Source organism: Bufo bufo, chromosome 4 (assembly GCF_905171765.1).
Source record: "Bufo bufo chromosome 4, aBufBuf1.1, whole genome shotgun sequence".
Classification (NCBI taxonomy): domain Eukaryota; kingdom Metazoa; phylum Chordata; class Amphibia; order Anura; family Bufonidae; genus Bufo; species Bufo bufo.
In genome coordinates this window covers 422235577-422307665 of record NC_053392.1, presented here as the reverse complement: position 1 = coordinate 422307665, position 72089 = coordinate 422235577, and the positions used below count along the sequence as shown (strand labels likewise).

Sequence of the window (72089 nt, the reverse complement as noted above, 5' to 3'; positions counted from 1 at the left end):
TGTTTCGAAACAAAAGTAAAACAGCAGGATAAGAGTAAAGACTAATATGTTTCCCGAAAGAGATACCAGCAGCAGTTTTGCATGGAACAAAGTTAATTGAACAGGTAAACGGATTAGTGGCTTTAGATCACTAATAATAATACACCAGGCTTGGGACAGCTGAAAGCAATAGATGATGACCAAACCGTGGTGCAGCACAAAACACAAACTGATCAGAATATAGATTCCAGGTAATGCACATACATGCACAAGTCGTGAAAACAACACACCATAAAAACAGACAGATTGCAAGACAGACAGGACTGCCATTTGTGCTAAATATATAACCATGCATACTGGTCGGCTGTATAGAGCAGTGCATGCATCTTTTGTCAATAATGACCGTAGTGCCATTCAAAATAAATACTATGGTGTACAATATACTGTGGTGAAGAGCACACCGCTGTATACTGTACAGGCACTATACTGACTGGAGTGCCCCATCTTTACTAGCCGTGCACGCAGCTGTACAGTCGTGGTCACAGCGTAGATAAGTAGGAGGTATAGACTGTATTTCTCCTTCCCCGCAAGTAAAGAGTTAAAGGGTATTGCCTGCATCACTCCTTTAATATTTAATTGGAGTATCCTGCTCTGTGGATACACATCTGGATAGTGTATACCAAAGATGGGATGAGTGTTGTGAGCTGGACCTGAACTGAAGGTCTAAAATAGCATTGGAGATCATACATGGTTAAGCTCTTCTGCTATATGAAGTTTAAAGGCCTACATATAGAGGGCCGTCTACTATACATATATTTTAGTAGTAACGCACAGTACCCCTAGTTAAAACCTTCATAGCATGGCTGTGGCAGTACACTCACGCCAGTATTATTGGACATTATCCATCGAACTATAGACTGGATGGATAGTGTCAAAACACAGTTAACAGAGTTCTATGGTGCTGGACAACTTGTTTCCTATCCGGAGGATATGGGATAATTATTTGATCGCGGGTGGTCCCACCGCTGGCCCCCCACCCCAGTTATGTTATGCACGGCGCTCTACCTCTCTGCTGGGTAAGAGTTCGTCAACCCCCAGACGAGGAAACATTTGACACCCCCCCCCCCCATATATCTTTATGGGAGAGACAGAGATACAGTGTTCATGGATCTATGCCTATCCCACAGAGATACATGGTGGGGGCATGTGGTCCTCCACTTTGTGCGGTGGTTGACAGTCTCCTTGCACAGAGCCGAAATCAATCTGTGCTGTAGTAGAGCGGGGCGCCATGCATGAGTTTGCTGGCGTTCCCAGCGGTCAGACGCCCACCTCGATCTAACTAATCGCCTATAGCATATCTTCACTTCAGAGATTGTATGCCCACGAGAACAAGGGAGGGAAGCTCATGTCTTCCCTCCTTAGAAAAGAGATGGTGAAGCAGCATATACACGCAATCGTAAACCATGCAGGTGAGATCTCATCCTCCCTGCCAGAAATGGCTGCTGCTTTTCATAAGTTCTATTCTGCACTATATAATATTGAGATTACACCCACCACACAGAACACGCACTACAAAGAAAACGCTAATTGATGACCTCTTGAGGGACATCACATTACCTCATATAGACCAGGCAATGGTAAACTTCCTTCTCTGCCCCGTCACGTCAAAAGAGGTGCGCTTGGTACTTTCCTCTTTCCCCACAGGGAAGAGCCCAGGCCCAGATGGCCTTCCTCTAGTCTATTGCCAAAAATTTAAAGAGGTGCTGTTGCCCCACCTCACAGATTTCTGTTTCTCAATGTTCAAAGGTGATCCCCTCTGTAGACAATCTCTCGAGGCACACATCACGCTCCTTGTAAAAGAGGGCAAAAACCAGGACTGCAGTATTTATAGTGCTATTTTCTCCTTAATTTAGATCTTAAGGTATGATCGAATTATTTTCCTTGCGGATTAAGAAACTTCTACCCCAACTTATAGGAGAAGAGCAGTCAGGTTTTGTCCCGTGGCGAGAGTGAAGGACCAATACGTCCAAGTTATTATCAGAAATACACCCGGCCAACGTCACTGGCCATTCTCGGTGTTGACGCCATGAAAGCGTTTGATAGTCATTTGGCTCCTCATAAAGTCCATGTTACAGAAGTATGTCTTTCCAGCTTCCTTTATAGAGGAAATATTATCGCTCTATTCTTATCTTACCTTATAGTGAACGGATGCCTCACTTCGGGATATCGAACGGAACAAGGCAGGGCTGTCCGCTCTCGACCACCCTGTTCGAGTTGGTGATGGAGGCCTTGATGCAACGAGTGCGGCAGCACCACGATATCAGAGGTTTCCCTGCGCCCCATGGTGAGCTGAAAGCTCTAGCCTTCGCAGACTACCTTCTTTTTTGACAATATGACTCGATGGTAGGAATCACGACATTGGTCAATTTGGTGAAGTCTCATACTTCAAAGTCAATATCGCGAATTCAGAGATTTTAAACATCTTACCCAACACCGCCTCCATGCACTCAAAACAGTCTCCTCCTTTGCGTGGGCCTACTATAAAGTACATGGGTGTCCAAATCCCCTCCTCCATAACGAGGGTGTATGAAGCAAACTTTCGCCCACTTATCAAAGAGATTCGAAAACTACTTAAGGGCTACGACCTACCCTTGATATCATGGATAGGCAGGAAAAAAAACATACAATCTATTGTAATCCCGAAGATTTTCTAAAAACTACAGATGCTGCCCATAGCTCTGCCACAGGTTTTCTACAACGCAGTGCGTTCCCAATTCTCCCGTTATCTCTGGAAACATAAACGCCAATGTATGGGCAACACGCTCTTGATCGGACCGATCAGGAGGGGTGGACTGGGGATCCAGACGTACAAACCATATATTGGGCATCCCAGCTGAGACGGTGGATAGACCTGACTAACACCTGGTACACAAGCTGACCATACCTTCGCCACAAACGCACAAAGGGTAGACTGTTCCGGGACCTGTGGTTACCTGCCAGAAGACACATGTTCCGCTCTTTAACTATCTTGTCCCCTACCCGCTAACTTGAAACCTGTAGTAGTTGACAATAAATCTTTGTCTTACAAGCCTATGTGGGAACAGCTTGCCAGATTCTAGACATTAAGCTATTCCAGAATGGAGAATCCCTGATCTGGACAAACTGAGGCATCTTGTCCAGAGATTCTCCCTCACGTTCCTGCATGTACCCCACTTTACCAAGTGTTGTAAGGTATTCCTCCGTCTTCACTATGCCTTCAGTGAGCTAACTTTGTTTGAGTCAGATCTTTTGTTACTGGTTATCCAACTCAAGAAGCTCTCCAGTCTACTACATGTCTGTAGGGGCATAAACCTCACGAAGAGTCCGTGCTACATTCCTTCATTGTAGAAAGAGTTAATGGTCTATTTCACAAAGAAAGAAGTAACCCATATACTACCAAACTCGCATGGCTACTCAAGATGCGTTAGCCTGCAGGAGTCCTATTTCAAAGTTGTGTCGAGGTGGTAAAAGAGACCATAATTCCTATATACACATTGGCTGGCTCCTACTAATCTATGTTGGTGCTGTAAGACGCAAGTAGTAACACTAACACACATATGGTGGTACTGTCTTGACATACGACCCTTTCGGACAGAGGATGATCGTTTTACACAGTAGGTTACTGGAAAAGTTTTACATATAACCACCTCACTAGTATTGCAGGTCTGCCCCACGCCTGACTACAATCCATCCTCAGAAAACTTAACCACTCACCAATTGGCCGCAGCAAAATCTAAAAAGGCTCAATGCTGCACCCCCCACTATAACCAACTGGATTGAAAAGCTGCATCAAATCTGAAGGTTTGAAGAAATGTGAAGCTGATCCTCTTGCACACACCAAATTTCTTTCAATCTGGTTCCCCTGGATGTCCTCGAATTACCACCTCTCCTTTGGAGATGCAGTGACTGTCCGGCCTTGATTGATCCTGACGTGCATGGAGCTTGGTGTCTCTTTGTTGTCCTCCTCCAGACCTCGTTTTCTCAAGCTTATCACTCCTAGCTTTTTTCTTGTACCTCTCTCTTTGATGTAAGAGAAAGCAGAAAAAACTGTTGTGCTCAACAAGCTTATTGCACACGAGAAGCGCTGATAGCGCTGGGAACCAAGCGCCTCAATTCAATATGAAAAGTACACGCCAAGCAACACTCGCTATCTCTCACGCAGCAAAAAGCAGTGAGTAACATTCAAGTTATTAATATATCCTCAGTTACTCTCTCAAGAGCAAATTAATGTCCTGTCCAAGAGTTTATCTTTTGATCCCATGTGTCACTTTGACATATACAGAACCATCCTTGATGTAAATAAACTGGCTCGAAATCTCACCCTAAAGAGACGTTTTGCCAACTCGCAGAAATTAGAAGAGACCATCATGGTTTCTTAAGAAGCATGTATGGACACACACAAACTCGTTTCTTTTTCCTTTGAAGAGTTATCCAATTTGTCGCACATGCAACAATCCTGTCCCATGAATAATGCCAGCTCTGTCAGTGACTTTGCTCACGATTTTCTGATTTCTAATCGTGACTTCTATCCCATCCAATCCAGATCTATTGCCCTGGATCGCTTCCAGGAACTAATAGAGAAGGATTTGTTTGCCTTACATGATATGGTTCACTTGTCTGATAAATATAAAAAATTTGATAATTTTACACAGAGTGAACATAGGGCTTTAAAGGAACTAGAAGGTATTCGAAATGTCATCATTAAACAAGCTGACAAAGGGGTTCTGTGGTCGTGATAGATCGGTTTATTTATAAACAAAATTTCTCCATGTTGGAGGATGAAAATGCGTATCAAAGATTACATCGCAACCCCACCCTCGTCTACCAGCAAGACCTTCTGCCTCTGTTGTCTCTTGGCCAGGAGAAAGGCTTTCTAAGCCAGAAACAATTAGATTATATTATAGTGCAACATTAAAAGTGACACTATTGAAAGCAACAAAAAATTGCATTAGGCTTGTCAGTAAAAGCAAAAAAAGGAAGAGACCACTGTGGTACTCAGCAGAAGTGGCCAAAATCATTAAAAACAAAAGGATAGCATTTAGGAATTATAAGAGCTTCTAAAGCACAGGCAGAAGAGAAATTAGCTCAGTCAGGGAAAAAAGGTGATAAGGCATTCTTCAGATACATAAATGAAAAAAGGAAACTAAAACAAGGAATTACCAAATTAAAAACAAAAGAAGGAAGCAGGGGCGTACATAGAAATCATTGGGCCCCATAGCAAAAATCTGAATTGGGCCCCCTAACTCCACCCACTACCCACACCTGGTCCCTCCCACCTCCTGTCCTGGCCACTCCCCCACCACATCCCCATTTGCCAATTCCACCCCATTTGGAATTGTTTGCCCGCTTACCACTACATTGTATGCCATATTAAAGTACAACTTGTTCTGCAAAAAATAAGCCCTCATGCAGCTATGTGAATGGAAAAATAAAAAAGTTATGGCTCAAGGAAGATAGGGAAGAAAAATGAAAATTGAAAAAAAGGAAAGAACCTCCGGTATCCTAAGGGTTAAAGGGGTTATCTAACCCCTATTATGCCTCCCAAAATGCCCGGGCACCGCATACAGATAATAGTTATGCCTAGTGGGGGGTGCAGCCAATAGTAGGTAGTGTCGGAAATTAGCATCCCTAGCGTCACCCGCTATGGGAGGCTCGTTCCCATCGTGGCCTGCTATTGACTGCCCCCCACGTCGCTGGATGTTTTGATCCATGCGACAGTTTGGATGCAGTGGCAGCTAGGCGGGCAACAGAAGCGATGCGGGTATGTAAGGTGCCCGGGCATTTTGGGGGGCATTATAGGTGTTGGATAACCACCTTAAACGCTTTGCTGCTGATGCCACCAATCATATCCCCCCCTTCCTGCAAGGTAACTGATGTGCTGGGGGGGCCCTGTAGGCTCATAGAGGACTAAGGAGTACGGGGGGGAAAGGGGGTAAAGGGGGGATACGACACGGATACAAAATACGGTGGTGGGCATGAGGCCTTAGTATGGCTGTAATATTCAGTCACACTATGCGGTAGTAATTTGCCTGTTCTCAAATGTGGAAAAACTGGCTCTAGGTCTCACTGATCTGAGCAACGTGTTAGTGGAGGGAGAGGGGGGGGCGGTCTAGAGGAATGGACAAAATCTAACACAGGATACACTTGCATCTTAATTTCCATTTAATTCTTTTTTCTGAAAAATTTGTGAATAGATGTAAAAACTGCACCTATGAAGCTTCTCGCGTAGCACGGACAAAAGACCCGGACACGGTCATACCAAAGTTTCCAAAAAATTGTTGTTAAGTCCAGCTTCCCATAAAAGAAGTTCTTTATTGATATGGAATAAAATCCAATTACATGTACAGTGTGTACAGTCTACGCGTTTCGGACCCCAAACATTTGGATCCTTCCTCATCATGACATGAAGAAGGATCCAAATGTTTGGAGTCAGAGACGCGTAGGCTGTACACACTGTACATGTAATTGATGTCTGGATTTTATTCCGTATCAATAAAGAACTTCTTTTATGGGAAGCTGGACTTAACAACAATTTTTTCTGAAAAATGTACAAAAAAAACACTTTCCTATACTCACACACATCATAAAACATGGTGTGTAAGGGGCTTAAAGGGGTAGTCCAGTGATAAATTATAACCTATTCATTGGACAGGCGATAACTGCTGGAAATGGTGTGGTCACTGATCACCAGAATAGGGTGGGGGATTAGCATGTACCCTGCAGCTAAATTCAAAGTCACCAGGACCCACATCCGGGACAATTTATTACTGGAATACCCCTTTAAGTTCAGCAAACCTCTGGGCCATGCATCTGAAGCATAAGCATACAGACTGGAGGGTGGTGGACTGCAGCAGGTGTCCATCTAACACAATGCCAGTGGGCAAACACACATCTTTGGCACAGGTCTGCACTACAGAAGACTATGGTTACACTACAGTGTATGACTGGATGCTTCCTTAGCTATATGTGCCCAGTCAACAGGGCAGGGCCAGTTCTCCCCTGTGTACAGCCCCCTCGCCCAGACAACACTTCCTCCTATAAGCCCAGCTGCCCCAGCACACAGCCATACCTCTAGAACAGCCCAGCTGTCAGTCTCCCGACACCCTCATGATAGATGCGGCTCATCGTGACAGCGACTCACCGCGCTCAGGCCGGAAATAGACAGCGGTCAGGTCAGATACTGGAGGGAGCAGGGAAGTGGCCCGGGGCAGGGGCATACATAAAAATAGTAGGGGGCGGGGCCTTTCATGCGCTCCAGGGCCGATTGCGGAAGAAATTAGAATAGTTGTCTCGTCATAAAAGCAGAGCAGCCGCATAGCGCTATAGGCTGCCGAGAGTGGGCGGGGCCAAATAGTGTGGGCGGGGCCTTCTCTGAGCTCCGGGCCCCCCAGTGCCGCGGGCCCCATAGCAATGGCGTGGTCTGCCTCTATGGACGGTACGCCACTGGAAGGAAGGTATATGGAAGAAGATAAAGAACTAGCTGACTGCCTCAATGAATGCTTCTGTTCAGTTTTTACAAAGGAAAATGAAGGAAAAGGATCTCAGTTAGGAAAGAAGACTAATGAATCTTTTGATGCATGTTTCTTTACAGAGGAAGAGGTTTTAAGTCAGCTGTCTAAAATTAATACAAATAAGTCACAGGGGCCTGATGGGATACACCCAAAGCTATTAAAAGAGCTCAGCGGTGAACTAACAAAACCATTAACAGATTTATTTAACCAATCACTGGCAACAGGAGTCGTCCCAGAAGATTGGAAATTAGCAAATGTTGTGCCCATTCACAAGAAAGGTAGTAGGGAGGAATCGGGCAACTATAGGCCAGTAAGCCTGACATCAATAGTGAGGAAATGAATGGAAACCATACTTAAGGAGATGATTGTGGAACATCTAAAATCCCATGGATTGAAAGATAAAAAACAGCATGGGTTTACTTCAGGGAGATCATGTCAAACTAATCTTATAGATTTTTTTGATTGGGTGACTAAAATAATAGATGGAGGAGATGCAGTAGACATCGCTTATCTATACTTTAGTAAGGCTTTTGATACTGTCCCACATAAAAGGCTTATCAATAAATTGCAGTCTTTGGGCTTGGACTCCCATATTGTTGAATGGATTAGGCAGTGGCTGAGGGACAGGCAACAGAGGGTTGTAGTCAATGGAGTATATTCAGACCAAGGTCTTGTTACCAGTGGGGTACCTCAGGGATCTGTTCTGGGACCCATATTGTTTAATATCTTTATCAGTGAAATTGCAGAAGGCCTCGATGGTAAGGTGTGTCTTTTTGCTGATGACACAAAGATTTGTAACAGGGTTGATGTTCCTGGAGGGATACACCAAATGGAAAAGGATTTAGGAAAACTAGAAGAATGGTCAAAAATCTGGCAACTAAAATTTAATGTTTGATAAGTGCAAGATAATGCACCTGGGGCTTAAAAACCCAAGAGCAGAATATAAAATCAGTGATACAGTCCTAACCACAATATCTGAGGAAAGGGATTTAGGGATCATTATTTCAGAAGACTTAAAAGTAGGCAGACAATGTCATAGAGCAGCAGGAAATGCTAGCAGAATGCTTGGGTGTATAGGGAGAGGAATTACCAGTAGAAAGAGGGAGGTGCTCATACTGCTCTACAGAGCACTAGTGAGACCTCATTTTGAGTATTGTGCTCAGTACTGGAGACCATATCTCCAGAAGGATATTGATACTTTGGAGAGAGTTCAGCGAAGAGCTACTAAACTGGTACATGGATTGCAGGATAAAACTTACCAGGAAATATTAAAGGACCTTAACATGTATAGCTTGGAAGAAAGACAAGACAGAGGGGATATGGTAACAAGGTAAAAGAGGAGAGAATATTTAAAAGAAGAAAAACTGCTACAAGAGGACATAGTTTTAAATTAGAGGGGCAAAGGTTTAAAAGTAATATCAGGAAGTATTACTTTACTGAGAGAGTAGTGGATGCATGGAATAGCTTTCCTGCAGAAGTGGTAGCTGCAAATACAGTGAAGGAGTTTAAGCATGCATGGGATAGGCATAAGGCCATCCTTCATATAAGATAGGGCCAGGGGCTATCCACAGTATTCAGTATATTGGGCAGACTAGATGGGCCAAATGGTTCTTATCTGCCGACACAGTCTATGTATCTATGTTTCTATCCCATCATTCCTATATTCCATTCGCTCCCAAAAACAGACGACAAGGGAGGTTTTCACCCGGCCATGAAACCAATAGTTGCAGGCATAGGTTCTCTTTCAGAAAGGCTTTCAGCATGGGTTGACAGCATTTTGCAACCACTAATACAATGCATTCCAGGTTTTCTCAATGACACCCGTGCAGTGATGCAGGCATTTTTTGATTTTTAATGGCAGGAAGGTTATTGATGGATTACAGCTGATGTCACTTCACTTTATACGGTCATCCCTCTTGATTTAGCACTTGTTTTCTTGACTTGGTTTTAGAAGATATATACCAATTTTTCCCTGGAATTTCAGGAATATGTCTGCCAGGTGGTCCTTTTTCAACTCAAACATAATTATTTCATGGTCTATCATTGTTTCTTCTTGCAGCGTACCTGTGTGTCCATGGGGGCAAAACTTTCGCCTTCCATGGCCAATATTTATATAGCGTGGTGGGAGCATGACTATTTATTCTTGGCTGAATGTCCTTAGGGGTCTTCCCTTATGTGGTACGGCCGCTACATTGACGACTTGCTATTTGTATGGTCGGGTGATGTGGCTGCCGTCACGTTTTTTGGTGACTTCCTCAATGACAACAAATGCCATCTCAAATTTACTATCCATGGTGATCCTTCCACCATCCCATTTTTAGGTCTCACTTTGGTTGGGGATGTTGCCACTAATACTGTATCCTCTTGTACTTATCGCAAGGACACTGCTGGTAATGCAACGCTACTAGCGACATCATGCCACCCTTCACATGTGGTACACAATGCTTCTAAGGGCGAATTGATCAGAGCAAGATGCAACTGCTCGGGTGATCAGGTCTTTATTTAGGAAACAGCAGTGGTGGCATCCAGACTGTCCTTGCGTAAGTTTCCACCGTGGACTATTAACCGTCCGAAAAAATTTGTGGCATCCAAATCTAGAACCGACCTTGTTTTCTCTCGATAAGTCTCCCTCTGCTGCAGGTAGAAGGAGAAATTTTGACAGTCAAAGGGAGGAGTATGTATCTTTTGTCACCAGCTATAGTCCGGAGTACCCGGAGATATGTAGGATTGTCAAGAAACACCTGGTGGTTCTAACTTTCAATAAAGAGTGGACTAATATTGCTCAGTCAGGTGTAAAATGTATGGCTCGACGGGCACCTACTTTGGCGCAAAAAATTAGCCCCAGTCTATATACAGAAAAAAAATCACAATTCATCCACCTGGCTGAGATATAAGGGGATTTACAAATGTGGACATCATATCTGCACGTGCTGCAATTTTATTCAGACTAGTTCCTTCATTTATTATTTTTCTATGCAACGCTCATTTGAGCTAAAACAATATGTCAATTGCAATACCAGCTATGTAGTTTATTGCATTAAGTGCTCTATTTGCCACTTACAATATGTGGGCTGTACTACCAACAGCCTAATAGTCAGGATCTGTAGACACCTCTCAGACATACCCCTCACCAAAGTCAGGAATGTATCAGCAGTTAGTCTACATTATGCTGTAATCCACCAGGGCAACACTACGGGTTTCTAGGTACAAGCCCTGGAAAGGGTTAATCCCCCCATCAGGGGAGGTGACCATAGGCGTAAGTTACTAAACAGAGAGGTCTTTTGGATCTTTTCCATGGGTACCTCTGTACCCAAGGGTCTGAATCGAAAGCAATTATTACATTATTGAGTCCTTGTTCTCATGTTTATTTTGATATTGATATATGCATTTTTTTTTTTAGGTTTTTCTTCTCACACTGTGGAATATGTTAGTGAATGGAAGTTGGGCGTATGCCATGTAAATTGCATCCACCTGGTAATTAGTGGCCCTGCCTACTTAAGCAAGAGTGTAAGTGCTCACCTTTGTCGTGAGGAAGGATCAGAAATAATTGATCCGAAACACGTAGACGTGAACATACTGTTGTTTTTACTGCAACACTAAGAATAAAGGCTGTCACTGAATAGAAGCTGCAGGTCTGTATCTTAAATTTTCCTCTCTTTGATGTTCTCCATACAATCAACCCCCCCTCCTCTCCCATCTCTTTTCTTGTTTCCTTCATCATTCTTCTCTCGGTTTCTATTTAGACCTATAGACAGTGATTAGTGTCATGTAATGATAACAGTTAACAACAAAGAAATCTTTTCATGGACTGTTGTTAACGGTCCCTGCTTGTAGTACCCTTGCTTGCATTTTCAAATTTGAACACAGTTGGCAAAGAAACAAGCCATATTCAATTTCCCAATTTATTAAATTTTTAAAAAGTTTTTAAAAAATATATGTTGAGAGACTGTTAAATTGATATTTTTAGACATTGTAAAATTACATGGCATTCAGATTTACATGACAGTGATCATTATTATCTGATAACACCACATCATAGATTTTGCATGCTTCAAGAAAGGTCTTTGGCAGATCTAAATGCTCAGTGTTGATCTTATGTGAAATGTTATTTAAGATCAGTAGGTATGCAGCCATTGTTTCCTTTACAGCAAAAATATTTTTATGTCCAGCCTGTTTTAGAAGAGTTGAGCAGTGTCTTCGAAATGATTTGTTGGCAACCTCCATTGGAACACCTTTCTTGCATGCTAATGTCTGTAGAAGGTCTTGATCGACTTCAAGTAGTTGATTTACAGTCCCTGAAATATTGAGATCTCTAATCAATCAAGATATCAAATGAGAATACATTTTTCAATAGGGAATAAAAGATTATTTGTACACGTGAGTGATGACTACCTTGCGGTGGAGCATAAAAGAGTAAATCTGGTTTTCCATAGTGGCCATCAGTATGTCCTTGCCTCCTTATTTTATGGTTATTCCATTCAATGCACTCACGCTCAAACTCAATGTTAATAATTTGAAGAAAACTAAACTGTATACAATGTCTTGAATAAATAAAAAATAAAAGTAAAATTAAGCTTTTACAGCATCCTGGTTGACGTCTCAACAGTCCATACTTGTCAAGTTCCCTCATTACATCATGAATATCGTTTCTAAATTAAAATTAAAATTAATTATATAAATTATTAATTAATGCTAATAAAATTAAAACTAATAAAAAATATAAATATATACACTGGTCAAAAAAATAAAGGGAACACTTAAACAACACAATGTAACTCCAAGTCAATCACACTTCTGTGAAATCAAACTGTCCACTTAGGAAGCAACACTGAGTGACAATCAATTTCACATGCTGTTGTGCAAATGGGATAGACAACAGGTGGAAATTATAGGCAATTAGCAAGACACCCCCAATAAAGGAGTGGTTCTGCAGGTGGTGACCTGACCACTTCTCAGTTCCTATGCTTCCTGCCTGATGTTTTGGTCACTTTTGAATGCTGCCGGTGCTTTCACTCTAGTGGTAGCATGAGACGGAGTCTACAACCCACGCAAGTGGCTCAGGTAGTGCAGCTTATCCAGGATGGCACATCAATGCGAGCTGTGGCAAGAAGGTTTGCTGTGTCTGTCAGCGTAGAGTCCAGAGCATGGAGGCGCTACCAGGAGACAGGCCAGTACATCAGGAGACGTGGAGGAGGCCGTAGGAGGGCAACAACCCAGCAGCAGGACCGCTACCTCCGCCTTTGTGCAAGGAGGAACAGGAGGAGCACTGCCAGAGCCCTGCAAAATGACCTCCAGCAGGCCACAAATGTGCATGTGTCTGCTCAAACGGTCAGAAACAGACTCCATGAGGGTGATATGAGGGCCCGACGTCCACAGGTGGGGGTTGTGCTTACAGCCCAACACCGTGCAGGACGTTTGGCATTTGCCAGAAAACACCAAGATTGGCAAATTCGCCACTGGCGCCCTGTGCTCTTCACAGATGAAAGCAGGTTCACACTGAGCACATGTGACAGACGTGACAGAGTCTGGAGACGCCGTGGAAAACGTTCTGCTGCCTGCAACATCCTCCAGCATGACCGGTTTGGCATTGGGTCAGTAATGGTGTGGGGTGGCATTTCTTTGGAGGGCCGCACAGCCCTCCATGTGCTCGCCAGAGGTAGCCTGACTGCCATTAGGTACCGAGATGAGATCCTCAGACCCCTTGTGAGACCATATGCTGGTGCGGTTGGCCCTGGGTTCCTCCTAATGCAAGACAATGCTAGACCTCATGTGGCTGGAGTGTGTCAGCAGTTCCTGCAAGACGAAGGCATTGATGCTATGGACTGGCTTGCCCGTTCCCCAGACCTGAATCCAATTGAGCACATCTGGGACATCATGTCTCGCTCTATCCACCAACGTCACGTTGCACCACAGACTGTCCAGGAGTTGGCAGATGCTTTAGTCCAGGTCTGGGAGGAGATCCCTCAGGAGACCAACCGCCACCTCATCAGGAGCATGCACAGGCGTTGTAGGGAGGTCATACAGGCCCGTGGAGGCCACACACACTACTGAGCCTAATTTTGACTTGTTTTAAGGACATTACATCAAAGTTGGATCAGCCTGTAGTGTGTTTTTCCACTTTAGTTTTGAGGGTGACTCCAAATCCAGACCTCCATGGGTTAAAAAATTTTATTTCCATTTTTTTTTTGTGTGATTTTGTTGTCAGCACATTCAACTATGTAAAGAACAAAGTATTTCAGAAGAATATTTAATTAATTCAGATCTAGGATGTGTTATTTTTGTGTTCCCTTTATTTTTTTGAGCAGTGTATATATATATATATATTACCTATAGCAGGGTTGAACTCCTCTAACATCTCTAATGCGCTTGTGCATTGCTCTTATACCTTTAAATGGAGACCAGTTTTGAAGCTCACCCTGCGATAAAATTATGTGAGGTGAAAATAAATCTCCTTCTGGGTGTATCCTTGTTCAAATAAAGACCTAATTATGAAATCACCTGTTTAAAAAAAAAATATAAATAATATATCTATATAGTTTATTAAAATGAATTAAAAAAACATTGAAATAACTGATAATATTAAATATAAACAGTCAATTCCGAAACTTTTTACATTTCCTACTTAAAATGAAAATTTTTTGAATTAATGTGTAAATTATTGATAAGCAAGAGGCTAAATGTTTATACCTACTCCAATCAGGAAAGTTTATACCTACTCCAATCAGGAAAGTCTGCAAAAACACATGCTCTTCTCCATTCTCTGTGTCATATCATCAATACACATTCCAATAAACTTACATTAGGTGCGTCTCAATCACATGACATAGATACGGGAGAGAAAATGCAGAGCACTGAATTCTGAGAACTCATTCTGATAATCGTTGAAAGAAGATACACTGAAACCCAAGTCAACAATAAATTTTGACTTTCACATACCCCATGTCCAAAGTTTTTATGTTACATGTTCTAACTTGAATTACATTATGAAAAATGTGTAATTATTTTCATAATTAAAAATTATTTGGGCTGATATTGCATTACCTTGCCATTCTTTCTTTGTCAATGGAATTGTCACATCCAATAATAAAGATCTGACTTTGCTATGAAAGCCATTTTCAGTCAAAACCCCAATCCCCCAAAAAAGGGGGAAAAAAATCTGAAATTTTACAACTATATTTTACTTTTTTGTACGGCATACATATTAGGACATCCTCAGACATCATCCACAACTCCCTCCTCCGTCAAGCAAAACTCCATCCCCCGTCAGGCAAAACTCCATCCTACCTCAGACATCATCCTCAACTCCCTCCTCCGTCAGGCAAAACTCCATCCCCCGTCAGGCAAAACTCCATCAGTCCTCCTCCCTCAGACTAAACTTCCTCCTCCCTCAGGCTATACTCCCTCCTCCCTCATACGTCAGCCCACACTCCCTCCTCCCTCAGGCGTCAGCCCAAACTCCCTTCTCCCTCAGACGTCAGCCCACACTCCCAACTCCCTCAGGCGTCAGCCCAAACTCCCTCCTCCCTCAGGCGTCTGCCCAAACTCCCTCCTCCCTCAGGCATCTGCATACACTCCCTCAGGCGTCAGCCCAAACTCCCTCCTCCCTCAGGCGTCAGCCCAAACTCCCTCCTCCCTCATGCGTCAGCCCACACTCCCTCCTCCCTCATGCGTCAGCCCACACTCCCTCCCCCCTCAGGCATCAGCCCAAACTCCCTCCTCCCTCAAGCGCCAGCCCAAACTCCCTCCTCCCTCAGGCGTCAGCCCAAACTCCCTCCTCCCTCAGGCGTTAGCCCAAACTCCCTCCTCCCTCAGACGTCAGCCCACACTCCCTCCTCCTTCATACATCAGCCCAAACCCCCTCCTCCCTCAGAAGTCATTTGACACTTTCTCCTCCCTCAGACGACAGCCCAAACTCCCTCCTCCTTCACTCCCTCATCCAAAACTCCCTCAGCCAAAACTGCCTCATCCATCAGGTGTCAGCTCACAGACTCTGGCCCGCCCCTACAACTACAGTGCGTGCTCTCGTCGATGCCACGCCCCCCATTTTAACCTTCAGGCACACTGTCCAATCAGCATAAGTAGTGTTCAAAGATCCTGCTGCTGATTGGCTAGTGGCAGGCAGTAGGCGTGCACCCAGTGTGGCAGTCAGTGTAACATGAGCTGCCAGCCACCAGTGTTATTCAGGCAGCCCAGCAGATAAGCCGTCCGTCCCCAGCAAGCAGAAGAGCCGTGGTTCACACAGCCAGCAGCCTCCTACACAGTAATAAACTCACATTTCCCCCCTCACCACCCTGCTTGATGTCAACCCCTTCCTGAACATTGTAAATGTGGCGCCCCCCCGTCAAGATGGCGGAGCGGCATCCTCTATTCATGGATCCCCCGCTCCCAAAACCCCTCCCCCTGCACACATGCCACGATCCCCTTCTCCCCTCACCCCCCCACACACATGCCGCGATACCCCGCTCCCCTCCCCCCCCTGCACAGATGCCGCGATCCACCGCTCCCCTGCCCCCCCTGCACAGATGCCACGATCCCCCGACAACCCATTGTACAGATGCCGCGATGCCCGGCCCCCCTCCCTCCCTCTGATAGATGCTGCGTTTCCCAGCTTTGTCCCCCCACCCCCTCCTTACAGACGCTTCGGTCCCCGGCTCCCCCCCCTCATAGACTCTGCGGTCCGTGGCTTCCCCCCCTCATAGACGCTGCGGTCCGTGGCTTCCCCCCTCATAGACGCTGCGGTCCGTGGCTTCCCCCCTTCATAGACGCTGCAGTCCGTGGCTTCCCCCCCCATAGACGCTGTGGTCCGCGACTCCCCCCATAGAGGCTGCGGTCCGCGGATTTTCCCCCCCTCATAGACGCTGTGGTCCGCGGCTTCCCGCCCCTCATAGACGCTGCGGTTTGCGGCTTTCTCCCCCCCATAGACGATGCGGTCTGTGGCTCCCCCCCTCATAGACGCTGCGGTCCGCGGCTTCCCCCCTCATAGACGCTGCAGTCCTCGGCTTTCCCCCCCCTCATAGAGGCTGCGGTCGGCGGCTTCCCTCCATCATAGAGGCTGCGGTCCGCGGCTCCCCTCTCTTCACAGGTGCCGCGATCCCCTGACAACCCATTGTATACATGTCATGATTCTCCATGTGGCCCGCCCCCCCCCCCCCCCTCTCATAGATGCTGCGGTCCCCGGCTTCCCCCACCCTCCTTACAGATGCTGCTGTCCTGGCTCCCCCCCCCCTTACAGACGCTGCGGTCCCCGGTTTCTACCCCCCCCCTTTTACAGATGCTGCGGTCCCCGGCTCCCCCCCCCCCACTTTACAGACGCTGCTGTCCCCGGCTCCCCCCTACCCCCTCCTTACAGACGCTGCTGTCCCCGGCTTCCCAACCCCACCTCCTTACAGCCGCTGCGGTCCCCGGCTCCCCCCCTTTACAGACGCTGCGGTCCCCGGCTCCCCCTCACCTTTTCAGATGCTGCGGTCCGATCCTTCTTTCTCCCACCAGTCCGTTGTGCTGCACTGCTTTTTTAGCGTCCCGGTGGTTACCATGGCAACTGGACACCTTCACAGGCATCCAGCTTTCGATGGTATAGTTAAGCCTGAGCAGGCTAAGTTAAAGGGCTTCTGTCAGCCCACTAAACCGTTTTTTTTTTTTTTTGTTTAATAATAATCCCTACACTGCGATCTCTGCATACATAAGTAAAATAATAATTTTCGTTCAGTAGAATTTGATAAAACGCTATTTTTATAATATGTAAATTACCTTGCTACCAGCAAGTAGGGCGGCTACTTGCTGGTAGCAGCCGCATCCTCCAACCCTAATGACGCCCCCTCCGCATTGTGATTGACAGGGCCAGGGAACGGAATCGTTCTCTGCTGGCCCTGCCTGTTTTCATTCAATATCTGGCGCCTGCGCCGCGGCCGTACCTATCTTCAATCTGCGCAGGCGCACTGAGAGGCGGCCACTCACTCGGCCGCTCGCTCCTCAATGCGCCTGCGCCGGGTGTAGATGTGACGTCATCGGCGCAGGCGCATTGAGGATGGAGCGGCCGAGTGAGTGGCCGCCTCTCAGTGCGCCTGCGCAGATTGAAGATAGGTACGGCCGCGGCGCAGGCGCCAGATATTGAATGAAAACAGGAAGGGCCAGCAGAGAACGATTCCGGTTTAGAACGATTTAGTGGGCTGACAGAAGCCCTTTAAAGTGAAAACACTCTGCAGTACACTATATAGTGTATTGCAGAGGAGGCATCAGACCCACTGGATCTTAAAGAACCAAGTGGGTCTGGGTCAGGAGGAAGAAAGTCAAAAAACACTAATAAAAAAAACACATTTTCCAAAGAATAAAATGAAACTAATAAAATACCCTACACACGTTTGGTATCACCGCGTCCGTAATGACACAATCTATGAAACGGTCATGTAACTTTCCCAGCACGGTGAACTACATTAAAAAAATAATAATAATATAATGGAATTCAAATTTTGCTCACCTTTCTTTCTATAAAAATGTATTAAAAGTTATTTAACCACCTCAGCTCCCCTAGCTTAAACCCCCTTAATGACCAGACCACTTTTTACAATTCTGCACTACACTACTTTCACGGTTTATTGCTCGGTCATACAACTTACCACCCAAATTAATTTTACCTCCTTATCTTCTCACTAATAGAGCTTTCATTTGGTGGTATTTCATTGCTGCTGACATTTTTACTTTTTTTGATATTAATCAAAATTGAATGAAATTTTTGCAAATAAATGAAATTTTCACTTTCTGTTGTAAAATTTTTCTAATAAAACTACATTTCTATATAAATTTTTCTCTAAACTTATTGTTCTACATGTCTTTGATAAAAAAAAAATGCAATAAGTATATATTTATTGGTTTGGGTAAAAGTTATAGCGTTTACAAACTATGGTGCAAAAATGTGAATTTACGCACTTTGACTTTCTGAGCACCTGTCATGTTTCCTGGGGTTCTAAAATGCCCAGACAGTAGAAACACCCACAAATGACCCCATTTCGGAAAGTAGACACCCTAAGGTATTCGCTGATGGGCATAGTGAGTTCATGGAAGTTTTTATTTTTTGTCACAAGTTAGCGGAAAATGATAATTATTATTTTTTTTCCTTACAAAGTCTCATATTCCACTAACTTGTGACAAAAAATGAAATTTTAAATGAACTCACCATACCCCTCACGGAATACCTTGGGGTGTCTTCTTTCTAAAATCGCCGTACTCAGATGAAGTAGGGCAATGTGTTTTGAGTAGAGTTGAGCGAACACCTGGATGTTCGGGTTCGAGAAGTTCGGCCGAACTTCCCGGAAATGTTCGGGATCCGAACTCGACCCGAACTTCACCCCGAACCCAAACCCCATTGAAGTCAATGGGGACCCAAACTTTTCGGCACTAAAAATAGCCCAGGAAAGGGCTAGAGGGCTGCAAAAGGCAGCAAAATGTAGGTAAATCCCCTGCAAACAAATGTGGATAGGGAAATGAATTAAAATAAAAATAAAATAAATTAAAATTAACCAATATCAATTGGAGAGAGGTCTCATGGCAGAAAATCAGGCTTCATGTCATAGCAGAGAATCAGGCTTCACGTCACCCACCACTGGAACAGGCCATTGTCAGATATTTAGGCCCCGTCACCCAGACAGAGGAGAGAGGTCCCATAGCAGAGAATCAGGCTTCATGTCATAGCAGAGAATCAGGCTTCAAGTCATAGCAGAGAATCAGGCTTCATGTCATAGCAGAGAATCAGGCTTCACGTCACCCAACACTGGAACAGGCCATTGTCAGATATTTAGGCCCCGGCACCCAGACAGAGGAGAGAGGTCCCATAGCAGAGAATCAGGCTTCATGTCATAGCAGAGAATCAGGCTTCACGTCACCCACCACTGGAACAAGCCATTGTAAGATATTTAGGCCCCGGCACCCAGACAGAGGAGAGAGGTCCCATAGCAGAGAATCAGGCTTCATGGCATAGCAGAGAATCAGGTTTCACATCACCCACCACTGGAACAGGCCATTGTCAGATATTTAGGCCCCAGCACCCAGACAGAGGAGAGAGGTCCCATAGCAGAGAATCAGGCTTCATGTCATAGCAGAGACAATGGCCTGTTCCAGTGTTGGGTGACGTGAAGCCTGATTCTCTGCTATGACATGAAGCCTGATTCTCTGCTATGACTTGAAGCCTGATTCTCTGCTATGACATGAAGCCTGATTCTCTGCTATGGGACCTCTCTCCTCTGTCTGGGTGCCGGGGCCTAAAAATATCTGACAGTGGCCTGTTCCAGTGTTGGGTGACATGAAGCCTGATTCTCTGCTATGACATGAAGCAGAGAATCAGGCTTCAAGTCATAGCAGAGAATCAGGCTTCATGTCATAGCAGAGAATCAGGCTTCACGTCACCCAACACTGGAACAGGCCATTGTCAGATATTTAGGCCCCGGCACCCAGACAGAGGAGAGATGTCCCATAGCAGAGAATCAGGCTTCATGTCATAGCAGAGAATCAGGCTTTATGTCACCCACCACTGGAACAGGCCATTGTCAGATATTTTTAGGCCCCGGCACCCAGACAGAGGAGAGAGGTCCCATAGCAGAGAATCAGGCTTCATGTCATAGCAGAGAATCATGCTTCATGTCACCCAACACTGGAACAGGCCACTATAAGATATTTTTAGGCCCCGGCACCCAGACAGAGGAGAGAGGTCCCATAGCAGAGATTCAGGTTTCATGTCATAGCAGAGAATCAGGCTTCATGTCACCCAACACTGGAACAGGCCACTGTCAGATATTTTTAGGCCCCGGCACCCAGACAGAGAAGAGAGGTCCCATAGCAGAGTTTCAGGCTTCATGTCATAGCAGAGAATCAGGCTTCGTGTCACCCAACACTGGAACAGGCCACTGTCAGATATTTTTAGGCCCTGGCACCCAGACAGAGGAGAGAGGTCCCATAGCAGAGATTCAGGCTCCATGTCATAGCAGAGAATCAGGCTTCATGTCACCCAACACTGGAACAGGCCACTGTAAGATATTTTTAGGCCCCGGCACCCAGACAGAGGAGAGGTTCATTCAACTTTGGGTTGCCCCGCAATATAATGGTAAAATGAAAATAAAAAAGGATTGAATGAGGAAGTGCCCTGGAGTACAATAATATATGGTTAAGGGGAGGTAGTTATAAATGTCTAATCTGCACAAGGGATGGACAGGTCCTGTGGGATCCATGCTTGGTTCATTTTTATGAACGTCAGCTTGTCCACATTGGCTGTAGACAGGCGGCTGCGTTTGTCTGTAATGACGCCCCCTGCCGTGCTGAATACACGTTCAGACAAAACGCTGGCCGCCGGGCAGGCCAGCACCTCCAAGGCATAAAAGGCTAGTTCTGGCCACGTGGACAATTTGGAGACCCAGAAGTTAAATGGGGCCGAACAATCAGTCAGTACGTGGAGGGGTGTGCACACGTACTGTTCCACCATGTTAGTGAAATGTTGCCTCCTGCTAACACGTTCCGTATCAGGTGGTGGTGCAGTTAGCTGTGGCGTGGTGACAAAACTTTTCCACATCTCTGCCATGCTAACCCTGCCCTCAGAGGAGCTGGCCGTGACACAGCTGCGTTGGCGACCTCTTGCTCCTCCTCTGCCTTCGCCTTGGGCTTCCACTTGTTCCCCTGTGACATTTGGGAATGCTCTCAGTAGCGCGTCTACCAACGTGCGCTTGTACTCGCGCATCTTCCTATCACGCTCCACTGCAAGAAGTAAGGTGGGCACATTGTCTTTGTACCGGGGATCCAGCAGGGTGGCAACCCAGTAGTCCGCACATGTTAAAATGTGGGCAACTCTGCTGTCGTTGAGCAGGCACTGCAGCATGTAGTCGCTCATGTGTGCCAGGCTGCCCAGAGGTAAGGACAAGCTGTCCTCTGTGGGAGGCGTATCGTCATCGTCCTGTGTTTCCCCCCAGCCACACACCAGTGATGGGCCCGAGCTGCGTTGGGTGCCACCCCGCTGTGAATATGCTTCATCCTCATCCTCCTCCACCTCCTCCTCATCCTCGTCCTCCTCATCCTCCAATAGTGAGCCCTGTCTGGCCACATTTGTACCTGGCCTCTGCTGTTGCAAAAAAACTCCCTCTGAGTCACTTCTAAGAGACTGGCCTGAAAGTGCTAAAAATGACCCCTCTTCCTCCTCCTCCTCCTGGGCCACCTCCTCTTCCATCATCGCCCTAAGTGTTTTCTCAAGGAGACATAGAAGTGGTATTGTAACGCTGATAACGGCGTCATCGCCACTGGCCATGTTGGTGGAGTACTCGAAACAGCGCAACAGGGCACACAGGTCTCGCATGGAGGCCCAGTCATTGGTGGTGAAGTGGTGCTGTTCCGCAGTGCGACTGACCCGTGCGTGCTGCAGCTGAAACTCCACTATGGCCTGCTGCTGCTCGCACAGTCTGTCCAGCATGTGCAAGGTGGAGTTCCACCTGGGGGGCACGTCGCATATGAGGCGGTGAGCGGGAAGGCCGAAGTTACGCTGTAGCGCAGACAGGCGAGCAGCGGCAGGATGTGAACGTCGGAAGCGCGCACAGACGGCCCGCACTTTATGCAGCAGCTCTGACATGTCGGGGTAGTTGTGAATGAACTTCTGCACCACCAAATTCAGCACATGCGCCAGGCAAGGGATGTGCGTCAAACCGGCTAGTCCCAGAGCTTCAACGAGATTTCGCCCATTATCGCACACCACCAGGCCAGGCTTGAGGCTCACCGGCAGCCACCACTCGTCGGTCTGTTGTTCTATACCCCGCCACAACTCCTGTGCGGTGTGGGGCCTGTCCCCCAAACATATGAGTTTCAGAATGGCCTGCTGACGTTTACCCCGGGCTGTGCTGAAGTTGGTGGTGAAGGTGTGTGGCTGAATGGATGAGCAGGTGGAAGAAGAGGAGGAGGAAGCTGAGTAGGAGGAGGAGGCAACAGGAGGCAAAGAATGTTGCCCTGCGATCCTTGGCGGCGGAAGGACGTGCGCCAAACAGCTCTCCGCCTGGGGCCCAGCCGCCACTACATTTACCCAGTGTGCAGTTAGGGAGATATAGCGTCCCTGGCCGTGCTTACTGGTCCACGTATCTGTGGTTAGGTGGACCTTGCCACAGATGGCGTTGCGCAGTGCACACTTGATTTTATCGGATACTTGGTTGTGCAGGGAAGGCACGGCTCTCTTGGAGAAGTAGTGGCGGCTGGGAACAACATACTGTGGGACAGCAAGCTACATGAGCTGTTTGAAGCTGTCTGTGTCCACCAGCCTGAATGACAGCATTTCATAGGCCAGTAGTTTAGAAATGCTGGCATTCAGGGCCAGGGATCGAGGGTGGCTAGGTGGGAATTTACGCTTTCTCTCAAATGTTTGTGAGATGGAGAGCTGAACGCTGCCGTGTGACATGGTTGAGAAGCTTGGTGACGGAGGTGGTGGTGTTGGTGGTACATCCTCTGTTTGCTGGGCGGCAGGTGCCAACGTTCCTCCAGAGGCGGAGGAAGAGGCCGAGGCGGCAGCAGAAGAGGTAGCAGGGGGAGCCTGAGTGAGTTCCTTGTTTTTAAGGTGTTTACTCCACTGTAGTTCATGCTTTGCATGCAGGTGCCTGGTCATGCAGGTTGTGCTAAGGTTCAGAACGTTAATGCCTCGCTTCAGGCTCTGATGGCACAGCGTGCAAACCACTCGGGTCTTGTCGTCAGCACATTGTTTGAAGAACTGCCACGCCAGGGAACTCCTTGAAGCTGCCTTTGGGGTGCTCGGTCCCAGATGGCGGTGGCCAGTAGCAGACGGACTCTCTTGGCGGCGGGTGTTCTGCTTTTGCCCACTGCTCCCTCTTTTGCTACGCTGTTGGCTCGGTCTCACCACTGCCTCTTCCTCCGAATTCTGAAAGTCAGTGGCACGACCTTTATTCCATGTGGGGTCTAGGACCTCATCGTCCCCTGCATCGTCTTCCACCCAGTCTTCCTCCCTGACCTCCTGTTCAGTCTGCACACTGCAGAAAGACGCAGCAGTTGGCCCCTGTGTTTCGTCATCATCAGAGACGTGCTGAGGTGGTATTCCCATGTCCTCATCATCAAGAAACATAAGTGGTTGTGCGTCAGTGCATTCTATGTCTTCCACCGCTGGGGAAGGTCTAGGTGGATGCCCTTGGGAAACCCTGCCAGCAGAGTCTTCAAACAGCATAAGAGACTGCTGCATAAATTGAGGCTCAGACAGTTTCCCTGATATGCATGGGGGTGATGTGACAGACTGATGGGCTTGGTTTTCATGCGCCATCTATGCTTTCTGCAGAAGACTGGGTGGGAGATAATGTGAACGTGCTGGATCCACTGTCGGCCACCCAATTGACTAATGCCTGTACCTGCTCAGGCCTTACCATCCTTAGAACGGCATTGGGCCCCACCAAATATCGCTGTAAATTCTGGTGGCTACTGGGACCTGAGGTAGTTGGTTCACTAGGACGTGTGGCTGTGGCAGAACGGCCACGTCCTCTCCCAGCACCAGAGGGTCCACTAACACCACCACGATCATGTCCGCGTCCCTTACTAGATGTTTTCCTCATTGTTACCGTTCACCACAATAAGAAAAAAAATATTTGGCCCAATGTATTGAATTCAAATTCAGGCCTTTTTTTACAGGCACCTAACACTATCTGGCTATCTATTTAGGTACCGTATTACACTAATACAGGCACAGCAGTAACGACAGATTTAGCTGAATATAAATTGTAGGCCTAGTATTTAGGCCCTGGATGACAGGTATCCCTTTTACTGACAGAATTAGACTTGGAAATGCACGGTAGCGTGTGAAGTTATTGAGGATGACCCTATCAGCACCTTCAATCTAATATACCCTTTTATGGATAGATTTAAACTTGGCCTGATACAGCAGAAAACAATTATTTAGGGAATTGCTAAGTTGGGAATTGTATTCAACCCAGAACAAAAACTGTGCTTCGGCAGACAGCAGACAGTATTACAATTGGCTAGCCACAGCTGAAACACCAGATTTAGGGTACTGCTATTTTGGCAATTGTATTTTACCCCTCAATAAAATAGCAAGCACAGCCAAGCCCCTGATGTAGGATATAGCAAAAAAAAAAAAACATTATTGATGGTTAAAAATGGACTTGGTGGCAGCTTGTGCTGGCGCACCACAAGACACAAAATGGACGCCGATCACCCCAGAAAAAAGTGACTGAAAAACGCTCTGGGCAGCCTTAAAACAGTGAGCAATTGAATAGCAGAGGTTGTATGATACACAGCTGTATATCGATCACTTCAGTAAATAAATCACTGCCTCATCTCGCCCTAACAGCAGCAGCTGCATCCTATCCCTACACTGATCAGAACAGAGTGACGTGCGGCACTACGTGACTCCAGCTTAAATAGAGGCTGGGTCACATGCTGCACTGGCCAATCACAGCCATGCCAATAGTAGGCATGGCTGTGATGGCCTCTTGGGGCAAGTAGTACGACGCTTGTTGATTGGCTGCTTTGCAGCCTTTCAAAAAGCGGCAAGAAATCGCCGAACACCGAACCCGAACCGGGACTTTTAAGAAAATGTTCGGGTCCGTGTCACGGACACCCCAAAATTCGGTACGAACCCGAACTATACAGTTCGGGTTCGCTCATCCCTAGTTTTGAGGTGTATTTTTACATATACCCATGCTGGGTGAGATAAATATCTCTGTAAAAGACAACTTTTCAAATTTTTTTATACAAAGTTGTCATTTTACAGAGATATTTCTCACACACAGTATGGGTATATGTAAAAATACACCCCAAAACACATTGCCCTACTTCTCCTGAGTACGGCGATACCACATGTGTGACACTTTTTTGCAGCCTAGGTGCGCAAAGGGGCCCAAATTCCAATGAGTATCTTTAGAATTTCACAGGGCATTTTTTTACGCATTTGGATTCCAAACTTCTTCTCATGCTTTAGGACCCCTAAAATGCCAGGGCAGTATAATTACCCCACAAGTGACCCCATTTTGGAAAGAAGACACCCCAAGGTATTCCGTGAGGGGCGTGGCGAGTTCCTAGAATATATTTTTTTTGGCACAAGTTAGCGGAAAATTCTTATTTTTTCTTTTTTTTCTTACAAAGTCTCATATTCCACTAACTTGTAACAAAAAATTACATTTTACATGAACTCGCCATGCCCCTCACGAAATACCTTGGGGTGTCTTCTTTCCAAAATGGGGTCACTTGTGGGGTATTTATACTGCCCTGGCATTTTAGGGGACCTAAAGTGTGAGAAGTAGTTTGGAATCAAAATGCGTAAAAAATGCCCTCTGAAATCATAGAGATACTCATTGGAATTTGGGCCCCTTTGCGCACCTAGGCTGCAAAAAAGTGTCACACATACGGACGTCTGAATGGAGCCTTACAGGGGGGTGATCAATGACAGGGGGGTGATCAGGGGTTAATAAGTGACAGGGGGGTGTAGTGTAGTGTGGTGATTGGTGCTACTTACAGAGCTGCCTGTGTCCTCTAGTGGTCGATCCAAGCAAAAGGGACCACCAGAGGACCAGGTAGCAGGTATATCAGACGCTGTTAACAAAACGAATGATCGCCGCTGGCAGGCTGTAGATCAGTTCGTTTACCTTCCGATCCTGTGAATGCGCGCTCCTGCGTGCGCGCGTTCACAGGAAATCTTGCGTCTCGCGAGATGATGCGCCGATGCGTCAACAAGGAACAAATCGATCACCCGCAGGAGGCATCCCTGCGTTAGGCGGTCGGGAGACGGTTAAAAAGTCGGATGTACCCCAAAATAGTGGCAATCAAACCAACACCTCATACCGCAAAAAATGAGCCCCTACCTGAGACAATCGCCCAAAAAAAAAAAACTATGGCTCAGAATAAAAAGCTGTTATTGTGTAAAACTTACATAAATAAAAAAAAGTATACATATTAGGTATCGCCGTGTCCGTATCGACCGGCTCTATAAAAATATCACATGACCTAACCCCTCAGATAAACACCGTAAAAACATTTTAAATAAAAACTGTGCTAAATAAACAATTTTTTGTCACCTTACATCACAAAAAGTGTAATAGCAAGCGATCAAAAAGTCACACGCACCACAAAATAGTGCCCATAAAACCGTCATCTCATCCCGCAAAAATCATACCCTACCCAAGGTAATCGCCCAAAAACGAAAAAAATTATGGCTCTCAGACTATGGAAACACTAAAACATGATTTTTTTTGCTTCAAAAATGAAATCATTGTGTAAAACTTACCGTATTTCTCGCCCTATAAGACACACCAGCCCATAAGACGCACCTAGGTTTTTGGGGAGGAAAATAAGAAAAAAACTTTTTTTAACCAAAAGGTGTGCTGTGTGTTTGGTGGGTTTGGAACTAATGGTGGTCTGTGGATGGCACTATTACTGGAGGTCTGTGGATGACGGACACTGTTATGGGGGGATCTGTGGATGACGGACACTGTTATGAGGGGATCTGTGGATGACGGACACTGTTATGGGGGGATCTGTGGATGACTGACACTGTTATGGGGGGATCTGTGGATGACTGATACTGTTATGGGGGGATCTGTGGATGACTGACACTGTTATGGGGAGGGATCTGTGGCTTGCACTGTTACAGGGGGATCTGTGGATGGCACAGTTACAGGGGGATCTGTGGATGGCACTGTTACAGGGGGGATCTGTGGATGGCACTGTTACAGGGGGGATCTGTGGATGGCACTGTTACAGGGGGGATCTGTGGATGGCACTGTTACAGGGGGATCTGTGGATGGCACTGTTACAGGGGGGATCTGTGGGTGGCACTGTTACAGGGGGATCTGTGGGTGGCACTGTTATATATGTGCCATCCACAGACCCCCCCACCCCATAACTGTGCCATCCACAGACCCCCCCCAGCCCATAACTGTGCCATCCACAGATGTCCCCTATAAAAATGTCATCCAGAGATCCCCCTTCCTCCATGCCGCTCCGGTATACTAATATAAGATGTCTTATTCAATTAATAGTTATTAAACATGCCCCCCAACTCCTAATAGTACCTTACATCCTAACAGCTTCTGTACAATGCCGGCAGGCAGGCCGGGTGGCCGGCGCGTCCCTAACTGATGTCACTTGCCTGCGCCGCCTGCTTCATTCATAAATTAGGCGGCGCAGGCACGTGACATCAGGGAGTTACGCTGCCGCCCGCCCGGCCTGCCTGCATTCTACAGAAGCTGTTAGGATGTAAGGTACTATTAGGAGTGAGGGGGCATGTTTAATAACTATTAATTGATTATTAGTATAGTATTAGTATACCGAAGCGGCGGGGCGGGGCTATACTACACTGACTGCACCGCCCCGCCGCTATTGCCGGCCCCCAGCTCCTCCTCCCAGTCCCTCCCCGAGTCCCCGCTCGCTCGTACATCGCAGCTTGCGATGTAAAACTGCAAGCATTCGCCCCATAAGACGGAGGGGCATTTTCCCCCCTTTTTGGGGGGAGAAAAAGTGAGTCTTATGGGGCGAAAAATACGGTACATAAATAAAAAAAGTATGCATATTAGGTATCGCCGCGTCCGTATCGACCGGCTCTATAAAAATATCACATGACCTCAGATGAACAACGTAAAAAAATTTAAATAAAAACTGTGCTAAATAAACAATTTTTTGTCACCTTACATCACAAAAAGTGTAATAGCAAGCGATCAAAAAGTCACACGCACCCCAAAATAGTGCCAATAAAACCGTCATCTCATCCCGCAAAAATAATACCCTACCCTACCCTTCAGACCTGAACTGGTCCCTAAAAGTTGGGTTTTTGAAAATTTCAGAAAAATTTCAAGATTTGCTTCTAAACCTAAGCCATGTAACATCCCCCAAAAATTTAATATCATTCCCAAAATGATCCAAACATGAAGTAGACATATGGGGAATGTAAAGTAATAACTATTTTTGGAGGCATTACTATGTATTATAGAAGTAGAGAAATTTAAACTTGGAAACTTGCAATTTTTTCTACAAATTTTTGGTAAATTTTGTATTTTTTTATAAATAAAATATTTTTTTTTTACTTCATTTTACCAGTGTCATGAAGTACAATATGTGACAAAAAAACAATCTCAGAATGGATAAGTCAAAGCGTTTTAAAGTTATCAGCACTTAAAGTGACACTGGTCAGATTTGCAAAAAATGGCTAAGTCCGTAAGGTGAAATAGGGCTTAATCCTTAAGGGGTTAAAAAAATGAAAAAGGGGCCCAAAAACTGAAAAAATTATGGCTCTCAGACTATGGAAACACTAAAACATGATTTTTTTTGCTTCAAAAATGAAATCATTGTGTAAAACGTACATAAATAAAAAAAAGTATACATATTAGTTATCGCCGCGTCCGTATCGACCGGCATCGCCGCGTCCGTATAGACCGGCTCTATAAAAATATCCCATGACCTAACCTGTCAGATGAATGTTGTAAATAACAAAAAATAAAAACTGTGCCAAAACAGCTATTTCTTGTTATCTTGCGTCACAAAAAGTGTAATATAGAGAAACCGAAAATCATATGTACCCTAAACTAGTACCAACAATACTGCCACCCTATCCCGTAGTTTCTAAAATGGGGCCACTTTTTTGAAGTTTCTACTCTACGGGGCATCAGGGGGGCTTCAAATGGGACATGGTGTCAAAAAACCAGTCCAGCAAAACCTGCCTTCCAAAAACCGTATAGCATTCCTTTCCTTCTGCGCCCTGCCTTGTGCCTGTACAGTAGTTTATGACCACATATGGGGTGTTTCTGTAAACTACAGAATCAGGGCCATAAATATTGAGTTTGGTTTGGCTGTTAACCCTTGCTTTGTAACTGTAAAAAAATTATTAAAAAGGAAAATCTGCCAAAAAAGTGAAATTTTAAAATTCTATCTCTTCTTTCCATTAATTCTTGTGGAACACCTAAAGGGTTAACGACATTTGTAAAATCAGTTTTGAATACCTTGAGGGGTGTAGTTTATAGAATGGGGTGGTTTCTATTATGTAAGCCTCGCAAAGTGACTTCAGACCTGAACTGGTCCCTAAAAATTGGGTTTTTGAAAATTTCAGAAAAATTTCAAGATTTGCTTCTAAACCTAAGCCTTGTAACATCCCCAAAAAATAAAATATCATTCCCAAAATGATCCAAACATGAAGTAGACATATGGGGAATGTAAAGTAATAACTATTTTTGGAGGTATTACTATGTATTATAGAAGTAGAGAAATTGAAACTTGGAAACTTGCAATTTTTTACAAATTTTTGGTAAATTTGGTAATTTTTTATAAATAAAAATTTATTTTTTTTACTTCATTTTACCAGTGTCATGAAGTACAATATGTGACGAAAAAACAATCTCAGAATGGATAAGTCAAAGCGTTTTAAAGTTATCAGCACTTAAAGTGACACTGGTCAGATATGCAAAAAATGGCTAAGTCCGTAAGGTGAAATAGGGCTTAATCCTTAAGGGGTTAAAAAAATAAAAAATAAAAATATTGACATGTTAGGTATTGCTTCGTTCGTAATGACCTGCTCTTTAATAATACCACATGAACTAAGCCCTCAGGTAAACACGGTAAAATAAATTAAATAAAAACTGTGTGAAAATTGTGCCAATCTTTCCGTCATCTCATCCCGCAAAAAAGGACTCTACATAAGACAAACTCTCAAAAATAAATAAATAAATGGCTCTCAGGATATGCATATAAAAAAAAAATATTGAAATGGTGCCAAAACATCTATTTTGGCTTACCTTGACTCACAATTTTTTTTATCTAGAGCAACCGAAAATCATATGTACCCTAAAATAGTACCAGCAAAACTGACACCTTATCTTGTAGTTTCAAAAATGTGATAATTTTTTTGGAGGTTCTACTCTAGGGGTGCATCAGCAGCAGTGTTCCCTCTAACCCTTGGCAGCTGCTGAGCGTGGTCGGCTCAGAGCTGGTCACTGCACCACCAAAGGTTGGCGGTATGAAAACCGAAAATAATTGTCACATCAAATACAGAGTACAATCCATGCACCATCCCGTACAATACAGTATAATCCCTGCACCATACTGTACAAAGTACAATATATTTCACACACCATGCCATACAATATACAGTATTGAACCTACACTGCGGGGTTTTGCTACAGTTGTGTTCAAAATTATTCAACCCCCAATGCTGTAAAGGGTTTTAGGGAATTTAGTGTACATTTGTAATTGTGTTCAGAATGAAATCTTACAAGGACTTTTTAAAGAACCAAATGCAACTAAAATGACATCAATTGTTTTTGTAATACAGTATTAAATGTTTTTTTTGTGATTTCTTCATTGACACAATTATTCAACCCCTTAAAGACTACCACTCTTAAGAACAGAGGTTCATTCAAGTGTTTTCGATCAGGTATTGAAAACACCTGTGGATGTCAAGGAGCAGCAATCAAGCATAATAAGCACCAATTAGGCAGATTTAAAAGGACTGTGATACTCAGCTCCTTCTAGACATTTACTGGTGTGTTTACAAACATGGTGAAGTCAAGAGAATGGTCCAGGAAGACAAGAGAAGAGGTGATTTCTCTTCACAGGAAGGGCAATGGCTATAAGAAGATTGCAAAGATGTTAAACATACCAAGAGACACCATAGGAAGCATCATTCGCAAATTTAAGGCAAAGGGCAGAAAGAAGATGCTGACTTCGACTGCTGTGCGCTACCTGAAGCGCAAAGTGGAGAAAAGTCCCCGTGTGACTGCTGAGGAACTGAAAAAAGATTTGTCAGATGTGGGTACTGAAGTTTCAGCTCAGACAATAAGGCGCACACTGCATAATGAAGGCCTCCATGCCAGAACTCCCAGGCGCACCCCCTTGCTGTCTCCAAAGAATAAGAAGAGTCGACTGCAGTATGCCAAAAGTCATGTGGACAAACCACAAAAGTGTTCTGTGAACTGATGAAACAAAATTAGAACTGTTTGGGCCCATGGATCAACGCTATGTTTGGAGGAGGAAGAACAAGGCCTATGAAGAAAAGAACACCTTGCCTACTGTGAAGCATGGCGGGGGGTCAATCATGCTTTGGGGCTGTTTTGCTTCTACAGGTACAGGGAAGCTTCAGCGTGTGCAAGGTACCATGAATTCTCTTCAGTACCAGGAGATATTGGATGAAAATGTGATGCAGTCCATCACAAACCTGAGGCTTGGGAGACGTTGGACCTTATAACAGGACAATGATCCCAAGCATACCTCCAAGTCCACTAGAGCATGGTTGCAGATTAAAGGCTGGAACATTTTGAAGTGGCCATCGCAGTCACCAGACTTAAATCTGATTGAGAACCTCTGGTGGGACTTAAAGAAAGCAGTTGCAGCGCGCAAGCCTAAGAATGTGACTGAACTGGAGGCTTTTTCCCATGAAGAATGGGCGAAGATACCCGTAGATCGCTGCAAGACACTTGTGTCAAGCTATGCTTCACGTTTAAAAGCAGTTATAACTGGAAAAGGATGTTGTACTAAATACTAAGATTGAATGTCACTTGGGGGTTGAATAAAACTGATAATAATGTGAGCACAGAAAAGACATTTGTGGTTATTTCATTATAAATGTTATGTTATATTTGTCTGACTTACAAGTGCCTCTTTGATTTAATTGTAAACAAGATGACTGAAATGATCAAAATCAATGTCAAACTGGCCAAAACACTAAATTTCAGTGGGGGTTGAATAATTTTTAACACAACTGTATATATTGTACGCCATGGTACAGGGTACATAAAATGGAGGATACGCTACGTAGTATGCATGCCCCCTCCCTCATTCACTATATTGGGTTACATGCAGGTTTTCTCCGAGTCCTGAAGGGTCACTCACTGGCTCTGGCTGGGTGCTGTGTACATTGTTGACTCGGGGCACCACAGAGTCCTACTCACCGTGATTAGATGAACATGATGAATCTGCCGCTCAGAGGCACAAAGCCCTGAGGGTGTCCATAATTAATTTTTCTGTTGGTTGCCAATTTTTATTATGTTTTTCTGCCCCATATATTAAAGGTGTACTACGCCCCTAGACATCTTATCCCCTGTCCAAAGGGGTAGGCGATAAGAAGTTTGATCGCGGTGGGCCGTCTACTGGGACCCCCGCAATCTCTGCCTTGTGGAAGTCTCAAATCAGCGCATGCAGCAAAGTGAGCTCCGTTCCTGATGACGGTCGAACAAGTACATAGTTGTCAAGCTTTATTCCATAGACATGAATTCAGGGGGTGTTACGTGATGTTGGCAACACCAAAGCCCCAAGCTTCTATGCTCACGACTTCTGTATTCTCCCGTCATAAGGTATGGAGCTCACTTTGCTCTGTATGCTGATTTCATGGTCCCGCTATGTAGAGATTGCAGGGATGTCCCAGTGGACGGACTCCCCATGATCATACATATTATTCTCTATCACTATATAAAAAAATTTAACTGTCTGTGGTGATGTCACAACAAGTGTTGTATAAAATATTTAATTTTCTTTCGTCAGATACATATACCGTATATATTTTTTATTTGGTTTAGTTGATTTCGCACAGTTAAATTTGTTGTTAATCGTGTACTAATATGTTCATAATGAAAATTTCATTAAAGTTTTTATGTTTAGAAATAAGTTCTCCAACCCCTGTGGCAAGGCTTGTAGCTAAAACGAAACAAAGCTACAACACACGTATCTCGTTCTTGGCCGGTATCTAGTATCAAGTGTTTCTGTCTTTGTCCGTTGACACTTCCTAGTGACTGCTCATCATAGTGTCTGCAGCTGACGTAACAAACAGTGCCTCTCGCAAATCAATGACCAAAAAGCTGTTTTGGCTCATTCATTAATTCTAGAAGTCTGACACCTCTGTGTTCATTTATTTGCGTAGAGTCAACGTCAGGGGCGGACTGAGAACCCTCAGGGCCCCCGGGCAAAATAAATCAAGGGCCCCCTTACAGGCCCCACCCATGTTCTGCTGCAAGCCCCACCCTTGCCCCGCCTCCAGCCACACCCTACACAATCTTTAATAAGATTTCAAAGTTAAAGTGACACAAAAGGCACCCAGACCACTTCAGCTCATTGAAGTGGTCTCGGTACAGTGTCCCTTTTGCAAATCGAGCTGCATTGTTCAAAAGAAACTGCATTGTTTACACTCCAGCAATAAGTCAGCCTCTAGTGGATGGCAGCCACCTGAGGGCTTCCTGGATTAAAACAGACCTTTGGTCTGGTATCTGATGCTGGACGTCCTCACACTCTGCATGATGACCTCCAGGGTCAGATTTTTCCCCATAGGAAAGCATTGATTCAATGCTTTCGTATGGGGTGATCTAATCTCAGCGTCCATTAGTGAACCTCTGTTAGAAACAGTCCTCTCCAGGCCCCAGTATAGACTACAATTGAGGGCTAATGGGCCATAGAGAGGGGTCTTTCTAGCAGAGGCTATCTCAGTGTCCTTTAGAGAGTGTGTTAGAAAGAATCCCCTCCCATTAGAGACTACAATGGAGTCTAATGGGGCCTGGAGGGGGGTCTCTCCAACACTCTGGTTCCTATTCACAATATAGCAACACAACATAGCTCGCTGATACCTAGGCCAAGTTGGCTCCTTTTACCTCAATTACGGTTGCTGGCTGGCAGGCTGTGGGCTTGCTGGCTGCGGCTGGCAGGCTTTGGGCCTGGCTGGCTGGCCTGTAATCCAGAGAGGGATTGTAGAAGCTATGTAAGTAGTCATAAAAGACAGTAGAAGGGCCTGTTGGACAGTGGATGATGGTTATTTGGAGGTTGGAGGGAGAATAACTATTGTGAGAGGACACATATCTGGGCATAACTACTGTGAAGGGAGAACATATCTGGGCATAACTACTGTGAAGGGGGCACATATCTGGGCATAACTACTGTGAAGGGGGGGGAGGCCCTTCACAGTAGTTATTAATCCCTTTCAGCAGTCCCCCCTTCAGTGAATGGGGGACTGCTGAAAGGGGTTAATAACTACTGTGAAGGGCCTAGCCGTCTGGGCAACCCCACAGATCATCCCCCCACCCACCTTGTACTTGTTCCACTGATCCGCTACTTGCGGGCTACGTGGGCATGAGTTCAGTCACTTCGGTGCGCAATCCCATCCTGCGGCGCGAAATCCCGCGAGACCCGTGACCTACAGCGGCGGGTCTCGCGGGATCACGCGCTGCAGGACAGGATTGCGCACCGAAGTGACTGAACTCATGCCCGCGCAGCCCACAAGTAGCGGAAAAATTACAAGAGGGATGGGGAATAGCCAAATTAAAAAATATTTTGAACCAAAAGGTGTGCTTTTGGTGGGTTTTGAACTAATGGTGGTCTGTGGATGGCACTGTTGTGGGGGCTCTGTGGATGCCACTGTTGTGGGGGCTCTGTGGATGGCACTATTGTGGGGGGGCTCTGTGGGTGACACATATATAGCACCTTATGCTATATATGTGTCATCCACAGATCCCCCCATAACAGTGTCCCTGTGAGTGAATGACCCCCAATAGAGGGTCTGGGGGCCGGCATCTGGTGTTGTAATGGCAGCGGGGCCCGGTGCAGTCACTGTATTCTATTACACCGGGCCCCGCTCACTGTAATATTGAGGCATTAATGTAGGCAATAGGCATTAAACAAGAGAAATCCTCTGAGATCCTCTCCCTCTCTGTACTCACAAACTCCCGGAGCAGGCAGGCCGGACAGCAGCGCAACTCACTGACGTCACGCAGCTGCTCATCCCACTTTATGAATGAAGCAGGCGGAGCAGGCGCGTGACGTCAGCGAGTTACGCTGCCGCCTGGCCTGCCTGCTACTGAGTTTGTGAGTATGGAGAGGATCGCAGAGGATTTCTCTTGTTCACATATGAATATTAGTATTACAGTGAGCGGGGCCCAGTGTAATAGAATACAGTGAGTGCACCGGGCCCCGCTGCCGTTACCAGGCCAGCATAACATTCGGAATCGGGGCGCTGGGCATAACACATTATGTTATTCTGCGGCAGGCCCCCATCCCGGCCGGGCCCACGGTCCGAAGTGCCCGACCGGTCAGTCCGCCCCTGGTCAACGTGTTACGTCAGCTGCAGATTCTATGATCTGCAACCATGAGGAAATAGGTGTCAGCGGACAAAGAAGTGACCACTTTATATTATAGCCCGGTGGCCACAGAGGTTTGACAACTTCTTTTACAAGATAACAACTCTAAATACTTTCTGAGCTATATGACTTCCAAAATCTTAAAATATATTTATAAAATTAGATTTATTTATTTTTTTAAAGGGATTTTGACTGAAAATGGCTTTCATAGCAAAGTCAGATCTTTATTATTGGATGTGACAATTCCATTGACAAAGAATGAATGGCAAGGTAATGCAATATCAGCCCAAATAATATATAATTATAAAAATAATTACACATTTTTCATAATGTAATTCAAGTTAAAACATGTAACATAAAAACTTTGGACATGTGGTACGTGAAAGTAAAAATTGGGTTTCAGTGTATCTTCTTTCAACGATTATGAGAATGATTTCTCAGAATTCAGTGCTCTGCATTTTCTCTCCCGTATCTACTGTATGTCATGTGATTGAGACGCACCTAATGTTAGTTTATTGGAATGTGTATTGATGATATGACACAGAGAATGGAGAAGAGCATGTGTTTTTGCAGACTTTCCCTGGATCGTTCTCCTTATTGGAGTAGGTATAAACATTCAACCTCTTGCTTATCAATAATTTACACATTTATTAAAAAATGTACAAATTTTCAGTAGGACATGTAAAAGGTTTTCTAATAGACCGGTTATATTTAATATTATTATTAAAAAAAATAATAATTTCAAGCAGGTGATTTCATAATTAGGTCTTTATTTGAACAAGGATACACCCAGAAGGAGATGTTAATGATGCGTGACAGTAATTTCGATATAAAAATTTTGTACGTATTTGTTTCATCAGACTACAGATATAAAAATTGAATTATGTATAACAGTCAAATCTTTCTTTTTTTCAAAGTATTTTCTACCTATTTATACTTTTAGAGATCGACACTTAAGGCGAATTTTGAAACGTTTAGGATTAAGGCGAAGATGTAATGACCGCCCTTTTGAAGCAATTTTTCAGGCGGTTCAGGTGGTCGGTTTAATAATTATTTTTTGACTATATAGTTTAATGAAGTGGGAAAATTTATTTTCACCCCACATAATTTCATTGCAGGGTGAGCTTCAAAACTGGTCTCCTTTTAAAGGTATAAGAGCAATGCACAAGCGCATTAGCGATGTTAGAGGAGTTCAACCCTGCTATAGGTAATATATATATATATTTACATTATATTATATTTTTATTTTTAATTAATTGTAATTTTATTAGCTTTAATTAATAATTTATATAATTTATTTTAATTTAAAAACGATATTCATGATGTAATGAGGGAACTTGACAAGGATGGACTGTTGAGACGTCGATCCGGACGCTGTAAAATACCAGGAAGAGTATATTCAACCAAGGGTCCAAATGATATTTGGCACATAGATGGTACGTATTTATACAGTTTGATGTTTTATTAAGTGAGGCACTTAATCATTTTTTACGAATTTGACTAAATACATAATGCCTCAAGTTTGTTTATATTTTTTTAAGCCATGCACGTTTACATTCTATTGGCTATGTTTTATGTTTCTAATAAAATAAAATAAAATAGTTGTCTATGAACTATGTTCTCGTGTAAATTTAACTTTATATTCTCTAGGTAATGATAAGTTACGTTTTTGTGGAATATGGATACATCTTAGTATTGATGGGTACGATTATTATAATGTGAAGTTAATTGTCTTCGTTTGTTATTTAGTACTATACTAACCAAAGTAACAAATACTTAAATTTATTGTTATAATTTTGTTTGTCAGATTTTCAAGACGTGTTATTTGGCTTCATGCAGCCACATCAAATCGTAAACCGGACTTCATTGCACGTTATTTTATTGATGCAGTGGTCAGGGAACAGGGTAATATAAAATATTCTGCATCAGACCTAGCTTATCATAATAAATTTCTAAATATTATTGTATTTTCATTTTAGGTTGTCCACGTGTAGTGAGAGCAGACAGAGGAAAAGAGAATGTCTCAGTCGCTGTAGTACAGACTTCTTTCTGATATCGTCATAATGACATTTTATCTGGCACTAACAGTTTCAGATATGGCAAGTCTGTACATAATCAAGTAAGTTTATGTTATATGAAATTTTTATTATTTATTACAAATATAATTAAAGAATGCTAATTCGATGGTTTGTTGCATTAATCTTAGTATGTTGTTCTTGCTAAGACGACAATATTACCCACTAATAGCAACATGTTTTAATTTACCTTCTATGAAAGTTAATTCCAAACCTGTAGTCCATGTTTGCCTTTATTGTGAATGGTCTTGTCATTTTGTTCATTTGTCCTTTGTTATATCCCACAGAGCTCCAAGGAAGCCTGTGTCACGCATGCTTACTTAGTTTTATTGTTCCACAGGTCCTTTTATCATGCTCTGTCATTTTCACTGATCTAAGTTCTGGCCACTGAACATCAGCCTTGAGTTCTGCTCTCCCACGCTGTCACTTCATTCTCCTGCTCTATAAATTTCCATGACTCACCATCCAACAGTTCAGCAGTGTTAGGCTACTTTCACACTTGCGTTCGGGGTTCCGCTTGTGAGTTCCGTTTGAAGGCTCTCACAAGCGGCCCCGAATGGATCCGTACAGCCCCAATGCATTCTGAGTGGATGCAGATCTGCCCAGAATGCATCAGTTTGGCACCGTTTGGCCTCCGTTCCGCTCAGCAGGCAGACACCCGAACGCAGCTTGCAGCGTTTTGGTGTCCGCCTGGCCGTGCGGAGCCAAACGGATCCGTCCAGACTTACAATGCAAGTCAATGGGGATGGATCCGTTTGACGTTGACACAATATGGTGCAATTGCAAACGGATCCGTCCCCCATTGACTTTCTATGTAAAGTCAGGAGTCCCTATTAATATACCATCAGATTGGAGTTTTCTCCAATCCGATGGTATATTTTAACTTGAAGTGTCCCCATCACCATGGGAACGCCTCTATGTTAGAATATACCATCGGATTTGAGTTAGATCGTGAAACTCAGATCCGACAGTATATTCTAACACAGAGGCGTTCCCATGGTGATGGGGACGCTTCAAGTTAGAATATACTAAAAGAACTGTGTACATGACTGCCCCCTGCTGCCTGGCAGGTGCTGCCAGGCAGCAGGGGGCAGACCCTCCCCCCTCTCCTGTATTTAACTCATTGGTGGCCAGTGCGGCCCCCCTCCCTCCCTCCTTCCCTCCCCTGTATTTAACTCATTGGTGGCCAGTGCGGCCGCCCCCCCTCCCTCCCTTGTATTTAACACATTGGTGGCCAGTGCGGCCGCCCCCCCCCCCCAATTAAAATGACCGACCCCCCATCATTGGTGGCAGCGGTAGTTCCGATCGGAGTCCCAGTTTAATCGCTGGGGCTCCGATCGGTTACCATGGCAGCCAAGACGCTACTGCAGTCCTGGCTGCCATGGTTACTTAGCAATTTTAGAACCATTATACTTACCTGCAATGTCTGTGACCGGCCGGGCGCTCCTCCTACTGGTAAGTGAAAGGTCTGTGCTATAAGCAATGCGCCGCACAGACCTTTCACTTACCAGTAGGAGGAGCGCCCGGCCGGTCACAGACATCGCAGGTAAGTATAATGCTTCTAAAATTGCTAAGTAACCATGGCAGGCAGCCAAGACTGCAGTAGCGTCTTGGCTGCCATGGTAACCGATTGGAGCCCCAGCGATTAAACTGGGACTCCGATAGGAACTCTCCGCTGCCACCAATGATGGGGGGTCGGTCATTTTAATTAGGGGGGGGCGGCCGCACTGGCCACCAATGTGTTAAATAGAAGGGAGGGAGGGGGGGGGGCGACCGCACTGGCTACCAATGAGTTAAATACAGGGGAGGGAGGGATGGGGGCCGCACTGGCCACCAATGAGTTAAATACAGGGGAGGGGGGAGGGTCTGCCCCCTGCTGCCTGGCAGCACCTGCCAGGCAGCAGGGGACAGTCATGTACACAGTTCTTTTAGTATATTCTAACTTGAAGCGTCCCCATCACCATGGGAACACCTCTGTGTTAGAATATACTGTCGGATCTGAGTTTCACGATCTAACTAAAATCCGATGGTATATTCTAACATAGAGGCGTTCCCATGGTGATGGGGACGCTTCAAGTTAAAATATACCATCGGATTGGAGAAACTCCGATCTGATGGTATATTAATAGGGACTCCTGACTTTACATAGAAAGTCAACGGGGGACGGATCCGTTTGCAATTGCACCATATTGTGTCAACGTCAAACAGCCAGGCGGACACCAAAACGCTGCAAGCTGCGTTCGGGTGTCCGCCTGCTGAGCGGAACAGAGGCCAAACGGTGCCAAACTGATGCATTCTGAGCGGATCCGCATCCACTCAGAATGCATTGGGGCTGTACGGATCCGTTCGGGGCCGCTTGTGAGAGCCTTTAAATGGAACTCACAAGCGGAACCCCGAACGCAAGTGTGAAAGTAGCCTAAATTGTTAGGATTATATCATTCTTTTTCCACCTTCACTGCAGAGACTTGTCAGTGTCGCACTCTATACTAAACACTATAAAGCTACTGGACTGTCAGACGCCCAGTCATGGCAACTGTCATAGCAGGATAGTGAATTCACAATGTGTGTGGTAGAGCCGGAAGGAAAGAGAATCTTCAGTGGTTATGGCGTGCAAACAGACATAGCATAACAGAGTAGCTGTTGCACACGAAAACCAACTGAGCATGATTCATCTACTGTATGTGACTCAACAGCGCTGTTTAACGTAACCAGACAAAACACCATTCATATCAAGGCAGGCACATGGACTAGAGGTTGGGGAATACCTTTTCAACCATGTATTCAAAATAATGGCAATTGGGGCTAAATAATGTAGTTTTAGCAACCTGTATATTGGTACATATATCAACATTCTTGGGTCAAGCCCCTTGAATATGTCAAATGTGAAGCTATTTTTCATAATATTTTATTTCAAGTAAGTTTATAATTTATCATTAATACTTCCTCGACTGATATGTTTGTTATGTATTAAGATTTACTGTTAATGTTAAGAATCAAAATTATAACTTGTAAAATTTTATCATTCTTTTTGCTTGAAAAAGCGTGCAGAGTGTTTTAACGGACATCTCAAAAAATCATGGATTTGCATGTGGCAGAATCATTTTGAGGTAAATAATTTTTAGTTTTTCATTAAGATTATTTAAAAGGGTTGTCTGTAAATAACAATGTTATCCCCTACCCAGACGTTATGTCACAAGTATGTGATAGTGTTGGGTCTCACTGCTACCCATCACTCCCCACCCTTCTAGACCATAATCTTGAATGCAATTACTTTGCCCTGCCTATAAGAGTGTTATGCAAATGTCATGGGTAACAATTGGAGCACAGAAGATACTCTAGCAAAACACTTCAAAATCTGAGTTCCAATTGATTCCATCTTGTGTATTTTACATCACACACTTCCTACTCAAGCTCTGGCCCTGTTTATTCCCTTTCGTCCTAACCAGCAGCACAAGTGGGTATTCGCCCCTGTGAAGCTGGTCAGGACAGGCGGAATTTTTGCTGAATAAAATTCTGCATCTCTAGTAATTAATTAATTAATTAACTCCCCCCTCCTTATATAGGCCGCCCTCACACAGGGCTAGTTGCTTTTATTTTGTCCTGTGTGTTGGTCTGACAGGCTCGACTCTATTCAGAGTCTCTCCCTCAGTAGTTGGGGGGAAAAACTTGCTGAAGTTCTGCTTTTATTTTGTCTTAATGTTACAATTTTCTTTTACAGGGTCCCCTGCCTGGCTGGGAGCGTAAGTATGGAGACGGTCTGGCTGCAGGTAGCCGGTAAGTTCTGACAGGGTGTACTCAGTAAGCGGAGCTGTGAGCTCCCTCCCCCCTGTCTCCTCTCCGCTCCGCTCCTGCGCTCCCCTCCTACCTCCTCTGTAATCTGCGGCCGGCCCAGAGATCGTTTTCTCAGCTCCAGTGTATCGGACGCGAGACCGGAAGTGCGTCATTGTCACTTCCGGTCCGGAAAAAAAAAAAAAAAAAAAGGACGCCGCCGCGATAAAAATTAGCGCGAATTAGCGCAAATTAGCTGATGTGCTTGTGGAGGAGGGGGGGAGGAGCGAATTCGATTAACTTGCTAATAAAACTTCGTTTTTTATAAATGGGTCCCTCAGTGGGGAGCCTGGAGATTTTTGGGGGAGGAGCTGTTACTCCTCCTCCCCTTGGCCCTCCCCTTCCTGCTATATAAGGCCAGGCTGCTGGCAGGGTCAGTGTTGCACTCAGTTCCTGTGTGCAGCTGATCTTGACTTTTGCTGACCCAGTGCTAAGGCTGTGAGAGTACCTACTCTGATCAGAAGGTTCTAGGTTGTTCAGAATTCTTAAAGTCATGACGTCACCATCTCAAGGTAAGATTGACGTCTGCGCTTGACCCCTGAGCGCGTTGAAACCAGCTTTAATAGTGCCTACTTCTTTTCTAGGAAAAGTCGCCCACAAGCAGAAGCACCTGGCCTGTTCCAGTTGTGGCACCCCGTTACCCGACAGCTACGAGTTTCATCGTTGTCCAGGCTGCCGCCCTAGGCCAGCCAATCCTGAGCCGACGGTTGTTGAAATGTTTTCCTGGATGAAGGAGTTCTTGGATACCTCCGTCGCAGAGATCAAGGGGGCGGTCTCCAACAAGAGACCCAGGCAGGCCTCGCCGGGGCCTGTTCCTATGTCAGAAGACGTGATCTCGCTTGGCGAGAATTCTTCCTCTGAGGAAGAGGAGTCGGTCTTTTCTTTTCCGGCGGAGAAGACACAAAGATTACTGCGCTCCATCAGGTCAAGGGACCAGGATGTTGAGCATGGGGAAGCTCCACACTCCACCGCTAGGGGGCCAAGGGCCTTCAAAGTGGACGAGTCGCTTAAAAGACTAATGGCGACCGAATGGAAACATCCAGAAAAAGGACCGGTCTTAACCAAGAGGTTTAAGCTGATGTTCCCCCTACAGGACGGGGACTCCCTGGATTGGGTCCCTCCGCCTAAGGTGGATATGGCGATAGCCAAGCTTTCTAAAAGAACTTTGGTACCCCCTACAGAACCTGAAGGATCCCCTGGATAGACGCGCAGAATGTTCGCTTAGGCGCAACTATGCTGCGGCGTCCGCCTCTGCCTCTGTGGCCATAGCCGGTACCGAGGTGTCTGAGTTCATTCGCGCCCGTACGCTGAAGATCCAGGCAGACATAGACTCGGGAATCGCCAGAGATGACATTCTGGATCAATTCAAGACCCTTCTATTAGGCATTGATTTTTTGGCGGATGCGTCTCAGCAGCAGCTAAGGCTTGCTGCCAAGTCAATGGCTTTGTCTGCTGCCAGCAGACGGCCCTTATGGCTGAAGCCCTGGGTAGCGGACAACATGTCAAAATTTAATTTGTGCTCCCTCCCTTACGAGCCTGGCAGGTTGTTCGGCTCCGAGCTAGACCGCCTCATGGAGAGTCTAGCAGACAAGAAGGGAAAATCACTCCCTCAGCAATCCTTTCGAGGACGTGGGAGAGGCAGAGGGGGGAGATTCCAAGGAAGAGAGAGGAACCAGAGACGTTCCGAAATTAACAAGAGAGGTAGAGGTCGCGGTCGCGGGAACCGCAGGGCTGAGCAATGACTCTCGGCAGCCCGTCACCTCCACGTCCCCACCCCCCTCACTCCCACACGAATCTCCCTGCCTGAATCCTCCAGTAGGGGGTCGTTTATCTTTGTTCAGAAATTTTTGGGAGAAAATAATTCCAGATCCTTGGGTGCTGCAGGTCATCAGCACCGGTTACAGGATCGATTTCAGTTCCCAACCTCAAGAGAGGTTCGTCCTCACAGGACGTCTAACACCCAGCAGACAACTGATCCTGGAAGACTCTGTACTCCAGTACATTGTCAAAGGGGCCTTAGAGGAGGTTCCTCCTCAAGAGCTCGGTCAGGGAGTGTATTCTCCCATCTTTCTCGTTCCAAAGCCGTCAGGAGACTGGCGCATGATTATCGATCTGCGTTACCTAAATCGGTTTATCAGAAAGAAGCGTTTCCGGATGGAAACCATTCGCTCAGTCCTCAACATCCTGAACCCGGCAGACGTGATGGTGACGATAGATCTGAAGGACGCTTACCTTCATGTTCCTATCTGTCCGGCCCACAGGAAATATCTCAGAGTTGCTGTCTGCATAAAAGAGGTAGTGAAGCACTACCAGTTTGCTGTGTTGCCTTTTGGCATCTCCTCTGCGCCACACACCTTCACAAAGGTTGTGGCTCCTGTGGTCGCCCACTTAAGGCTCCTCGGCTTAGAAGTCGTCCCCTATTTAGACGACTGGCTTTTAAAAGCCGCGTCCGCAGACATCTTACAAGCCCAGCTTCAACAAGCTCTCCACACTCTGCAGAACCTGGGGTGGCTCGTGAATTGGGACAAATCAGAGTCGGTCCCCTCTACCACAAGGCGGTTTCTGGGGTTTGTGATAGATTCACAACTAATGACCCTATATCTGTCTCCACAGAGGAGAGACAAAGTAATAAAAGCTGCAGAGTTTCTCCTACCCCCCAGACGGGTGTCTATTCGGGTTCTCATGAGGATGTTAGGCCACATGTCAGCGTCTGCAGAGGCAGTACCTTGGGCCTTGTGGCATCTTCGGCCACTACAAGAGGAAGTCTTAGCGGTTTGGAATCGCAAACCCAGAGACCTAGATCGGAATCACTCCCTGTCTGCAGAAGTCCGTTCCTCCCTCAGGTGGTGGAAGAACCTAGTGGATGGAATGCCTCTAACCCAACCTACTTGGGTGATCCTGACCACGGACGCCTCCCTTCTGGGCTGGGGAGCCCATCTGGGACACAATACAGTTCAGAATACCTGGAATCCTCAGGAGAGACTCCTGTCGTCCAATCTGAGGGAGCTAAGGGCGGTGAGGTTAGCCCTCAATCACTTCTCACCTCTCATCCAAGGTCAAGCCGTGAGAGTACGGACCGACAACACGACTGTGGTTGCTTATCTAAACAGACAGGGAGGAACGAGATCCCGGACCCTCCTGAGGGAGGTGGGATTGATTTTATCTTGGGCAGAGAGCAATCTATCTCATCTAGTGGCAGTTCACATCAGAGGGGATCTCAATATAGTAGCAGATCGTCTAAGTCGGGGCCTTCCGGTACCAGGAGAATGGTCCCTGAACGACAACATCTTCTCCAGGATAGTCCAACGCTGGGGGACTCCAGAGATCGATTTGATGGCAACCCGTCTGAACGCCAAAGTAAGCAAATTCTGCTCCTTGTACAAGGAGGACAATCCGGTAGCGATAGATGCTCTGTCCATAACATGGAGGTTCAGGCTGGCCTATGTATTCCCTCCAATTTCCATGATACCAAGGGTATTGATGAAGATCAAGCAAGACCAGACCTCAGTGATAGCCATCATCCCATTCTGGCCGAAGAGGTCTTGGTTCACCCAGCTCATGCAGATGAGTCAGGGCAATTATTGGAGACTTCCCCTAATACAGGACCTTGTGTATCAGGACACAGGTCCCTGTCTAGATCTGAGGAGACTCAGTCTGACAGCCTGGAGACTGACCGGTCCCTTCTAGAAGCTAGAGGGCTTTCGGTGGAGGTCCTGAGAACAATCTCTCACTCCAGAGCGGATTCTACGAATCAGAAATATTCCCGCATATTCAAGATATTTATGCGATGGTGCACGGATAGAGAGGTAGTTTCCTCAGATCCTCCTCTCTCTGAGATTCTTCAATTCCTGCAAGATGGTCTAGACAAGGGTCTAAGCCCATCTACATTGAGAGCTCACGTCGCTGCCTTGTCAGCATGCCTTGGTAAGCCAATTTCTCAGGACCCCCTAATTAAGAGGTTCCTTAAGGGTGCTCAGAGGCTTAGGCCCAGCATCCAGAGACCAATCCCTGAGTGGGAGCTGCCAGTGGTCCTAAGGGGGTTGTGCTCCCCCCCCTTCGAGCCTTTGGAACAGGTAGACTTAAAGTACCTTTCCCTCAAGGTTGCCTTTCTCTTGGCCATAACATCAGCCAAGAGGGTTGGGGAGCTCCAGGCTCTGGGGGCAGCGGAACCATACTTAAGTTTTCTGCAGGACAAGGTCCTGTTAAGATTTCTGCCTACCTTTTTACCAAAGGTTCCTTCGTTTGCGAACACCAACCAGACGATAACACTGCCGGTGTTCTCTCCTACCTCTAACTCTCCTGAGGAGGAGAGATTACTTTCCTTGGACATCACAAGAGTCCTTAGAATTTATTTGAATAGAACGGAAGAGTTCAGGAGATCAGAAAACCTGCTGATCTCTTATTCGGGGAACAATAAAGGGCTCAAGGTTTCCAAGCCCACCTTGAGTAGATGGATTAAGGACACTATTAAGCTGACTTTTACGTCCCAAGGCTTACCACCGCCATCTTTCTTATCTGCCCATTCTACAAGGGCAGTTTCTACATCATATGCGGAAAGGAAGCTAATCCCCTTAGAGCAGATTTGTGCGGCTGCCTCGTGGAGCACGCAAAACACCTTTATTGCCCATTACCGCCTAGAGAATAGGCGTTCTGAGGGAACAGCCTTTGGACGGTCCGTGTTAGATGCTGCTCGTCCATAGGTCAGCTCTCTAACTCCTGTGGGATTATTAGCTACTTAGTGCTAGTCCTTTGCCCTCCCAAGATTTGTGTGAGGTTCCTTGCTACTTCCCCACTTGTGCTGCTGGTTAGGACGAAAGGGAAGCGTCAATTTTGACGTAAATTTGTTTTCCCTTAGTCCTAACAGCAGCACACAAATATCCCTCCCTCTATGCTGTTATGTTTACTTGTTATAAAAAGCAACTAGCCCTGTGTGAGGGCGGCCTATATAAGGAGGGGGGAGTTAATTAATTAATTAATTACTAGAGATGCAGAATTTTATTCAGCAAAAATTCCGCCTGTCCTGACCAGCTTCACAGGGGCGAATACCCACTTGTGCTGCTGTTAGGACTAAGGGAAAACAAATTTACGTCAAAATTGACGCTTCCTATGTTGGGGTTATTGGCCAAGCGCTCACACTACTCTTGCTTACATATCAAATATCTTATGTATATCCGAATTAAATATTTTGTAAATAATTCGCCATTTGCCAATCACTTCAAATAAACAGTTCAGATTTTTACATTTTATAACAAACATAATATGAAATTTAATAAATTAATTTCACAATTATTTCATTCTTCAAAAACAGGCAATGTTGGAGGCTCAGATTTTGGAACTTTCAAATCCCATCCATATGTAGGTATTAGAAATTTTAATATTAGACTAACTTCTTTAAATTATCATCATGATATTCAAATATAATGTTCATTGCTTCCACTGCTTTCCTATTGTCAAAAAGCTTAATTTTACTTTTTTTTTTAATTATTCAAGACATTGTATCCAGTTTTGTTTTCTACAAATTATTAACAACGAGCTTGAGCGTGAGCGCATTGAATGGAATAACCATAAAATAAGGAGGCAAGGACATACTGATGGCCATTATGGAAAACCGGATTTACTCTTTTATGCTCCACCTCAAGGTAGTCATAACACACATGTACATGTATAAATAATATTTTATTCCCATTTGAAAAATGTATTCTCATTTGATATCTTTATTGATTAGAGATCTCAATATTTCAAGGACTGTAAATCAACTACTTGAAGTCGATCAAGACCTTCTACAGTATGCTGAGACATTAGTATGCAAGAAAGGTGTTCCAATGGAGGTTGCCAACAAATCATTTCGAAGACACTGCTCAACTCTTCTAAAACAGGCTGGACATGAAAATATTTGTGGTGTAAAGGAAGCAATGGCTGCATACCTACTCAGCGCAAATAACATTTCACATAAGATCAACACTGAGCATTTAGATCTGCCAAAGACCTTTCTTGAAGCATGCGAAATCTACGATGTGGTGTTATCAGATAATAATGAACAAACTGTCATGTAAATCTGAATGCCATGTAATTTTACAATGTCTAAAAATATCTTTTTAAAAGTCTCAACATATATTTTTTAAAAACCCTTAAAAAAAAAAAAAAAATTGACATGGATTAAAATGTTACATGTGAAATCCAATATGGCTTGTTTCTTTGCCAACTGTGTTCTTATTTGAAAATGCAAGCAAGGGTACTACAAGCAGGGACCGATAACCATGAAAATATCTCTTTGTTGTTAAATGTTATAATTACATGACAGTAATCACTGTCTAAAGGTCTAAATAGAAACCGAGAGAAGAATGATGAAGGAAACAACAAAAGAGGGAGGGGGGGTGATTGTATGGAGGACATCAAAGAGAGGAAAATTTAGGATACAGACCTCCAATTTCTATTCAGTGACAGCTTTTATTCTTAGTGTTGCAGTAAAAACAACAGTATGTTCACTTCCACGTGTTTCGGATCAATTATTTCTGATCCTTCCTCATGACAAAGGTGAGCACTTACACTCTTGCTTAAGTAGGCAGGGCCACTAATTACTAGGTGGATGCAATTTACATGTCATACGCCCATCTTCCAATCACTTACATTTTCGACATTGTCAGAAGAATAACATTAGAAAAAATAAAATGCATACATCAATATAAAAATAAAATGAGAACAAGGAATCAATAATGTAAAATTAAATCTTGTTTTCAATTCAGACTCTTGGGTACAGAGGTACCTATGGAAATGATCAAAAAGACGTCTCTGTTTATTAACTTACGCCTATGGTAACCTCCCCTGATGGGGGGATTAACCCTTTTCAGGGCTTGTACCTAGAAACCCGTAGTGTTGCCCTGGTGGATTACATCATAATGGAGACTAACTGCTAATACATTCCTGACTTTGGTGAGGGGTATGTCTGAGAGGTGTCTACGAATCCTGACATTTATGCTGTTGGTAATACAGCCCACACATTGTAATTGACAAATTGAGCACGCAATGCAATAATGCAAGGCTGATATTGCAATTGACATATAGTTTTAGCTCAAATAAGTGTTGCATACAAAAAAATTAAAATTCAGGAACTTGTCTGAATAAAATTGCAGTACGTGCAGATATGATGTCCACATTTGTAAGTCCCCTTATATCTCAGCCAGGTGGATGAATTGCGATATGTTTCTGTATATAGACTGGGGCTAATTTATTGCGCCAAAGTAGGTGCCCATCGAGCAATACATTTCACACCTGACTGAGCAATATTAGTCCATTGGTCATTGAAAGTTAAAACCGCCAGGTGTTTCTTGACAATCCTACATATCTCCGGGTACTCAGGACTATAGCTGGTGACAAAAGACACCGACTCCTCCCTTTGACTGTCAAAATTTCTCCTTCTACCCGCAGCGGATGGAGACTTATCAGAGAAAACAAGGTCGGTTCTAGATTTGTATGCCGCAAATATTTTCACACGGTTAATAGTCCACGGTGTAAACTTACGCAAGGACAGTATGGATGCCACCACTGCTGTTTCCTTAATAAAGGCCTGATCACCCGAGCTGTTGCGTCTTGCTCTGATCAATTTGCCCTTTTGAAAATTGTGTACCACATGTGAAGGGTGGCATGATGTCGCTAGTAGCGTTGCATTACCAGCAGTGTCCTTGCGATAAGTATAAGAGGATACAGTATTAGCTGCAACATCCCCAACCAAAGTGAGACGTAAAAGTGGTATGGTGAAAGGATCACCATGGATAGTAAATTTGCGATGGCATTTGTTGTCACCGAGGAAGTCAACAAAAAACGTTACGGCCGCCACATCGCCCGACAATACAAACAGCAGGTCGTTGATGTAGCGGCCGTAACACCTCATGGAAGACACCCAAGGACATACATACGAGAATAAATAGTCATGCTCCCACCACGCCATATAAATATTGTCTATGGATGGCCAAAATTTCGCCCCCATGGACACACAGGTACGCTGCAAGAAGAAACAATGATCGACCATGAAATAATTATGTCTGAGTAGAAAAAAGACCACCTGGCAGACATATTCCCGAAATTCCAGGGAAAAATTGGTATACAGTTGCAAGAAAAAGTATGTGAACCCTTTGGAATGATATGGATTTCTGCACAAATTGGTCATAAAATGTGATCTGATCTTCATCTAAGTCACAACAATAGACAATCACAGTCTGCTTAAACTAATAACACACAAATAATTAAATGTTACCATGTTTTTATTGAAAACACCATGTAAACATTCACAGTGCAGGTGAAAAAAGTATGTGAACCCTTGGATTTAATAACTGGTTGAACCTACTTTGGCAGCAATAACTTCAACCAAACATTTCCTGTAGTTGCAGATCAGACGTGCACAACGGTCAGGAGTAATTCTTGACCATTCCTCTTTACAGAACTTTTTCAGTTCAGCAATATTCTTGGGATGTCTGGTGTGAATCGCTTTCTTGAGGTCATGCCATAGCATCTAAATCGGGTTTTGGTCATGACTCTGACTGGGCCACTCCAGAAGGCGTATTTTCTTCTGTTTAAGCCATTCTGTTGTTGATTTACTTCTATGCTTTGGGTCGTTATCCTGTTTCAATACCTATCTGCTGTTGAGCTTCAGCTGGTGGACAGATCGCCTTAAGTTCTCCTGCAAAATGTCTTGATAAACTTGGGAATTTTTTTTTTCCTTTGATTAAAGCAATCTGTCCAGGCCCTGATGCAGCAAAGCAGCCCCAAACCATGATGCCCCCACCACTATACTTCACAGTTGGGATGAGGTTTTGATGTTGGTGTGCTGTGCCTCTTTTTCTCCGCACATAGTGTTGTGTGTTTCTTCCAAACAACTCAACCTTGGTTTCATCTGTCCACTGAATATTTTGCCAGTACTGCTTTTGAACATCCAGGTGCTCTTGTGCAAACTTTAAGCATGCAGCAATGTTTTTTTTGGACAGCAGTGGCTTCCTCTGTGGTATTCTCCCATGAAATCCATTCTTGTTTACTGTTTTACGTATCATAGATTCTCTAACAGGCATGTTAGCATATGCCAGAGACTTTTGTAAATCTGTAGCTGACACTCTAGGATTCTTCTTCACCTCATTGAGCAGTCTGTCATTGAGCAGTCTGCGCTGTGCTCTTGCAGTCATCTTTACGGGACGGCCACTTCTAGGGAGAGTAGCAGCAGTGCTGAACTTTCTCCATTTATAGACCATTTGTCTTACCGTGGACTGATGAACAGCAAGGCTTTTTAAGATACTTTTATAACCCTTTCCAGCTTTATGCAAGTCAACAATTATTAAACGTAGGTCTTCTGAAAGCTCTTTTGTGCAATGCATCATTCACAACAGGCAATTCTTCTTGTGAAAAGCAAACCCAGAACTGGTGTGGGGTTTTTATAGGGCAGGGCAGCCGTAACCAACACCTCCAATCTCATCTCATTGATTGGACTCCAGTTGGCTGACACCTCACTCCAATTAGTTGTTGGAGATGTCATTATTCTAGGGGTTCACATAGTTTTTCCACCTGCACTGTGAATGTTTACATGGTGTGTCGGAAAAAAAACATGGTAACATTTAATTCTTTGTGTGTTATTAGTTTAAGCAGACTGTGATTGTCTATTGTTGTGACTTAGATGAAGATCAGATCACATTTTATGACCAATTTGTGCAGAAATCCATATCATTCCAAAGCGTTCACATACTTTTTCTTGCAACTGTATATTTTCAAAACAAAGTCAAGGCAAGAAGTGCTAAATCATGAGGGATGACCGTATAAAGTGAAGTGACATCAGCTGTAATACATCAAAAACCTTCCTGCCATTACAAATGGAAATAAAATGCCTGCATCACTGCACGGTTGTCCTTGCAAAAACCTGTAATGGATTGTACTAGTGGTTGCAAAATGCTGTCAACCCATGTTGAAAGCCTTTATGAAAAAGAACCTATGCTTGGAACTATTGGTCGCATGGCCGGGTGAAAACCTCCCTTGTGTATTTTTCAGAGCAAATGCAATATAGGAATGATATGATGTTGCACTATAATATAATATAATATAATTGTTTCTGGCTTAGAAAGTCTTTCTCCTGGCCAAGAGACAACAGAGGCAGAAGGTCTTGCTGGTAGAGGGTGGTGGGGTCGTGATGTAATCTTTGATAGGTATTTTCATCCTCCAACATGGAGAGATTTTGTTGTTTATAATTAAACCGATCCATCAAGACCACATACTTCCCTTTGTCAGCTTGTTTAATGATGACATTTCGCATACCTTCTAGTTCCTTTAAAGCCCTAAGTTCACTCTGTGTTAAATAATTTTTTTTTTTATATTTAACAGACAAGTGAACCATATCATGTAAGGCAAACAAATCCTTCTCTATTAGTTCCTGGAAGCAATAGATCTGGATTGGATGTGATAGAAATCACGATCAGAAATCTGAAAATCGTTAGAAAAGTAACAGATAGAGTTGGCATTATTCATTGGACAGGGTTGTTGCATGTGCGACAAATTGGATAACTCTTCAAAGGAAAAGGATATGAGGTTCTGTGGGTCCATACATGCTTCTTGAGAAACCATGATGGTCTCTTCTAAGTTTGTCTCTTTAGGGTGTGATTTCCAGCGAGTTAATTTACATCAAGGATGGTTCTGTACATGTCAAAGTGACACATGGGATCAAAAGATCAAATTAATTGGACAGGACATTAATTTGGTCTTGAGAGAGTAACTGAGGAGATATTAATAACTTGAATGTTAATCAATGCTTTTTGCTGCGTGAGAGATAGCTAGTGTTGCTTGGAGTGTACTTTTCCTATTGGATTGAGGCACTTGGTTCCCATCGCTGTCAGCGCTTCTCGGGTGCAATAAGCTTGTTGAGCGCAACAGTTTTTTCTGCTTTATCATACATCAAAGATAGGGGTACAAGAAAAAAGCTAGGAGTGATAAGCTTGAGAAAACGAGGTCTGGAGGAGGGCAACAAAGAGACACCAAGCTACATGCACGTCAGGATCAATCAAGGCCGGACAGTCACCGCATCTCCAAAGGAGAGGTTGAAATTCAAGGACATCCAGGTGGACCAGATTTAAAAAAATTTGCTGTGTGCAAGAGGATCAGCTTCACATTTCTTCAAACCTTCAGATTTGATGTAGCTTTTCAATCCAGTTGGTTATAGTGGGGGGTGCAGCATTGAGTCTTTTTAGATTTTGATGTGGCCAATTGGTGAGTGGTTAAGTTTGCTGAGGATGGATTGCAGTCAGTCGTGGGGCAGACCTGCAAAACTAGTGTGGTGGTTATAAGTATAACTTTTCCATTAGCCTCCTGTGTAATGCAATCAACCTCCGTCCGAAAGGGTCGTATGTCAAGACAGTACCACCATATGTGTGTTAGTGTTCCTACTTGCGTCTTACAGCGCAAACATAGATTAGTAGGGGCCAGACAATGTGTATATAGGAATTATGGTCTCTTTTACCACCTCGACACAACTTTGAAATAGGACTCCTGCAGGCTAACGTATCTTGAGTACCATGCGAGTTTGGTAGTATATGGTTTACTTCTTTCTTTGTGAAATAGACCATTAACTCTTTATACAATGAAGGAATGCAGCATGGACTATCCGTGAGGTTCACGCCCCTACAGACATGTAGTAGACTGGAGAGCTTCTTTAGTTGCATAAACGGTAACCAAAGATCTGACTCAAAGTTAGCTCACTGAAGGCATAGTGAAGACGGAGGAATACCTTATAACACTTGGTAAAGTGGGGTACATGCAGGAACGTGAGGGAGAATCTCTGGACAAGATGCATCAGTTTGTCAATATCAGGGATCTCGCCATTCTGGAATAGCTTAATGTCTCGAATCTGGCAGGCTGTTCACACATAGGCTTGTAAAACAAAGATTTATTGTCAACTACTACAGGTTTCAAGTTAGCGGGGAGAGGGTAGGGGAAAAGTCAGTGGAAAATGCCGACCATGTGTCTTCTGGCAGGTAACCACAGGTCCCGCAAACCGTCTACCCTTTGTGCGTTTGTGACAAAGGTATGGTCAGTTTGTGTACCAGACGTGTTAGTCAGGTTTATCCACCGTCTCTGCTGGATTGCCCAATATATGGTTTGTACGTCTGGCATCCCCAGTCCACCCCTCCTGATCGGTCTGATCAAGAGCTTGTTGGCCATACATTGCCGTTTATGTTTCCAGAAATAACGGGAGAATAGGGAAGGCATTGCGTTGTAGAAAACCTGTGGCATAGCTATGGGCAGCATCTGTAGTTTTTCTAAAATCTTCGGGATTACATTCTATTGTATGTTTTTTTTCCTGACTATCCATAATATCAAGGGTAGGTTGTAGACTTCAAGTAGTTTTCTAATCTCTTTCAGAAGTGGGCAAAAGTTTGCTTCATACACCCTCGTTATGGATTAGGGGATTTGGACACCCACGTACTTTATAGTAGGCCCACTCAAAGGAGGAGACTGTTTTGAGTGTATGGAGGTGGTGTTGTGTAAGATGTTTAAAATTTCAGAATTCGCAATATTGACTTTGAAGTAAGAGACTTCACCAAATTGACCAGTCGTTATTCCTACCATCGAGTGAGATTGTCGAAAAAGAAGGTAATCTGCAAAGGCTAGAGCTTTCAGCTCACCATGGGCCGCAGGGAAACCTCTGATATCGGGGTGCTGCCGCACTCGTTGCATCAAGACCTCCATCACCAACATGAACAGGGTGGTCGAGAGCGGACAGCCCTGCCTTGTTCCGTTGGATATCCCAAAGTGAGGCATCCATTCACTATAAGGGAAGCTGAAAATAGAGCGAGAATCTTGCCTCTATTAAGGAAGCTGGAAAGACATACTTTTGTAACATGGACTTTATGAGGAGCCAAATCACTCTATCAAACGCTTTCATGGCGTCAACACCGAGAATTGCCAGTGATGTTGGCCGGGTGCATTTCTGATAATAACTTTGAAGTATTGGTCCTTCACTCTCGCCACGGGACAAAACCTGACTGCTCTTCTCCTATAAGTTGGGTTAGAAGTTTCTTAATCCTCAAAGAAAAGAATTTGATCATACCTTAAGATCTAAATTAAGGACCAAAATAGCACTATAAATACAGCAGTACTGGTTTTTGCCTTCTTTTACAAGGAGCGTGTTGTGAGCCTCGAGAGATTGTCTACAGAGGGGATCACCTTTGAACATTTAGAAACAGAAATCTGTGAGGTGTGTCAACAGCACCTCTAAATTTTTTGAAATAAACTAGAGGAAGGCCATCTGGGCCTGGCTTTATCCCTGTCGGGGAAAGACGAAAGGACCAAGCGCACCTCTTTTGACATGATGGGGCAGACAAGCGAGTTTAGCATTGCCTGGTCTATATGAGCTAATGTGATGTCCCTCAAGAGGTCATCAATTAGCGTTTGTTTGTAGTATGTGTTCTGTGTGGTGGGTCTAACATCAATATTATATTGTGCAGAATAGAACCTATGAAAATCAGCAGCCATTTCTGTCAGGGAGGATGAGATCTCACCTGCATGGTTTACGATTGCGTGTATATGCTGCTTCACCATCTCTTTTCTAAGGAGGGAAGACATGAGCTTCCCTCCCTTGTTCTCGTGGGCATACAATCTCTGAAGTAAATATATGCTTTAGGCGATTAGTTAGATCGAGGTTGGCGTCTGACCGCTGCGAACGCCTGCAAACTCATGCATGGCGCCCCGCTCTCCTACAGCACAGATTGTTTTCGGCTCTGTGCAAGGAGACTAAAAACCACCGCACAAAGTGGAGGACCGCATGCCCCCACCATGTATCTCTGTGTGATAGGCATATATCCATGAACACTGTATCTCTGTCTCTCCCATAAAGATATATGCATGGGTATATATTCAGCACAAATGGCAGTCCTGTCTGTCTCTTGATCTGTCTGTTGTTGTGTTGTTTTCACGACTTGTATGTGCATTACCTCGAATCTATATTCTGATCAGTTTGTGTTTTGTGCTGCACCATGGTTTGGTCATCATCTATTGCTTTCAGCTGTCCCAAGCCTGGTGTGTTATTATTAGTGATCTAAAACCACTAATCATTTTACCTGTTCAAGTACATTTTTTCCATGCAAAACTGCTGCTGGTATCTATTTCGGTAAACATATATTAGTCTTTACTCTTATCATGCTGTTTTATTTTAGTTTAGAAACATGTTAGGGTACTTTCACATATGCGGCATGGGTGTCCGGCAGGTGAACAGCCCGCTGGATGCGTCATGTCAGAAATACCCGTGTACTGCAGTGCTGCCGCTCCATCATCATTGACTATAATGGGTGCGGGGGGCAGAGCTACGGCGTGCAAGGCAGTGCATGGAAGTGATCGCCGGACAAAAAAATAAAAAATAATCAGACATGCAGGACTTTTAGTCTGGCAATCTCTGGCCGTGCTGCACCGTAGCTCTACCCCACCCGCCCCATTTTAGTCAATTGGGACAGAGCGGCAGCTCGGCAAAATGGTGGCAGGACGGATCTGGCAGTCTGAATAGCCTGATGGATCCGTCCTGCCGCATATGTGAAAGTGCCCTTAGGCCAGAGATGGGCAAACTCTGCCATCCCTCTTTTGTTAAACTTCACTTCTCACGATGCCCTGCTGTAGGCTGATAGCTGTAGGCAGTCTGGTAATTGTATTTTATAAACCGCTGGAGGCAGGGGCGTAGCTAAAGGCTCATGGGCCCTGGTCCAAGGGTTCAGCTTGGGACCCCCCTTCCCTCAGTGTTTTGTGGCTAGGGAAGCACATAGCCTTCATGCTGCCTGCGGCAAAAAACCCTCCCATGCCAAATTCTTGACCTAACCCCTTCCCTCCAGCCAGAGCTATAACTTGACCAGCATGCACTTTCTATAATACTGGTGTCTTTCTATAATATTGGTGTTTTCTTATGTGGCACGGGGGACTTTGGGCCCCCTCAGGCTCCTGGGCCCGGTAGCGGCTGCTACCTCTGCACCCCCTATAGCTACGCCCCTGGCTGGAGGGTCGATTTTACACATCCCTGTGTTTGGCAGTACACAAAGGGGGAGATTTATTCAAACCCGTGCAGAGTAAAAGTTTACCCCTTTATCAAACATTCATCCTGGTAGATTATTTTATTTTCCTGAGGCCCTTTTATAATTTGAAAAAAAAAAAAAAAATCTGTGTTGCTATGGGCAACTGGTCAAATTGTAATGTTCTAAGGTTTTGATATATATTCTACTGTATTACTTTTGTTAAATCGTCATTTCTATTAGTTGAACAGCTAGCTTTATATATATATATACAGTGGGGGAAATAATTATTTGACCCCTCACTGATTTTGTAAGTTTGTCCAATGACAAAGAAATGAAAAGTCTCAGAACAGTATCATTTCAATGGTAGGTTTATTGTAACAGTGGCAGATAGCACATCAAAAGGAAAATCGAAAAAATAACTTTAAATAAAAGATAGCAACTGATTTGCATTTCATTGAGTGAAATAAGTATTTGAACCCCTACCAACCATTAAGAGTTCTGGCTCCCACAGAGTGGTTAGACACTTCTACTCAATTAGTCACCCTCATTAAGGACACCTGTCTTAACTAGTCACCTGTATAAAAGACACCTGTCCACAGAATCAATTAATCAAGCAGACTCCAAACTCTCCAACATGGGAAAGACCAAAGAGCTGTCCAAGGATGTCAGAGACAAAATTGTAGACCTGCACAAGGCTGGAATGGGCTACAAAACCATTAGCAAGAAGCTGGGAGAGAAGGTGACAACTGTTGGTGCGATTGTTCGAAAATGGAAGGAGCACAAAATGACCATCAATCGACCTCGCTCTGGGGCTCCACGCAAGATCTCACCTCGTGGGGTGTCAATGGTTCTGAGAAAGGTGAAAAAGCATCCTAGAACTACACGGGAGGAGTTAGTTAATGACCTCAAATTAGCAGGGACCACAGTCACCAAGAAAACCATTGGAAACACATTACACCGCAATGGATTAAAATCCTGCAGGGCTCGCAAGGTCCCCCTGCTCAGGAAGGCACATGTGCAGGCCCGTCTGAAGTTTGCCAACGAACACCTGAATGATTCAGAGAGTGACTGGGAGAAGGTGCTGTGGTCTGATGAGACCAAAATAGAGCTCTTTGGCATTAACTCAACTCGCTGTGTTTGGAGGAAGAAAAATGCTGCCTATGACCCCCAAAACACCGTCCCCACCATCAAGCATGGGGGTGGAAACATTTTGCTTTGGGGGTGTTTTTCTGCTAAGGGCACAGGACAACTTATTCGCATAAACGGGAAAATGGACGGAGCCATGTATCGTGAAATCCTGAGCGACAACCTCCTTCCCTCTGCCAGGAAACTGAAAATGGGTCGTGGATGGGTGTTCCAGCACGACAATGACCCAAAACATACAGCAAAGGCAACAAAGGAGTGGCTCAAGAAGAAGCACATTAAGGTCATGGAGTGGCCTAGTCAGTCTCCGGACCTTAATCCAATCGAAAACCTATGGAGGGAGCTCAAGCTCAGAGTTGCACAGAGACAGCCTCGAAACCTTAGGGATTTAGAGATGATCTGCAAAGAGGAGTGGACCAACATTCCTCCTAAAATGTGCGCAAACTTGGTCATCAATTACAAGAAACGTTTGACCTCTGTGCTTGCAAACAAGGGTTTTTCCACCAAGTATTAAGTCTTTTTTTGTTAGAGGGTTCAAATACTTATTTCACTCAATGAAATGCAAATCAGTTGCTATCTTTTATTTAAAGTTATTTTTTCGATTTTCCTTTTGATTTGCTATCTGCCACTGTTACAATAAACCTACCATTGAAATGATACTGTTCTGAGACTTTTCATTTCTTTGTCATTGGACAAACTTACAAAATCAGTGAGGGGTCAAATAATTATTTCCCCCACTGTATATATATATATATATACACTGCTCAAAAAAATAAAGGGAACACAAAAATAACACATCCTAGATCTGAATTGATTAAATATTCTTCTGAAATACTTTGTTCTTTACATAGTTGAATGTGCTGACAACAAAATCACACAAAAATAAAAAAATGGAAATCAAATTTTTTAACCCATGGAGGTCTGGATTTGGAGTCACACTCAAAATTAAAGTGGAAAAACACACTACAGGCTGATCCAACTTTGATATAATGTCCTTAAAACAAGTCAAAATGAGGCTCAGTAGTGTGTGTGGCCTCCACGTGCCTGTATGACCTCCCTACAATGCCTGTGCATTCTCCTGATGAGGTGGCGGACGGTCTCCTGAGGGATCTCCTCCCAGACCTGGACTAAAGCATCTGACAACTCCTGGACAGTCTGTGGTGCAACGTGACATTGGTGGATAGAGCGAGACATGATGTCCCAGATGTGCTCAATTGGATTCAGGTCTGGGGAACGGGCGGGCCAGTCCATAGCATCAATGCCTTCGTCTTGCAGGAACTGCTGACACACTCCAGCTACATGAGGTCTAGCATTGTCTGGAGGAGACTCTTTGCACGGGTAAATGTCCCTTTTCTTATCATGTCTGATTCTCTATATGCATGACTATGTCCTTTGTACATATTTCCATGATAGGGACTCCGTTCATGCATGTCTCCTCCAGTGATGTTTGCTTTTATCTCCTGCACTGTTTCTTTTTAACCATGTTTGTCGTATAATGTGATTTACAATAAAGGATCTAATTCAGTACCAGCGGTCTGGCATTTTCTATGTAGGTGTTTTTTTTTTGTTTTTTTTTTCGCACCAGCATATTGTCACTACCAGAGCTTTGGGACGTTCTCACAGCTCTGTTTCTCCACCCCTGTGATGATGTCACTACTAGAGCTGGGAGGAGTTCTCACTGCTCTGTTTACTTTTGGTTTCCTTCCTCCCAGCTGTCCCTCATGCGTTTGATTTCCCTCTCTTTATATCACCCCTCCTCCTATTGTAGGGTGTGGATTATAGTTCTCATTTCAGTTGTAGCTCTTGCTTTAGTATCTTCACTTGTAGCTATCAGTTCACTGGACCTGTGTTCTGCTGCAGCAAGCTCTCCGGATATTGCCAGCTGTCCTTGGATCCGTCTTCTCTGCGGCTGCAACACCTTCAGCTAAGTGTACAGACATTGTTGTGTACCTGATTATTTTCTGACTGGATCTGAGGTGGCCACGGTTCCCTCCATATACTGAGTAGGGCACCGGTGGCCGTGCCCCTTCCACTATTGTAGGGGTTACAGTGGTCATCAGTCTTAGGTACGTGGGCATGCCTCGTTCCGCCATTTGGATCCGGGCATGTGCTTTAGCAGCATAGGGAGAGCTTTGAGGGTCTGACAGGGGTCACCCTTTATCCTAGTTTGGGTCCGGTCAGTAGCTCTTTTACTGTGTATACTATTGTTGCTCACATACAGCCGTGACATTATAATCCACCAAAACCGTCCTTTTTTTTTACATGGATCCGCTTTCTGGCCTGGTTGACCGCATGCAGGGTCTTTCTTTGGAAGTAGCGGATCTCCGTCAATCTATGACTCAGCTTCAAGCATTGGGCTCTGCTCCGGCTCATGGAGTCTGTTGCGAGCCAAAGGTCTCACTTCCGGAAACGTTCTCCGGGGGCAGTGAGAATTTTGTTCGCTTCAGAGAGGCATGCAAACTCCATTTTTGCTTGTGTCCCCACTCCTCTGGTAAGGAGGAGCAGAGGGTGAGGATTGTCATCTCCCTACTCAGGGTTAATGCTCAGACTTGGGCTTTTTCAGGGGATCCCTCCCTTCGATCCGTGGAAAGATTTTTTGTGGCCCTGGGGCAGATTTATGATGACCCGGATCGTGTTGCTGTGGCCGAATCTAACTTACGTGTTTTATGCCAGAACAAACTGTCTGCGGAGCTTTATTGTTCTGAATTTCGGAGATGGGCAGCTGATTCAGGTTGGAATGATGCTGCACTCCGGAGTCAGTTCTGTCATGGTCTCTCAGAGAGATTGAAAGATGCGTTTGCTTTCCATGAGAGACCAACGTCCTCAGAGTCTGCCATGTCATTGGCGGTACGCCTTGACAGACGTCTAAGAGAAAGAAATGAGACCTCTCTGTCCAGCCATTGTCAGTCTAGGGGCAGTGGTGCGGACTCATTCAGTGTGCAGGGGCCTCATCCTGTCTCGCTCCCTTCTGAGGAGGAGCCCATGCAGCTAGGTCGACTTGCCCCTGATAAAAGAGGATTTAGTCCTCAGAGTATGGTGTGTTTTTGTTGTGGGGGCATAGGTCATTTGGCAAATGTTTGTCCGTCTAGGAGATTCTTGAACTGTACTAAGAGCGATAATAAGAGAAAAACCTCAAAAGGTAAATCATCAAATTCTGCTTCATCTGCTACTTTGGGCAAAGTTGATGTAGGAATTGATGCTTTTCCTCTGACCTGCAGTTCCCGTTTTCTCCTGTCTGCCAGGGTGGCGCTAGAGAGCAAAGTAATTTCTTGTGAGATTTTTGTCGATAGTGGAGTGGCCGTCAATCTTATTGACACTCAATTTGTAGCCATGCATGGTTTTCAGGTTTGCACATTAGAAAAGGATATACCTGTTTTTGCTATTGACTCTGCTCCACTCTCACAGAGATCTCTGAAGGGCATTGTTCACAATATCCGGCTAGCTGTAGGTGACACTCATGTGGAGGATATATCTTGTTTTGTCCTTAACGGATTGCCTTCACCTCTAGTTTTGGGGTTACCCTGGCTCACTAGACATAACCCCACTATTGATTGGCAAGGAAGGCAAATAAATGAGTGGAGTGACTTTTGTAGAGAGAATTGTCTCACAGCGACTTTTGCAGAGGTGTCTACTAAAACTGTGCCATCATTTCTCTCTGATTTCTCGGACGTGTTTTCCGAGAGCGGTGTTCAGGAGCTACCTCCTCACCGGGAGTTTGACTGTCCCATTAACCTCATTCCCGGCGCCAAGCTACCAAAAGCACGCCTCTACAATCTCTCACAACCGGAAAGAATCGCAATGCGAACCTATATCTCCGAGAGTCTCGAGAAGGGGCATATTCGTCCCTCAAAGTCACTTTTTTTTTTTTTTTTTTTCTCTGCTTAATTAAGGCGAGTGCCTGGGGCAACCAGGTGCTATAAATTGAGCCACTTATACTCTTGAGAGCCTGCTCTTTCTGAGGCTTGCTCTACTAAGTGGCTTCTTATTAAGTGGAGTTAAAAAATAAGGAGTTTAAGAAAAGGAGCAGGAAACTAAGGTTGGATATAATTTCCTTGTGTGTTGTTGGCTTAATTTTACGTGGTCCTTCAACTACAGCAGACAGGGTCTAAATCTAAATCATTTATACTGTTTTACTTTTTTACTGTTGTAATCCCCATTTGGTATGTGTTGCACAATTTACAACGCAGTCCAGTGCACATCTTGCATGATGTATGCAGTCCTGGAACAGGAGTTCAAGGGTGTATATCTTTGTTCTAGATGTGAGCAAATTACCTGTTTGGAATCGCAGGTCGAGTCTCTAAATGGGCAAGTTGCAACACTGAGAGGCATTGATAATTTGCAAAAGAGTTTGCTTCTCACCGAGCAAGCACTCTTTGGGGTAGATGAGGGGCAGGGTGACAGAGAGGAGGCTGAGGAAAGTGAGGTAGCTAGCTGGGTAAAAGTTAGAAAGCGGGGTAGAGGGAAGAGTGCCAGGGAGGCTAGCCCTGATCTGACACACCCCAACAAGTTTGCACGTTTGGCAGATGAGGGGGATGTCAGTCCGGGGACGGCACTGCTGCAGCCAGACACTTCCTCTGCCAGTCAGGGGAATGTCAGCTCCAGTAAGCAGGGGACCAGGAGAGCAGGGCAGGCCAGACAGGTGCTGGTAGTGGGAGACTCCATTATTAGGGGAACAGATAGGGAAATCTGTCACAAAGACCGTGATCGCCGAACAGTGTGCTGTCTTCCTGGCGCTAGAGTTCGACACATCGCGGATCGGGTTGACAGATTACTGGGAGAGGCTGGAGACAATCCAGCGGTCATGGTCCATATCGGAACCAATGACAAAGTTAGAGGTAGGTGGAGAGTCCTTAAAAATGATTTCAGGGATTTAGGTCAAAAGCTGAGGGCAAGGACCTCAAAGGTAGTATTTTCCGAAATACTGCCTGTACCACGAGCCACACAAGAAAGGCAATGGGAGATTAGGGAGATTAACAAGTGGCTCAAGAACTGGTGTAGGAAGGAGGGGTTTGGGTTCCTGGAGAACTGGGCCGATTTTTCTATCGGCAACAGGCTCTATCGTAGGGACGGGCTGCACCTCAATGGGGAAGGGGCAGCTGTGCTGGGGAGAAAGATGGCTAGAAGGTTGGAGGAGTGTTTAAACTAGGGACTGGGGGGGAGGGTAATTACGTTATAGGAGGGGAAGATAGTGCAGATAGAGACCGGGGGCAAGGTAATAAGAATGGGGGAGGAATGGAAGGAGGGACTAGAACAATTCAGAAGGAAAGGTGTAGGGTAAAAAATATACATAAACCTCTCAAATGTATGTATACTAATGCCAGAAGCCTGACTAATAAAACTGGTGAACTGGAATTAGTGATGTGTGAGGAGGACTATGACATAGTGGGAATAACTGAGACATGGCTGGATGATAGCTATGACTGGGCAGTTAATGTACAAGGTTACAGTCTGTTTAGAAAGGATCGTCAAAACCGGAGAGGGGGAGGGGTTTGCCTTTATGTAAAGTCCTGTCTAAGGCCCACAGTCCGAGAAGATATAAGTGAGGGACATGAACATGTGGAGTCACTATGGGTAGAGATACATGGAGCTAAAAACAACAATAAATTACTAATAGGAGTTTACTATAAACCACCTAATATACCAGAGTCCACAGAAAATCTACTACTAAACGAGATAGACGAGGCGGCAAATCATAATGAGGTGGTTATTATGGGGGACTTCAACTACCCAGATATAGACTGGGAAACTGAAACTTGTATATCTCATAAGGGAAACAGGTTCGTGGCTATAACCAAAGACAATTACCTCTCCCAACTGGTTCAGGACCCGACTAGAGGGACGGCCATACTGGACTTAGTATTAACCAATAGACCTGACAGAACAACAGACGTGCAGGTCGGGGGACACCTGGGAAATAGTGACCATAAAGTAATAACCTTCCAATTATCATTCAAAAGAGCGTTTCTACAGGGAGGAACAAAAATACCAAACTTCAAAAAAGCTAAATTTAGCCAACTAAGAGAGGCCATAGGCCAAACTAACTGGGACAAAGTCCTCACAAATACAGACACAAAATGGGATATCTTTAAAAACATCCTAAAAACTCATTGTGAGAGGTACATACCGTATGGTAATAAAAGGTTAAGGAACAAAAAGAAACCAATGTGGATAAACAGAACTGTAAAGAAAGCAATAAATGACAAAAAGAAAGCATATAAAACACTAAAACAGGAGGGTTGCACGGAAGCACTGAAAAACTATAAGGAAAAAAATAGAACATGTAAAAAACAAATAAAAGCGGCCAAACTAGAGACCGAGAGATTAATTGCCAAAGAGAGTAAAACTAACCCTAAAATGTTCTTCAATTATATAAATGTTAAAAAGTATAAAGCTGAAGGTGTTGGCCCTTTAAAGAGTAATGAGGGGGGAGTCGCAGAGAGCGACGAGGAGAAAGCAAAGCTGTTAAATATTTTTTTCTCAAATATATTCACTGAGGAAAATAAATTGTCAGATGACATGCAGAATGCAAAAATAAATTCCCCATTAAAGGTGTCCTGTCTGACCCAGGAAGAAGTACATCAGCGGCTTAAAAAGATTAAAATAGACAAATCGCCAGGACCGGATGGCATACACCCCCGTATCCTAAAGGAATTAAGTAATGTCATAGCCAGACCCTTATTTCTGATATTTGCAGACTCTATACTGACAGGGAATGTCCCACAGGATTGGCGCGTGGCATATGTGGTGCCAATATTCAAAAAGGGGCCAAAAACAGAGCCTGGAAACTATAGGCCGGTAAGTTTAACATCTGTTGTGGGTAAACTGTTTGAAGGTTTTCTGAGAGATGCTATATTAGAGCATCTCAACGGAAATAAGCAAATAACGCCATATCAGCATGGCTTCGTGAGGGATCGGTCATGTCAAACTAATTTAATCAGTTTCTATGAGGAGGTAAGTTCTAGACTTGACAGCGGCGAATCAATGGATGTCGTATATCTGGACTTCTCCAAAGCATTTGACACTGTACCGCATAAAAGGTTAGTATATAAAATGAGAATGCTCGGACTGGGAGAAAACATCTGTATGTGGGTAAGTAACTGGCTGAGTGATAGAAAACAGAGGGTGGTTATTAACGGTACACACTCAGATTGGGTCACTGTCACTAGCGGAGTACCTCAGGGGTCAGTATTGGGCCCTATTCTCTTCAATATATTTATTAATGATCTTGTAGAAGGCTTGCATAGTAAAGTATCAATTTTCGCAGATGACACTAAACTGTGTAAAGTAATTTACACTGATGAGGACAGTATACTACTACAGAGGGATCTGGATAGATTGGAGGCTTGGGCAGATAAGTGGCAGATGAGGTTTAACACTGATAAATGTAAGGTTATGCACATGGGAAGGAAAAATGCAAGTCACCCGTACATACTAAATTGTAAAACACTCGGTAACACTGACATGGAAAAGGATCTAGGAATTTTAATAAACAGCAAACTAAGCAGCAAAAACCAGTGTCAGGCAGCTGCTGCCAAGGCCAACAAGATAATGGGTTGCATCAAAAGGGGCATAGATTCCCGTGATATGAACATAGTCCTACCACTTTACAAATCGCTAGTCAGACCACACATGGAGTACTGTGTACAGTTCTGGGCTCCTGTAAACAAGGCAGACATAGCAGAGCTAGAGAGGGTTCAGAGGAGGGCAACTAAAGTAATAACTGGAATGGGGCAACTACAGTACCCTGAAAGATTATCAAAATTAGGGTTATTCACTTTAGAAAAAAGACGACTGAGGGGAGATCTAATTAATATGTATAAATATATCAGGGGTCAGTACAGAGATCTATCCCATCAGCTATTTATCCCCAGGACTGTGACTGTGACGAGGGGACATCCTCTGCGTCTGGAGGAAAGAAGGTTTGTACACAAACATAGAAGAGGATTCTTTACGGTAAGAGCAGTGAGACTATGGAACTCTCTGCCTGAGGAGGTGGTGATGGTGAGTACAATAAAGGAATTCAAGAGGGGCGTGGATGTGTTTCTAGAGCGTAATAATATTACAGGCTATAGCTACTAGAGAGGGGTCGTTGATCCAGGGAGTTATTCTGATTGCCTGATTGGAGTCGGGAAGGAATTTTTTATTCCCCTAAAGTGGAGAAAATTGGCTTCTACCTCACAGGGTTTTTGCCTTCCTCTGGATCAACTTGCAGGATAACAGGTCGAACTGGATGGACAAATGTCTTTTTTCGGCCTTATGTACTACTATGTTACTATGTTACCTGTGGCCGCGGGTTTTTTTTTGTTAAAAAAAAAGATGGCTCTCTGAGACCTTGCCTAGATTTTAGGGAGCTGAACCGTATCATGATTCGCGATCCCTATCCTCTTCCTCTGATCCCGGACCTCTTCAACCAAATTGTTGGGGCCAAGGTGTTTTCCAAATTGGATTTGAGAGGCGCGTACAACCTGGTCAGGGTCAGAGAGGGAGATGAATGGAAAACGGCCTTTAATACCCCTAACGGGCATTTCGAGAATCTCGTTATGCCTTTCGGCCTGATGAATGCTCCGGCCGTCTTTCAGCATTTTGTCAATAGTATTTTCTACCATTTAATGGGGAAATTTGTATTGGTGTATCTTGATGATATTTTGATTTTTTTCCCCGGATGTTCAGACCCATCAGGATCATCTTTTTCAGGTTCTGCAGATTCTGCGGGAAAATAAATTGTACGCCAAGCTGGAGAAATGTCTTTTTATGGTATCGGAGATTCAATTTCTGGGTTTTCTCCTCTCTGCTTCTGGTTTTCGCATGGATCCGGAGAAGGTCCGTGCTGTACTTGAGTGGGAGCTTCCTGAGAATCAGAAGGCATTGATGCGCTTTCTGGGTTTTGCGAACTATTACAGAAAGTTCATTTTGAATTATTCCTCTGTTGTCAAACCCCTTACTGACATGACAAAAAAGGGGGCGGATTTTTCCTCTTGGTCAGAGGAGGCGCTTGCAGCCTTTTCTAAGATTAAAGAGAGTTTTGCGTCTGCTCCCGTCTTGGTGCATCCCGATGTTTCCTTACCTTTTATTGTTGAGGTGGATGCTTCCGAGGTGGGTGTAGGTGCGGTTTTGTCCCAGGGCCCTTCTTCTGCCAAATGGCGACCCTGTGCCTTTTTCTCTAAAAAACTCTCCCCGGCAGAGAGAAACTATGATGTGGGAGATAGGGAGTTGTTGGCCATCAAGTTAGCTTTCGAGGAATGGCGCCATTGGTTGGAGGGGGCCAGGCACCCTATCACCGTTTTTACCGACCATAAGAATCTGGCATACTTGGAGTCGACCAGGCGTATGAATCCGAGACAGGCCAGATGGTCTCTGTTCTTCTCCAGATTCAATTTTGTTGTTACATTCCGACCTGGGATAAAAAATGTGAAGGCTGATGCTCTCTCTCGCTGTTTTCCGGGAGGAGGAAACTCCGAGGACCCGGGTCCCATTTTGGCGGAGGGGGTAGTTGTTTCTGCTCTATATTCCTATTTGGAGGCCGAGGTCCAGGCTGCCCAGACTGAGGCACCTGCCCGTTGTCCTTCTGGGAAGTTGTTCGTGCCTCCTGAGCTACATCACAAACTCTTTAAGGAGCATCATGATACGGTTCTTGCTGGTCACCCCGGGAGTAGAGCCACGGTAGATCTCATTGCTCGGAAATTTTGGTGGCCGGCTCTTCGTAAGTCGGTGTAGGGTTTTGTGGTTGCTTGTGAGACGTGCGCTCGCGCTAAGGTCCCTCGTTCACGGCCTTCAGGTTCCCTTCTCCCGTTACCCATACCTTCCCGTCCTTGGACACACCTGTCCATGGACTTTATCACGGATCTTCCTCGTTCCTCGGGGAAGTCAGTGATCCTGGTGGTGGTGGACCGTTTTAGCAAGATGGCTCATTTCGTACCTTTCCCTGGTTTACCCAATGCTAAAACGTTGGCGCAAGCTTTTGTCGACCATATTGTTAAATTGCACGGCATTCCCTCTGATATTGTTTCCGATAGAGGCACGCAGTTTGTGTCCAGGTTCTGGAAGGCTTTCTGTTCTCGCCTGGGGGTTCGGCTGTCCTTCTCTTCTGCTTTTCACCCGCAGTCGAATGGTCAGACTGAGCGCCTCAATCAGAATCTGGAGACATATTTGCGCTGTTTTGTGGCAGAGAACCAGGAGGATTGGTGTTCATTTCTCCCTCTTGCTGAGTTTGCTCTGAACAACCGTCATCAGGAATCTTCTGATAAGTCACCATTCTTTGGTGCATATGGGTTCCATCCGCAGTTTGGGACATTCTCGGGAGGGGCTCTTTCTGGTTTACCTGAGGAGGAGAGATTTTCCTCGTCTTTGTCTACCATTTGGCAAAAGATTCAGAGTAATCTTAAAAAGATGAGTGAGAGGTATAGGCGTGTGGCTGATAAGAGACGTGTGCCTGGTCCGGACCTGAATGTGGGTGATCTGGTGTGGTTGTCTACAAGAAATATTAAACTGAAGGTTCCCTCCTGGAAATTGGGTCCCAAGTTTATTGGGCCTTATAAAATCTTGTCAGTCATCAATCCTGTTGCCTTCCGTCTTGATCTTCCACGGGTTTGGAAGATACATAATGTATTTCACAGATCTCTCTTAAAACCATATGTCCAGCCCACGGTACCCTCCTCTTTGCCTCCTCCTCCGATTTTGGTTGATGGCAATCTGGAGTTTGAGGTTTCCAGAATTGTGGACTCTCGCATTGTCCGCGGTTCTCTTCAGTACCTCGTTCATTGGAAGGGTTATGGTCCTAAGGAGAGGATGTGGGTTCCGGTGTCGGACATTAAGGCCACTCGCCTCATCAGGGCATTTCATAGGGCTCATCCTGAGAAGGTGGGTCCTGGGTGTCCGGAGTCCACCCGTAGAGGGGGGGGGGGGGGTACTGTCACTACCAGAGCTTTGGGACGTTCTCACAGCTCTGTTTCTCCACCCCTGTGATGATGTCACTACTAGAGCTGGGAGGAGTTCTCACTGCTCTGTTTACTTTTGGTTTCCTTCCTCCCAGCTGTTCCTCATGCGTTTGATTTCCCTCTCTTTATATCACCCCTCCTCCTATTGTAGGGCGTGGATTATAGTTCTCATTTCAGTTGTAGCTCTTGCTTTAGTATCTTAACTTGTAGCTATCAGTTCACTGGACCTGTGTTCTGCTGCAGCAAGCACTCCGGATATTGCCAGCTGTCCTTGGATCCATCTTCTCTGCGGCTGCAACACCTTCAGCTAAGTGTACAGACATTGTTGTGTACCTGATTATTTTCTGACTGGATCTGAGGTGGCCACGGTTCCCTCCATATACTGAGTAGGGCACCGGTGGCCGTGCCCCTTTCACTATTGTAGGGGTTACAGTGGTCATCAGTCTTAGGTACGTGGGCATGCCTCGTTCCGCCATTTGGATCCGGGCATGTGCTTTAGCAGCATAGAGAGAGCTTTGAGGGTCTGACAGGGGTCACCCTTTATCCTCCCTAGTTTGGGTCCGGTCAGTAGCTCTTTTACTGTGTATACTATTGTTGCTCACATACAGCCGTGACACATATGGTCTCACAAGGGGTCTGAGGATCTCATCTCGGTACCTAATGGCAGTCAGGCTACCTCTGGCGAGCACATGGAGGGCTGTGCGGCCCTCCAAAGAAATGCCACCCCACACCATTACTGACCCAATGCCAAACCGGTCATGCTGGAGGATGTTGCAGGCAGCAGAACGTTCTCCATGGCGTCTCCAGACTCTGTCACGTCTGTCACATGTGCTCAGTGTGAACCTGCTTTCATCTGTGAAGAGCACAGGGCGCCAGTGGCGAATTTGCCATTCTTGGTGTTCTCTGGCAAATGCCAAACGTCCTGCACGGTGTTGGGCTGTAAGCACACCCCCACCTGTGGACGTCGGGCCCTCATATCACCCTCATGGAGTCTGTTTCTGACCGTTTGAGCAGACACATGCACATTTGTGGCCTGCTGGAGGTCATTTTGCCGGGCTCTGGCAGTGCTCCTCCTGTTCCTCCTTGCACAAAGGCGGAGATAGCGGTCCTGGTGCTGGGTTGTTGCCCTCCTACGGCCTCCTCCACATCTCCTGATGTACTGGCCTGTCTCCTGGTAGCGCCTCCATGCTCTGGACACTACGCTGACAGACACAGCAAACCTTCTTGCCACAGCTCGCATTGATGTGCCATCCTGGATAAGCTGCACTACCTGAGCCACTTGTGTGGGTTGTAGACTCCGTCTCATGCTACCACTAGAGTGAAAGCACCGCCAGCATTCAAAAGTGACCAAAACATCAGCCAGGAAGCATAGGAACTGAGAAGTGGTCTGTGGTTACCACCTGCAGAACCACTCCTTTATTGGGGGCGTCTTGCTAATTGCCTATAATTTCCACCTGTTGTCTATCCCATTTGCTCAACAGCATGTGAAATTGATTGTCACTCAGTGTTGCTTCCTAAGTGGACAGATTGATTTCACAGAAGTGTGATTGACTTGGAGTTACATTGTGTTGTTTAAGTGTTCCCTATATTTTTTTGAGCAGTGTATATATATATATATGTTGGTAAGGCTGAAGTTCAGCCTGCATTTGTGGGAGGGGCTTGAGCCTTTATAAGCCCCCTCTTTCCCTCACCTAGTAGGCGTTCCGGTCGTGGACTTCGTTTGGATGTACGCTTGGACTTTGTTTGGACGTGCGCTTGTACTTCGTTTTTCACCGGCCGCCTCACGCTACAGCCCCCACAGCGAGTGGGTAAGTGTTTACATATCAAGCAGGGACAGCGGCGGTCCTGCCGATAGGCACACTTCTGGTCGTGAGGCAGATGTGGTCCGACGTGGAGCGCACGCACTTCCGGTTCTCGGGGCCGGCGGTCCAAGAGTCCTCCATTCCACGCATGGCACTGCGGCCGCGTGCGTTCCATAGTGGAGCGCACGCGGCCCACTCATAGGTGTATCTTTCCTGGGGGAGCATTGGGATGGCACTCTGCGGCATGCGTTCCGCATTGGGGCGCACTCACCTCCGATGCTGCCAGCTTGTTGGGCCTTCCCCATTGCCGGTCGCCATGGCTGCGGGGGCTGCGCACGCACGTGATCTCCCAGGCCGACGTAAAGGGGGGGGAGCGGTATGGTCGGGCAGCGGTCTTGGGGAGAGGCGTGCGTTCCACTGTGGAGCGCAGGAGGCTTCTTCTGCCTGCAAACCCTGCCACCACAAACTCCTGCACCAGCATCTGTTTCAGCACAATTAATTAAGGCATAACGGCCTGGGGAATTGTGTTGACCAGGAACAACTTGCGTTCCAGCTTGGAACGCACCGGCTCTGTAATACAACTTCCGCTCCTGCGTGCGGCGCTACACCTAAAGTTGATGGGCATGCGCACGGAGCCGAGATGCATTCCAGGCTGGCACAGGGATGCACAGATGCGCCCATCCTTCCGTTCATGCGCATCCCGCAACCTGGCACTTCGTTTCCTGATGCCCTTTAACTTACTGTCAAAACATCCAACATAGCGTTCTTGTGGCAATGCTCAGGTTCAAAAAATAAATAAATAAAAATAATAATAAAATTGTTATATATGCACCATCATAAACCACTAAGGTGGCCATCCTGTGCAGGAGTCGCCCTGCTTCGTTCACACTTTTCTTGCACCTGGTCACGCCCAGGCTTGCCTCGTCTTCCTACTATGCCCAGGCCACTGTTGTCGTCATGTCATAGCCACTTAGTTTTTGTCACCAGGGCACAGTCGGTGGTCTTGTCTTGTCGCAGTGTCTCCCCTGGTTCGCCCAGGGGACAGTACATCCCTGGTACGCCCAGGTCTTCATATTTCCTTTTCTGATACATGGGTCTTGACGCACCTGTCCGCTGGCTTATCCGGGTTGTTTTCTAAGGGGCCATTCTCCGGCTGCTCCCCTGGTCGTTCTTCGCTATTTTTTCCCTGACTCAAAGGTTCACGACTCAAAGGTTCACCATGTCAGTCTGCCGCCCTTCGCGGGCCACTGCTACGCGCAGGCTCTATCTCATGGCAAGTCGCCATCACGTCTGTCATCCGCCTGGTACGCTCAGGGGGCCTTCTCCGGTCAAGTAACCGGTCAGATACGCTCAGATTGTTTACTTGACCTAGGGGTGCACCCCATCCTGGCCAGTTCGCCTGGTTCTAACAGGTATGGGGTCATCCGTTATTCGGCACTTTCAAATTTCGCCTGTTACATTTATTTTCAGGGTTGTCCCTATTTCCTGTTCCTATCGGTCCTATACAGGTAAGTTCGCACTGACTCCGTCAGTGTACCCGTCGGGTCTATGTTCACGTTTTAATTGGTCTCTTCGTCTGTCTGACTAGGTTAGGTTCTGCTAGTCCGTGTTACGGGTTCCCATTCCGGTACGTGTTTTTTCCATCTGGCACCTTTTCAATCCCGTTCCTTCATCACCTTCTCGTTTTTTTTTTTTTTTTC

General features: G+C 45.2%; 1 long non-coding RNA gene across 1 annotated transcript; it reads left to right on the top strand.

Moving 5' to 3' along the window:
* The first annotated feature begins 35772 nt into the window (after positions 1-35772).
* LOC120997656 lies at positions 35773-36815 on the top strand. Its single transcript, XR_005778207.1, has 4 exons — positions 35773-35860; positions 36340-36430; positions 36534-36624; positions 36709-36815. It is a non-coding gene; the product is annotated as an uncharacterized LOC120997656 (long non-coding RNA).
* The last annotated feature ends 35274 nt before the right edge of the window (positions 36816-72089 follow it).